This window comes from Gallinula chloropus (genome assembly GCF_964237585.1).
Source record: "Gallinula chloropus genome assembly, chromosome: 1".
Classification (NCBI taxonomy): domain Eukaryota; kingdom Metazoa; phylum Chordata; class Aves; order Gruiformes; family Rallidae; genus Gallinula; species Gallinula chloropus.
In genome coordinates, this window is record NC_140085.1 from 51,873,530 (window position 1) to 51,945,618 (window position 72,089).

The window sequence follows — 72,089 nt, forward strand, 5'->3', positions numbered from 1 at the left end:
GAAAAACAGCTTGGTCCTTAACCCTTACACTTGCAATAAATCCCAGGTTGCCACAGGACAGGCAAGGATGCAGGACAAGAGGGGCAAAGGAGACCCGCAGGGTGAGGGAGCTTCAGGGGGTGCAAGGAAGGGAGAAGATAGCCACAGTAGGGAATGCTCCAAAAACTGCTGCAAAGCCCCACTGGTCCCACAGTGGGTGTTCCTGGCTGCTGGGGAAAGGCTCAGCACAGAAGCATTGCCTGTTCCAAAGTGTCTTGGTCTTGGGTGCTCAGGCAACACGGGGCACCTCACCACTTTCTGGGTACAAACAAGGGGCCTGGTAGTGGGTAGGGGCAGGAAAGAGCAACCTACATCCCAGGAGGCAGGAGCTGGTTGCTGCTACAGCCCCTCCAGCTCTAACACATCATAAAACATCAGGGCCCGAAGTGACAGGCAGAGAGACGCCGCACAGAAGGAACCCCAAGGAAAAGGGAAAACAGATTGTTCTGTGGTTCCCACAGCAGCAAAGCTGGCAGAGTTGCTGCCACGAAACCCTTTTGATTCCCATGGCTCATGTCCCGCTGCACTGGTATTTACAGAAAACCAGCCCAAGGCTCTAGGAGGAGGGAGGAGACAAGCATGGAAGGGTTTGCAGCAGCCAGCTCAAGCATGGATTTCAACAGGTAGAGGAGGAGGAGGATGATGCCAAATGGGCATCTCCAGCACCTGGAGAGATGGTGACAGCCAGTCCCTGCGGGAGGGAGCTGTAAAAGATGGATCCCAAGTGCCTGCTGCTTCTCACTCCCTTTCCAACGCCTGGTTTCTCCACGGGGCTTCGGAGCCACTCAGCCAAGCGCCCAGAGCAGGGGTGGCATTGCTAGGAGCTGGGACGTGGGGCTTGTGCCGACGTGGAGGAGAGGCAAGCCCTGTGGGGAGAGAGACTGCTAGCTTTGCTGCTCAAGGCTTAATGCCCTCAGATCCCAGCTGACTCCTGCTCAGAAGCGAAGGGAAACTGCAGGCACTGGAGACGGCTGGGCACCCGATGATGCTGTGTTTCCCCAGACCATGACAGGACAAAGGTTTGGGAAATGCATCGCCCTTTGCCTGTTGCCCTGGAGCTGCCTGAGCTTTGCCTGGAGCGATGCTGCTGGGTCTGGGAGCGCCTCACCTGGGGCAGGACACGTCAGAAAGGGGCTGCCCAGAGACGTTGCCAACGAGACCTACGCACACAGCAATATCTCAGGTACTTCCGCGAGTGATCGCCTGCCTCCCCCTCTGCAGGGCTGCCTGGGGTCCCTCTCTGCAGGCACACAGGGTGAAGGGCACGGGGGGGGTGTTGATGAGGGCATGGCAGTGCTTCTGTCCATGGGTGAAGAGGCACACCTGGAGCACATGTAGGGGCTGCAGGGCTTAGTGTGGTCCTCACAGGCCTAGCAGCTTCTGTGATCTGGGAGAGATGGATTGCATCAGAGGCAAAGTCTCACTAGGGACTGTGCCTAGCGCTTGACTGTCTTCCTTTGAGAGTAAAATCCTCTTCCACGTTAAGCTCTATGCATATTGTGAGGAGCAGTACCCTGCCCAGGGTACGGGTGCATGGAACACATTGCTGTCCCCAAGGGCTGGGCTGGGACCCTTAGGAAGAAATGAGGATGGAGACTTTTTAAAAGCAAAAATAATCTCCAAATGCTTTGGGTGATTATTGTTTGTATTACTTTTTTAATCCACTCCCTAGATCGGAGCACACACTGTTCCCCAGCAAGCGGGACACGGTGTTGGGGGAGCCGTGGGGTGACCCGCTGCCCGGCGCAGGCAGTGGCGCAGAGCAGCCCATGCCATGCTGTTCAATCCTTCACCTTCCCAAACCTTTATGAACTATACTTTGTTTCCAAAATGCCTGTTGAGAACAGTCCCAGGACCACCTTATCTCCAAATCAGGGCAAGGGATTACTGGGGAAGGTGCTAGCTAGTGACAGACAAGTTAATTGTAAGCGAAAGAACTCCCTGACACCGCTGAATTCCCTCACACAGACATCCCCACTACCTGTTAAGAGCATTGCTGGACCTGGAGAAAGCCTGATCTTAGTCAGCCTGATTTGTTTCTTGGCAGCCCCTCTGGAGGAGAAGCTCACATCATCTCAGCAAAAGTGGAGGCAAACCAAACCTACCTCTTGCATTAACTTTACTGCTGCACTCGGAATTTCCCCTAGAAGTTCCCCTAAGCTACAGTTCTGAAGGTTTTAAGCTTGGCTTGACCAGATCCTTCAGTTCAGGATATTGGTACCTGTGATACCTGCTACACAAAAGTCTACTCATCCACATTTTCTTGTCCTTGCATTAGTATACCCAGGGTATTCCTGCAAGCACACAGTGAGTCCAGCATTCCTTTTGGAGCCTGCCTCACTCCCGGCTCTCTCCAGGCACTAGCAAGCTGCCAGCACTAGAGATGCAAAGGGAGCAATGCAGAAAGGATGATCTAAGCAGGGATACCGAGTAGCTCTGAATAGTTGTGGGTAACAATTTGGGGGAAAAAAAACCCAAACAAATAAAAGCTGGGATGGAAAAAGTAGCACAGAGTAGTATTTTTATGGCTTTGAGTTCCAGCCAAGGGAATTTTCCCAGAATATTGGGGTATTATAAAATGCCCATCCTCTTCCTCCTAAGGGTTGTTCTCTGCACGCTGTCCCCATCCTGTGCCTTTCCAGCCCCACTTTCGCTGCTCTGCCCACACTGCAGAGTTTGCAATATGAAGACTTATTTCCCAGATAAAGCCAGTCCTCTTGCCTACATCTCTCCTTTAGGATTACACCAAAAAAATAACGATTCAGAGACTTGCAGGACTCGCAGGAGTGACACAGGGGCCAGGCCACATTTTTGAAAGCATCACCAGCCCGTGCTTAATGTCTCCCCTTCTCTCCCAGTGCCATGCAAGGCTCTCCCCCCACCACACTACGGATACTACTACGTGGAAAGAGGCTCGGGCGTCTCCTTGGGCTCGGTCCTCGTGTACTGGTGCCAGGAGGGGTACGAGCTGGTGGGCAGCAAGAGGCTCTCCTGCCTACGGAGTGAGAGCACTTCATCCTGGAGCCACCCCCCACCCCACTGCCAGGGTAAGGAGTTGGCTGGTGTGACCCAGCCCCTGTGCCCACTTCTAGTGTCTCCATGGGGTGCAGGTGATTGCCACCAGATTGCTAACCAGGGAGGGGAGGCACAGCCACTGGCCCTTGCATGGGAGTTTCCTTGCTCTGGCCAAGGCATCCGAGGGCAGGAGGAGGATGCGGGAGTGCCCCAGCCATCCCAAAATGGGACAGTGGAGGTCCGGCTTGACCCCAGTCAGGAGTCATAAGCATGGGTGAAATGCCCTGTGTCAGTGGGGTCCCTGCAGCAGTGTTTCATGAGCTGCTTAAGGAGTGTGTTTGCCAAAGGGTGAATTCCTTTTGCTTCAACTCAGCAGATAAGTGGGCCTTATCTGCCTCCCAGTATCAGGAACAGAAGTCACCAAGTTGGGTCAAAAACCTGGTCCTGGCTGATGTATAACTCCGGCTGCCAGGCACAGGGGGACAGCCAGAAGGTCTCACCAGGAGGGAGGCTGACCTTTGTAACCCCACCAGCATACGCCGTTTGCGGAGGCGCATGCAGAGCAGGCGCCAGTGGCAAACGGCCCTCGTGCCTTTCGCGGTGTGAGCTCATCGAGGGCGAGCGGCCTAACCTCACCGGCACAAAGTTTACACGGCTCTAAAAGCTTTCTCTCACGCACTGCTTGTTGTGAGCTGACATAAAACCATCTCATAAAAACATCCTCAGCCCTGAGGACAGCTGGGCGTTCATTGCAGTGGTGAGAGAAACCGTGGAAGTCGCCAGCGCTGCGTCCCCCTACACGTGACTTGTGTCGCTGGTGCTGGGCACGGGGAAGGGAAGACCCGGGGCCCTTTCAGAAACAGCTCACGAGCAGCCCGGGGCGCAGCAGTCGGCTGTGAAAAGTTTGAAATGGAAAAGGTTTTTCTGCCACTTTCACTGCTGCTGCTTCTCTTTCACTTGCTCAGCATAAGCAAATCCACTTGGAGAAGGTGGCGTCTCATGGTGGTCAAATTAGAATCACAGAATCACAGAATCACAAGGTTGGAAAAGACCTTTAAGATCATCAAGTCCAACCGTTCCCGTCCAATGCTAAACCACATCCCTAAGTACCTCATCTACCCTTTTTTTAAACCCATCCAGGGAAGGTGACTCAACCCCCTCCCTGGGCAGCCTGTTCTAGGCCCCAACAACTCTTTCAGTGAAGAATTTTTTTCCTAACATCTAATCTGAACCTGCCCTGGCACAGCTTAGTGCCATTTCCCCTTGTCCTACCTCCTGTCACCTGGCTGAAGAGGCCCACGTCTCTACAACCTCCCTTCAGGTAGTTGTAGGTGGTGATAAAGTCTCCCCTCAGCCTCCTCTTCTCCAGACTAAACATCCCCAGCTCCCTCAGCTGCTCCTCACAGGATTTGCCCTCCAGCCCCTTCACCAGCCTGGTTGCCCTTCTCTGTACTCGCTCGAGGACCTCAATGTCCTTCTTATGTCGAGGAGCCCAGAACTGGACATAGTACTTGAGGTGCAGCCTCACCAATGCCAAGTACAGGGGCACAATCACCTCCCTAGACTGACTGGCCACACTATTTTTGATACAAGCCAGGATGCCAAAAGCACTTCAAGCACAGGATATCCCTGTAGCTACTTCAGCTCAGAAGCACCCCAGGGCAGCTTGCCCTTTAAAAATGGAAACAGAAATAAAGCAATTCATATAATTTCTGAGCTGTAAAACCTGGTGATGCGAACGTCTTCCATTTGTAAAAGTAAACACAGCAAAATAAAGAGCAATGAACTTTGTTGCAGTAGATTACGGGTACTCCTGGAGTAAAACTTTCATAAAGCTCATTAGCAAACCTTGCCTCCTCAGCCCTGAACGCTTTACTACACAAACAACTTGGGCAAACAAAAAAAAAAGGAAAAAAAAGGAAAAAAACACCTCCAAACTTTCAGTCACACGTTGGGTTCCCCAAAATAAAGAGTTTATAAAACACTTTAAAGGAAAAAAATCCTCATGCACTTGTTCCCTTTGAAAGGAAAAACAAGTCATTGTACTTTCAGGAGTTTTTTTTTTTTCGTGTGTGTGTATGATTTTGCAAGTGTCATAAGGCTGAGGTTTTGGAATCTGTGCATTTTATTACTTTGAAAACCTATACATACAGTTTTTGCAGGTGTTAACTGTTTGTTTTTGTCCTTGGGATGGGAGCCACGTCCCTAACTTTAGCAAACATAATCTAAATTCCCTTTATGGTTTGATCAGGATGTAATTCAGTTGCTCTTTCCAGAGGTTGGTTTTACAGCAGGTAGGGATTGCCCACTTGCACGGACCTCACACCCATCCAAGAAAATGGCTATTTTTTATGATGAGGGTGGTGAAACACTGGCACAGGTTTCCTAGAGAGGAGGTAGATGCCCAAGCATTCAAGGTCAGGTTGGACAGAGCTTTAAGCAACCTGAACTAGATCAGATGTCCAGGGGGGTTGAACTAGATGGCCTTTAAAGGTCCCTTCCAACCCAAACCTGTGTTTTACACCCATCAAAGTTTTCTTTATTATTTTTCTTTCTAATTTCTCAAGCAATTTTTTTTTCTTTCAGATACTTAATACTTTTGTACTTTTTCTCTTTTTTTTTTTTCCTTTTGGACTTCTTTTCTTTGATTTCTTTTTCCTTTCCTTACCTTACCTCTTTCCTTCCTTTCCCTTCTCTTTCCTCTTTTCTTCCCTTCTCTTTTCTCCTCTTCTCCCTTTCTCATCTCTCTTTTTTTCTTTTATCTTCTTTTTTCTTTTATCTCCTCTCCTCTTCCCTTTCCCCCTTTCCTTTCCTTTCCTTTCCTTTCCTTTCCTTTCCTTTCCTTTCCTTTCCTTTCCTTTCCTTTCCTTTCCTTTCCTTTCCTTTCCTTTCCTTTCCTTTCCTTTCCTTTCCTTTCCTTTCCTTTCCTTTCCTTTCCTTTCCTTTCCTTTCCTTTCCTTTCCTTTCCTTTCCTTTCCTTTCCTTTCCCCTCCTTCTTTTCTCTTTTCCCTCTTCTCTTCTCCTTTCTTTCCTTTACTCTCCCCTTCCTTTCCCTTTCCCTCCCTTTCCCTCTTCCCCCCCTACTTTTTTTTTCCCCTCTTTCAACCTTTTTACCCCCCCCAAGGAAGAACTTAACAAAAACAAATGTTCCGTGTGTCCATCGCAACCCCCTCCCACCCCCCCCATCCCCTCTCCCCCCCCACCCCCAGATTATCATTTTTATTCAGGTTTTAATATGGTTATGAATAAAAACGATACCCTGAAGCGCATCTTTAGGTTATCCTCATGGAGGAGCAGGGGGAGGTTGGGGGGGGGGGGAGGGGGGAGAGAAGGGACCTGGGCGGGAGGCGAGGCGGGGGGGGGGGAACCGCAACGCCCCTGGGGCGTTGCGGTTCCCCCCCCCCCACCTCGCCTCCCGCCCCCGGTCCCGTCTGGGCTCCGTTCACCCCCTCCCCGCTCTGCCCCGCAGCCGCCCCGCAGCCCTCGGTCACGGGTTCCCGCGCTGCGGTGGCCGCCTCCTTGTTGAGCGGAGCCATCATCCTGGCGCTGTCCGTCTCCTTCGCCGTCTGCTGCTGGCGGGATAGGGCGAGGAAGAACCTCGGGGGGTGAGTATGGAACTGGAGGAGGTTATGGGGGGAGGGCATACGACGTTTTAGGGTGAGGGGTAGGTTTTGGGGGCGTGGGGGGTGTGAGGAGCAGCCGGAGCTGAAGGAGAATCGCTGCTGCCATCTGCTGAGACACTCGGCTTGAGAGGAGTTGCACCCGCTCGGGGGGTACGGGAGGGGAGGGGTGGGTCTTGACACCCACCTTTCCCTCTGCACGACCCTCCCCTGCTCATCTGCCTGTAACCCGGCAGAACTTGGCACGATCGTGCGTTCAAATAAATGCGTAAATAAGTACAATACATTAAAATAAATCAAAATAAATGAAAATAAATTAAAATAATAGTAATTTTTTTAAAAAGTTAAATCACTGCTCTGAAGAGAAGGATGGTTTGGGACCCGATGGGGAAGATGGGTTGTGGCCACGGGGATGCTGCAGCACCTGGAAAGCCTCAGCACTGGCGAAGCGATTGGCTTGGTGATTGACCACAAAAAGAAGCTCTCCATGACAGAGGAAGAAGGGAACAGGCCATACAGGGAGGATGGTTGGTGGGAATATCCCTTTCCTGAGGTTATGTTCAGTGCAACTGTGTGGGAGTAGCCCAGCAAGGGGAAAATAGGGGCCCCAAAACAGGAGAAGGATTGGGAGAGAATCCATGATGGGGAGCAGGGCTGGGGCAGCGGAGATGCCACCAGCCAGGACCCACGCACCTCTGCAGCAGCACTTCCCAGATTTCCCAGCCCATGGTCCCAGCAGAACCGGTGGTTTTCGTAGCACTGGTATCCCAAACGAAGGGATCACAGCGACTGGGAGCGTGCAGGAGCCTACAACAGGATGCAGCTTTAACCCAGAGCCTATCAGAGGCAAACAAGGTCCAAGGAGTAAAACAGCCAGCAAGAGAGACCACCTCCACCTCTCAGCAGGCACCAGCCATACCTCTCCCCGGGACTGGCTGGAGCCCCAGCAGTGCCCCCTTTCTTCAGGGCTGGAACAGCTTCATGGTTTTCCTCAGGTCAAACCCGCCGGGTGACAACATCAAATTAAGGCACAAACACGGCAAACCTTTCCGGGGAGGTAAACGAGGGCAGTATCTGCGTGGGCATCTCTCTTTCTCCACCCTGCAGGCAGCAGCAGCACAGGAGGAAAGTCAGAGGAGGACAGAAACGTGACCCCTCCACCCCTGAGAGGGGGAGGAATGCTTTTGGGAGGCTGAGGCACTACCACCGGCGGGATTACCACCTCTCCGCCCTCTCCAGCTCCGTGTTCCCAGGGGCGTTCGCCGGCTGCAATAACCTGGCTTTCCAAAGGTACCGTTCTGCCCTCACCCTGGCATTGCCCCCTCAGCTGCTCACACAACAGGCAAGAGCTGCTCCCAGCCTACCTGGAGGCAGAAGCAGCCAGGTGTAAAAGCCCACATCGCTTTGGCATTAGCTCCCCTGCCCCACACCCTTACCTGCTCCCCACCTAGCACCTCAACAACTCCCACCCGCTCTTTTTCAAGGAGGAGGTGAGCCAGAAGACCAGGGCTCGCCTTCACCCTGCCTCAGCACTGCCTGGGCAGGCTGCAGCCCCCTCTTACTACCCCATTTCTTTCTTGCCTTTACCAGGAGCCCCGAAAACCTGCCGAAGCTGTCCCTGCAGAACTGGCACCCTGAAGCACAGGTCCTGCCCCAGCTGGTGTTACAGCCTGGCACACCACCCATCGCTGCCCTGCCTCGCCAGCCACCCCACAACGTGCTGCTGCCGGACGTGCCCTGCCCTGCCAACCTCCCCAGGGACCCCTTCCCCCTCTACTACAGAAGCTATGAGGAACACAAGTTCTTCAACAAGTTTGGGAGGCCAGTTTGAAAATTTAAACTGCCATTCAGCTTTTTTTTTTTCTTTCCTTTTTTTTTTTTCCTTTCCACACCATCAAACCCTTGGAAACTCTGCAGAACTCGGGGAGGAATTTCATGAGAACCAACTACTGCACCTGGGTATTCAAACAGAGAAAAAAAAAAAAAGATGTTTCACACTGAAAGGCTTTTCTGATACTAGCCTTTTGTTCCCACCACCATGTCCAGAAGCACACATTTCAAACAGGAGGCCCTGGGTTACAAGCCGCTTAATTGATCATTTAAGGTGAGATGCATAAAGCTGGGTCTGAGCAGCTCCAGTGAAGACTATCAGGTCTTAAGCAGGAGAGTCTGATTTTCTGGTTAGGGCTCTTTTAAAGGCCGAAAGTGAAGACAGCCAGTTGCTGGGAACAAGGAATCTGTGTCATTAGATAATTGGAAGCATTTACAATTCATTGCACTTGAATGTAGGCTGAGATTTAAAGGGTTTCTTTTTTTGTTGCTCAGAACTCATCACATCCTCCCATTTCTGCACAATCTCAGACTTGCAAGATGCAGTGCAAGGGTGCAAAGATAACAGTCAAGAGGGAAACATGAATTTATCTTTAACACAAAGGACCTAGGACATTAAAAAAAACCCAATCCTCAAACAAGCCCCCCAAACAGCCTTGAGGTATTACATCTCTCCTGCATTAGGAATTCACATCAGGCATATCAGGACCTACAGCAGCATACGAAGAGCTAAGTGCCATCATTTGCATTCAGAAAGCAATGACAGCCCTGTTTCTGTCCAGGATTTCCTGGGTAGAAACACAGTGCCATGTTCCAGGCAGCTCACACAGAGCCTGTCGGAGCAGCCTCAGGGCTCCTCGGCCCCCGTTGGCACCACGGGACTGGCCTATGCCTGTGTAGCGTGCCCGGCACAGTCTGGGCACGCAGGGCTCGTTGAGTAATGTGGCACCATGAGTGCAGAGGGATGCTGGTTGTATCTTTGGGAGGTGTTATGGTGGTACTCTGTTGAGGTGCTGCCAGCCCCAAGACCTGCTGCCTGCATGGGGCAGGGAATGAGCACCCAGGACGTGAACCCCCAGCATGAACCTGCCATCCAGTGCCCAGGGATGCCAACTGCAATGCTCAAACAATCCTGCTACAAGAGCTAGGTTTTTTTTTTTAGTCTGCTGGCTTAACTATCTGTCAACATTTGCATCGCATTTCAAGGAAAGAAGCCTTGAAAGATGCCAGGTAGCACATTTTTGTGGTGAGGTGAGGCCTACTAGTGGACATCTGGGAACTGCTGCCACTTCTCCCTGGAAAGAAGGCCAGTGACACTGTTTTTTCTATTTCTAATAATAATAATAATAAAAGGAATCTCTCTTGGTTCCACCACCTGTATCATCATTTCATACCCCAAGGTATGGAAAGTCTGTTTTGGGGACTGGGTTTGATGGAGGGAGGGAGCTGGTGGGAAAGCTGGTAAGGCCTGCAGCGGCCTTGCTTCACCAGCAGCTGCACCATGAGAAGGAAAACGTTCTCCTAAGACAACTGAAAGCTGTAGAAAGGACAGGAAAAACAGGACCTGTTCCATGCTTACTTCTGATCACAGCCTAACTGTACCCTTTTCTCCTCCCTTTTTTCCCAGTCAAGTCTAACACACAGGGAGCGGGATAACCCTGCTCCAAGGGAAGCCGTTCTTCCGTCCCCTCCGTCATCAGCCATGAATTCAGACACAGCACTATGGCTGGTTTTAATAGAAATATAAATACAAACATAAATTTATAAAAATATAAACACAAACACATTTATCATATATTCTTATATGCAATACAGATCATATAAATTTATTATATATTTATTATATAGATCTATTTCTCTATATAAGCATTCCTTGGAACCACTCTGTGCTCTCATGAGCACATCGATGCTATACCCACCACCTACGCTTTAGCTCCCGTCTCACCAGAACACGTTTTATGGCTGGGAGATCAGCCCAGGGTCTGCCCTGGGAACAACACTGCCCAATTTCTTGTTCAGGTAGGAAGGAGTTGTATTGTTAAGGGACAAAAGCAGGTAAAAAAAGAATCCCAAAACCCATGGAAAGGAAACTAAAGAGGATGGGAATGAGGCTTTTCCTATTCTTTTCCTTCTCTTTTCCTCCCCCTTGTCACATTTTAACGACTAAATAAAACCTCACTACAATTTCTCCTCTCTCCAAGGAGATTTATGCTCAAAAGAAGAATAAATCTGGGACACAGAGTTTGCTGTGTGGTGTGAACAAGCCTTTAAAACCAAGACTGGGATTTTTTGCTCTGTAAGAGGCTGACACCTGCTTTCACAGCAAGCTGAGACGACGCACGCTTCAGGTGTAAGATCTTCTGCCAAGCACGCCCAGAAAGGCACTGATTTTGAAGCATCATAACAAGCAGTTGGTGTTTGCAATAAAAAAAAAACAACCCACACTGTAGTTTTCTGTAGGGAGAAAAATGTCCCCTTGAAATGAGCGTTTTGTCCAACTGTGCTGTGGGTTTGCCCCCAGCTGGTGGCTGAGCACCAAGCAGCTGCTCTCTTGTCGCGGCTGGGGGGAGGTAAGGGGAGAAACTCCAAAACAAACCCTGTGGGTCACGGTAAGGACAGTTTACTGGGATGGCAAAGGGAGGGAGAAATAACACTAACGGGACTTTACAGCAAAATATACAAACCTGGTGGCACACAAATGCAGTTTCTCACCAACTGCACAACCCAGGCTGTACAGCTCAGAGCCGTCCCGAAACCAGACTGTCCCCAAAACCGCGTGCCCTGGAGCCACGCACTTCTCCCCCACCAGCCCCCCTTTATGCTAAGCATGACATCAGGTATGGAATATCTCTTTGTCAAGTTTGGGTCGCCTGGCCTGGTTGTGTCCTCTCCCAGCTTCCTGGGAGGCCCCTCACCTTCTCATTAGCAGGGCAGCATGACAAACAGAAAAGCCCTTGACTGTCTGGCAACAAAAACATTGGCATGTTACCAGCACTGCTCCCATCCTGACTCCCAAACACAGCACTGCACCAGCTGCCAGACAGAAAATTTATCCTCACCAAATCCAGGGCAGACTGATACTTCAAAAATTATTTACTTGGTATAATTGAAAAACGTTTCTTTGGGGTAATGTTTCCCTGACACTTTATTTTTTGTGTGTGTGCAAAGGTAAGTTTTCCACCACAAAAAACTGATCTCAGAGCTTCAGCAGTCTTAGCAAAGTTCCTCCAGCGGGGAGAAGCACAACCAGGTCTTCCTCAAAAGTAATCTCAAGCTTGCAAGAGAAAGACAGACAGGTTAAGAAGGGCAGGAAGCCCAACTCTTACCATCTACTATCACTTATCCAACCCTTCTTCACAAGATCTGTACAAGGTGCCATTCTCTACACTGTGTGTGCCCCCCCCCCCAGCAGAACAGTGAAACTCCAGCTTTCTCTATGCTAGGGGATGGGATTTCCAGCTCTAAACCTCTCTGCAACTGAACAGCTCTACAGCTGAAGCTCTGAGAGCTTTAGTTGTTGTTATCCAATTAAATATCACATTCCAACATATTTAAAGCCTGTGCATGCAATATCCAATAGAAAGGTGGACCCTGGCAGAAATCATCTGAAAATGGTTGGAGAAAGCTGCAAAGTCAGCTCACTGCCAATCTGTGTCCCAGGCAAATCTCCCAGGCAGTTGCTTTCTGCTCAGTGTCTGAACAAAGCAAGCAAGCTCCATACTCCACTTTGGAAACCTCAGCCTGCATCATTTCTTAGAAAGAGGTAGACAAGCTTTGGTCACAACTTCGAATTCTTTAGTGAAGCTCAGTGTATCAGCCTTAGGACAGCTGGAACCAACAGAAGAGGTTTTGGATCCTTCTCTGAAGATCTGGGCAAGGTTAATGCTGAGACCCATAATGTTCAAATGCATAACGAGTAAGCTCCAAGAAGATACTCATTGTGACCTTGGAAAGAAAGGCCACCCTTGGCCAGTATAAGCTTTCTAGATGTTTTTCAGTGCTGCTGTGCTGGTAGGAAGATGAGAGAGCTGAGCAAGTCCCACCCTCTCCAGACATCTCAAATGGAAAGAGATCTGTCAAATGTTTAAGCCTGAAGACTGGAAGGAGACAATAGCAGTCCAGCAGGGTTTCACAGGAGAAAGCAAGAGTAACTGTGTGGTAACTGTGTCCCACTGAAAGACCCCATCTCATCTGTGTTCCAAGAGATAGGCTCCTCATGACCACAGCAGGTCAGGCAGATCGCTCTCACACTGGCTTTAGTTCAACAAGGACTTGTCTCTACTGATGTCCTCTATGGTGGCAGCTTACCACACCCAGCACCCCTGCTTTCATCAGCAAAGCCAGTAACAAAGCTGCTGCTGCCAGGATCACAACTCTAGCTCCCTGTACTTGTACTGCAAGAACTTAGTTTGATCTTTTCCATCTCAGGAGCCTTCACTTTGCCACTTAAATGTAACAGCGGTAAGCGCAGGGCAGAGGCAAACCCTGACAGAAGGGAAGATGAAGATCTTCCTCACACACCACAGTCTCACATGTAGATCAGAGTGCAGTGATGCTACACCATTTCTTACACTGGATCTAAAACTATGACAATGCTTCACCTTTTTCCTCTTTTGAAGCTTTGTTTACAGCACAATCCCTACATAAAAGAGGACCAGAGAGCTGTTTCTCATCAGTGGAAGGTCTCAAACTGGGGGGAAAAAAAGATGCTGAGATTTGGGAGAAGAGGCAGGAGTACCAGCTCTTACAGTCACGACATCAACATTCAATCCTGACAATAAATCAGCAAAGCAGAAAGTGCCTCTGTAGCCAACCATACAGAAACCCAATGCTGGGAGACATAAGGTAACTGCTACCTCTTAATAGGCAAATGTTCACGCCGAGTGGTGCTCCACCACCTGCTCTGTGTGAGAACTATAAATCCCTGTCAGCAGCAGCTGGCCAGCTAGAGTGGAAGAGCCTTCCTTCCCTCAAGAAGTCAGGAGCACCTATAGCCCCTGCAAACACAGCTGGTGACAATGCCAGCCCCTTATCCTTTAAGTCCAGTGCCACCTCTCAACAATTCTTGACCCACCTCAGTTCTGAGCAGTGAGTTTTATTCCAGCACACACAACTTTGCCCAGAGGGAATTAGTTCCAGGCAATACAGGGCTGCCACAGTGTAGATGTCCATATGCAGGAGACCCCCCACCAAACCTAGGCTCCTGTGCCACTTAAGGAAATTTTCATGCACCCCAAGGAGAGGGACGAACATCAAGCACGTGGGTAACTGTTTGATAGTCTTTTCAATTATATTTTTCTAAGCTACCTTACAAGGACAGGGGAGAAAAACCAGGATAGGCCTTCCTCTTCCCTGAGGGGAAAAAAAAAGGTGTTCAAGCCAAAGAAACCTCCAGAGCAGCAGAGCCATAAAACCCCAACAAACCCCACAAAACCACCACCACCATGCAGGAAAGCCCAAACTCAACTGCATTTTTCCTAAAATCCAATGTACTGACTGAATGAGCATCTCAAAATTTTTGGAGGTCAGAGTCTACGATGGAAGGGAAACAAAAGTTATGAGTTTTGGAGCTGTAACGCAAACTGCTTAACTCCCTGATTAAAAACAGTCACAGGAGTTGGCAATGGTGTTTCGAGCAGTTAGAGCAGCCTTCTCAAGATGCTGCTTTTGTAAGGGCAGCACGTACCTGGTCACCCTGTGACTTGCAAGTAGGAATTTGTAGTTAGGAAAGGAAAAGGAATTCATGCAATGGCTTTTCACCTTACTTCAAAGGTGATGTTACACTCTGTGCTGTACCTCCAGAGAAACAGCATTGCCTTACTAGATATCCAAATAAAAGAAAGGAGCCAGCAGCCCTCAGAATGAGCCCTGCACAGCTGACCCTCCAATCATTATGCTTGAAGTGTCAATTCTTTAAAAAGGCACCAGAACTCGTGCCAACACAATCACAGCTATTGACTCCCTCCCTTCACTCAACAAACAGAATTATTAAGGTTGGAAAAGACCTCCAAAATCTAGTCCAACTGTCCCCCTACTGCCTATATTACTTACTAAACTGTGTCCCTAAGCACCTCATTCAACCTCTCCTTCAACACCCTGAGGGACGGTGACTCCACCACCTCCCTGGGCAACCCATTCCAATGCCCAACCACTCTTTCTGAGAAGAAATTTCTCCTGATTTCTAACCTGAACCTCCCCTGGTGCAACTTCCAGCCATTCCCTTTTGCCCTATTGCTACTTATCTGTCACCTTCGTGTCTGTTACAGAAGAGGAGCCTGGTCCATCCTCCTTCTCCAATTTCATCTCTGCCATGCACCACTGACCAAGCCTGTTGCTAGTTCCTCCCTGCCAGCCCTCTAGTCAAGCACCGTTGTTGGCCTAGCGCAAGGAAGAGCTGTACATGTCCATTCAGTATGTAAAGCAGACCTCACAGGGAGGTGATCGCACAAAGTGGACACAGGGACACTCTCCTTTCAGTAACAGAAAGCATCTCCTGGACAGGGTTTCACTTTGCATCGACAAAAACCTCAGGAGAAACTAACAGAGCTCCACGTGGTTGAACAGAGAGAAATGCCAGGCTGCTTCCTGACAGGGGGGATGCAGAGGCATCTGCATCAGACTAGATACAAGTAGGCTAGAAGAGGCAGAAGCTGCACCCCCACACATCCACCTGAACCCTGACATTTTTCACTTCATAACACTGATGCCACCCAGCGTGAAGTGTTTCTTTGAGAGGGCACTGCCCCATAAAGAAAAAGTTTGTTCTAGTTGCAAGCTTTTTTCCTGAGGCTGTTTGTCAGTAGGCTTTGAGCACAGGAGCTGCTGTGCCCTCAGCAGGGAACAAACATTTCCTCCTGGTAACAGGCCACGGGCACAGGCTTCCCCTCAGCACATCCTTAACCACAGCCAAGGAGCTGCTGCAGCACATAAGACAGTCACAGCTGCTTTGGGAAACCTTAAAGACCGAAAAATGTCTAATAACAGTGGAAGAAAACTAACACTCAGACAGAAAGCTCACAGCATCTTAACCAGCACCTTCAGCAGACCATTCCCACTGGGTTGCTTCCCAGGAGCAGGAGCTTGAGGTGCTGGAGGAGAGTTGTGCCAGCCTGGGCTCACAGCTGTGGCACTGCTCCTTCCACCCCCAGCCGTGACAATGGGGGGATGTGCAGGGACTGACTGGGTGAAGAAAGCTGTTTTGCTGAGGAGTGTTGGTACCAAAGGGTGTGCACCTTCTTCCCATGTCACCAGGGCACGTAACTAACTTGCACTGAGTGCCCGTCCAGAAACACGTGGTTCCTTTGTGCACAGCACATCCAGCACCAAAGGGCAGGTAAGAAGAGAGCAAAAGCTCTTCCACCAAAATCACTGAGCAGTGATATGTAATACAGATCAGGATTTTTACAAGGCAGACTACTTAGAGTCACTTTAGTGCCAATTTGGAACTTACTCCCACTTCCCTGCATGGTGAAAAAGCCAGGACCCCCCGCTGGCCCATTTGGTGCCCAGAGTTCAGGGACACAGACACCCTTCCCCACCCCTGGCAGCAGCCAACACTTCGGGAGGGCAGCCAGCCTGAACTGTACAGCTTGCACCAGGTGAGAAATCCACTCTGACACCCTCACGAGCTACATCAAGCAGGCACCCCACCATCACAAGGTCAGTGGTTTTAAAACCTCTCTGGCTTGTTGGAGGCCTTGTGTACCCTAAAAGCTCTTCATCCCCTGTTGTGCAGTGGCAAGTACCAATGCTGATGGACACGGAGTTGTACCTCACTCTCTGCTGCACCCTCAGACACACTATTGCATGCTGTCCCTCCCAAGTGTCATGGTATTTCATTCAGAGAGTACAAACAAGTTACTCATGCTTCAGATTTAAAAAGATACCACCAATAAATATTTAGACAGAGAGCCTCCAGCTATCACCACAGGTAAAGACAACAGAATCCCTTTAAAAATTAAATGTGATGCTTTTTCCACCCTTCAGTACAGGAGTCACCATCCAAAGCAATGTTCCCATGATAAAACAGCTCCAGTTCAGGCAAACAGGAAAACAAATTCCCAATACAGTTTTGCCAGGTGCAGGGAATCAAAATGCAAGTTTAACAAAAAAAAGGAAAGCAAACACAAACTCATCATCAAGTTTTCTGTTTTATTTAAGATTTTAGTTTTAATTCTGAAGAGGTACATTTCCTTGGGTTTAGTTTTAGCGTCAGGTTATAACCATGTTTTATTTATCTGTTTCTTTTTTTTTCCTGTCTTTTCAATACTGCACAAACGTCCAGAAACTACAGGGTTAAGTAAAAGCTGCAGGCAGAGGAGGTCAGAGGTTGCTCCTGATGGTGATCATGTGGCCCCAATGCAGTGCTATCCCAGGGTGCCTTAATCAGGTGAATCTTTGTTGGGTTTGGGGTGGGTTTTTTTAAAAAAAAAAAAAAAAAGAAAGAGAGACCAACAGAGGAGACAGAAAGACTGAAGTAAATATCACTCGTGTTTCAGCTGCTTATAATTATATTATGTATACACTAGGTATTAAATCTGTGAATACTTTTAAAACATTAAAGTTTACTTTAAATCTAAAGCCAAAATTAAAGAAAAAAAATCCCATTCTCCCCTCTTTAAACCACTCTTTAGCAACATGCCAGTTACTCATAGCTGTGTTTTGTCTTTCAACACACTTCATGTCAAACTGACACAATAAAATCCCCTTCTCCAAAAAAAAAAAAGGCAATTTCCCTGTGTAGTGCCACACTGAATGCAAAATAAACACTAGGCCACTGCTTGCCCCACATATTCAGTAGCTTCATTTAAATTAAATACCTTTTCCATAGTTCTGCACTGCATTTTTTTCCCCCTACTGCAGACTGACACTTTTCCACTAGGCAGAAATACTCATGTGCAAAAGACATATGACAGCAATATTCTCCTTAAGCATTGAGACTGCATTTATGATTTCTCTCTCTCTCTCTTTTTTTTCCCCCCCCTTAGAATTATTAGAAAATATTTCAAACAGTGTATATCAAACACTGGCTCAGCAGAAATGTAACAAAGAGATACGGTCATGACCCTGTGATGGCACTGCATTTGGGGGGGAGGTTTGATCAGGAACTGGATTCTTCAGAAAGAAAGATATGACAGGGAACAGTAGGTGGGCATGGGGAGGAGTCAGGGTGGGACACTTCCTGCATTTCTAATGTTTTGGGTTTTCTTTTTTTCTTTTTTCTTCTTTTTCCTCCTTTCCTAGTGACGATCCTGCGCTGAGCTCTGTAGTAGATCTGTGGGGGTTTTACTGGGGGGTCTGAAGGCTGTCTGAAAGCCTGGAGGTGGGGAATGGAAGCTGGTGGGGTTTGGAGGAGAGTAGGGATTCCAACTGGCTCTGTGCAGAGGGATCTGTGTGCCGAAGGGGTTACTGTGGTGCGTCTGTGATGGTGCTGCACTGGGGCCGTCCACCTCTGTGAGGGCCTGAAGAGATTTTAGCCAATGTGGAGGATTGTCATCTTGAAGGGTGTCTAAACTGTTTCCTGTGGAGGCTGGGATACCTATGAAGAAAAGAAAAAAAACAGGGATACAGGCAAGTCAGAGCAGAAGCAGTAAGCTGAGCACAAAGGAGGTCAATTAACCTAACAAAAAGCAAGTGAGAAAACATGATTAGTTTGCACAGAGAATGCATTTTACATAATTACCCTGCCCACAAATCATTTAACATTAAGTCCAGATAGGAGAAAGTTCCCCCTCAGAGCATTTCTGCATAACAGACACATTTTTCTACCAATCATCCTGCACAAGGACCGTGTCCCTGTAGCCGTGACCTTACCACACCAAACCACCAGCACACTGCATGCTTCACCTCCTGCTCTGCCTACGTGAATCATGCTTCAGCCTCTCTAACAGGGAAACACAACCAGACAGCCTTATAAAAGAGAGCTTTATAAACAAGTGGAGTACGTCCCTTTTTAAGTAACAAAAGTCCAGTGAATGCCTTCAGTGCCTCAGGACCAGCAGTGCTCGTAGGGGACATGCCATACCATCCGGAAGGGACACCTACGCTGACCCTATAGGGAAGTGCCGATCCGATCCGCCTGGCTGCCTGCGAAGGTCCCGGGCATGCATTGCAAAGGCCTATGTGACACCTGGTTAGACCTAGAGGTTCCACAAAAATCCCTGGACCCCTGAGGTTTTGTGGATGGAAGCTGGAAGAGACCACCGCATACTGACTTTGTCTTTTTTTTCCAGATGTAAATCAGTTTGTGCCAAATACCCATTGGATGGTTTGCCAGCAGAGCTGAAGGAGTGAGAAACGGTTACCTGTGATGATTGCGGGGTCCATCCAGCTGCCAGGGCTGTCCCAATTCAGGCTGTCGGTGGTGGCAGTGTTGGACGTTGGTACACTGTGGTTGGCGTTGGAGGGGGAAGAAGCATTGGGCAGTCCACCAAAGTTGATGTTAATGTTCGGTAGAAGTGCCCTTAGCCCGTCCTGCCATTCCTTCATATTTAAACTCTCTACAGAACTGCTGTTGTCTGGGAGATTTACCAACAAAAAAAAAAAATGAAAGATAAAAAAAATAAAAAGCTGAAGTTAGAAACAGATGTCCTTCTTTGGTGGGGTATGGGATCTTGTTTTTACTTTTTAAGCTAAGCATTTAATACTTTCCCTGTCCAAAAAACTAGGGTCAGTGTTTATATGATTGGTGAATTACTCAGAGGGGCTGGCGGATTTTAAAGCAAGCATCCAGGAGTGGGAGAAAGATTTAACTCCTCCCCCAATTCAAACTTCCTCAGTTTTTTCTTTCAGTTAAGAGTCTCAATTAAGGGCACAGTGGCTCTCCCTCTATTACTAACAGGGGAAAACCTACCGGATCCTTTACGAGAATACCTCTGTTACAAGCTAGGTAACCCAATTTGGCCGCTTTATTAACGGGCAGAAGGCTCAAATGGGTTGTTTTCTCTGGATTACATGAAAATGAAGAAAGGCCAGGTAGGGCTTTGCAATAGAAACTGAAGAAAACCCGAGGAACCAGGGAGGCAGAGGAGCACCACTAAGGTTGGTTGTTTGGTCACATCTCGCTCATTCACAGCCCTACAGATGTTCTTCTGAAGGAAACAGTAACTAAGTTCTCATGAAGTAGAGGGAGCGCAATTTCTTCTTGCAGTTGAAGAACAGTAGAGAAATTCTTTAGAGACCTTTCAGAATAATTCCTGACACAGCAACATCCTCAAAACTTTGCTTGGAAGCAAACCAGCTGGACACCAGAACAGTAGAGTCTCGACTACTTGCCTAAAGGTTTCAGGGCATGCAGTGAAGGAGGGCAACAGGATAACGCCGCTGTCAGCACTACAGCAAATATTCCCTGGGCACAAACGTTAAACCATGCTATCTAGAACAGGCTACCAAGTTCTGCAATTCACCTCCTCCTTCAGGTGTCTCAAAGCAAATCAAAACAGAGCAACCATCCTAGTATTAACCAACCAGTACAGAAAGTCATACTTAACCTGTGGACAAATACATTTGAAAAGTGCTGGGTAGTACACTGTCAGCACACTCCTTGACAAAACCCCTAAAATACAGCTTTTTTTTTTTTTCCCCTTTTAAACCATCTCTGCCTGTCTTAATTGAAGAAAGGGCCTTGATGACAATCAGAAACGTTACAGTGGGATACATAATACTGCTACTTCATCAGCAACAGAAGAGATTTAAGTTCTTAATGGAAAGTCAGAGGTATCGCTAACTTGCAACTCTATGGTGATGAGTGAAGAAAGGGGTCTCAGTTGCTACCAAAACCTACCTGAGCAATTTTTGTAAAGCTGAATGCTCAGAAATAATGGATGTCTCGAGCAATTACCTTTATGTAACTAGTAGGGATGGAGGAAAAGTTCTTGAAATCCTGTGCTTTCATGAAGAACTTTCCTTCTCCAGACTAGAGATTTTTTTTTTACTGCAAACTTCATGTAAGATTCTGCTTCTGTACTGAATTACAGCAAGCAACTTCAGTCACAAATCACAGCAAGTAACACCTCAGTCCGCATCACCAACCAAACTTCTGAACAAACTACCATGCAGATCTGCTGTACTCACTTTGTCTACCATGACTGCTGGAGCAGAGCAACGCATTCATTCCTACCCTCTGCATTCCTAATGTGGTTGTTCTAGTACTACATGCATAAACATCCCTGTGTAGCAGGGTGGCAGCTGACACTTAGAGTGTCTGTGGCCTGACTGATACTGCGTGTGGAGCCTGGACAGGGGTAACAACACAAGTACAAACACCACGCTATGAAAGTCATCCTCTGCACCTGGCCAAGACTGCAGAATACCTTTGACCACCGACTCTGGAAGGTTTATGGTCGATTGCTGTTACCCCTGCTCACTGTTTGAAGCTGGGGAGTCACTCTTCCTCAGAGGTTACAGTATGAGGTACCTCCATGGGGAAGACACACACCTCCTAAGCACTGCCATAAACAAGGACAAGAGTCTTATGCTACCGGTCACAAGTCTGGTAGCGTAAGTTAACCCAAGAACCTGCCCACTACCCTGCATCATGTCACAACTAAAGATTAAATTCTTAAGTGCTATGGGAGAAGAAAATTAGCAGTACTGCACCTCTGCCTTAAGTAAGTACCCTAAGATCAGCTCTTTAGTAACACCTGAGCAGACAGATGCAACCGAGCCTCCAGACCTGTGACAGTCCCCACACTGCGTGCTGCAGCATGCGCTGTGGGGCCTGGTGTACATGTGGGGGGGAAAAGCAGGCTCATCAGCCATTTGTTCTGTGCTTGTTTAGCATCAAGCCACAGTGCATACCTCCAACTTCCACTTCTTTCATTTCTCCTAGTGTAAAACTACTTCCTATTCTCTCCAGAGCTCCCACTTTTCTTTGCAATACTTTGGTGCAATACATATTTCATTCAAACCTATAAACCTGGGATTAAAAAAATCCCACAACACAACAAACTAAGTTTTAAAAAGCATTAGTCAGAAATATCCTCAACACATACTTGCTCTCAACCCTCCTGAACATCCATAAACCCATTTGAGACAAGCTGGAAATTCCTTTTTGGGAACAAAAGTGGCCAGCTCACCACCACAGAAATAACTGTGTAACCGATTCTGCACTGTACACCATTAGTCTCCACTTCATTTTCTCATCCCTGCTTCAGCAGCTGGTGCAAAGAAATGCAGCTCAATTACTCCCTTTTACTACACAGCAGGGAGCACACATCAGAGGTTTCCTAGAGCCATGCATGAGTGAACATACTCACCACCATACTTGTGAGCTGCTACGCATCTGCAAGCTCATCCTGTTTTTAATCACAGACATTAACTCCCAACATGCCCTCACAGCTCACATGCAAGTAAGTAAACGTGTAGTAAGCCACAAAACTGCAACATGCCATTGAAGAAGTCAAAGCTGTCCAGATGTTGCACTTACAAGGAATGGGACAAGAAAATAGCAGATTAGGGCCACCCTGTGCTAATACAAATATTATCACTGTGCTATTATCCATTTAGAAGAGACGTGATTCAGCCTACACAACAGTCCAGAAGGAGAGCAAGCAGTTGAGACACAAGATTTTCATAGAACAGAAGCAGCTGGCATTGTTTGGTGAGGAGGCATTAATCTGTGAGGCAGGCAGAGTGCCCTATTGCTGTGTACTCTAACACAGAACAGCAGAGAGAGGAAACTGCAAGAGAGTGTCTTTTATCTCAACTGTCAGTACAAAATCCACTTGGAATCCCAGAAGTCAAGAGATGAAAGGCCTAAAAGGACTCAGTATCTATGAAAGCTGTATTAATTGCTAGCAATAGGGAAGCTTATTAAAATCTTGTGCTCAGAATTTGTTAGACTCCCAGTCTTCAAGGAGAAATACAACTAAATTAATCTTGAAATCTGGGATCTGGTAATGGATTAAAATGCATCAAGGTGTTAAAAGTAGATGTGCTCAATGGAGAACACAGCACTCTGTAACACTCCCTACATTGCCCTTTGAGACCCTGGTTACTGGCTATGATAACACCTAGCTTCAAAAAGCCCCTGAAGCAACTCCAGTACGTGAGCAATCAATCTCCAGGCACCGTACAGTAGTGTCCAAACCAAACAATTAACTCAGCAGATCTCTGCTGGAATTGGACAAGTTTTAACCAAGAGCCTAAAAATGCAGGTCCATCCCAGAGGCAGAAGTTACTTCCACCACCAGAAGAAAGAGTTAGAACTCATTCCTCATCTAGTTTGTCTTTTATGTTAATTAAATTTATGCTTCACCATGAAGATATCATAGTTAAAAGTGAGAAAAGGTTAGCTCTCAGTTAATACACACTTACTGAAAAGGGCATTTGCCTATTATCTTTCCCTACTTCTAAACTTAACTGGTTGAAAAAAGTAATTTTTTTATTAGATAGCTAGCCAAATTCTCAGCTGGACATCATAACCTAGGGGCACAAAGATAATACACCATTTCTCCCTCTCAAGAAACGGAGACACCAATCTCCCTCTACACCCTCATCTCAATTTAAAGCAGTATGTTCACAGACTGGGGAAGAAATAGAAAAAAAAAGTTAAAACCCAGTTGACTGCAACAAAAAGATGTTACACACCCAGATAAACTGGAGATTCCTTTCCTCATATCCCAGTTGTTTCTGAGAAGAACCCGGTGAAGCCTCACCAAAAGCACCATTATTGATGTGAAAACCAGACTCAGATACACATCCTGAACTCCAATCTTCCCTTGATGTGCATTTCCTAATCTTTTGTGGTCTAGTGAAAGCTTGTGTTTACAGAGGTGAACACATCCCACAGTTCTAGCACTGAAGTTTTTCGTGGGTCTGAAGTCATGTACCCACATGAAATAATAAAAACACTTCTTTGTAAAGTTTTCAGGTCAATCACTGTCTTAAAGTGAGCTAAAGGAAGAAAAAAGCTTCATTGCAAACGTAACCTGTTCATCTAATTTAAATAAAAAATACTTATAGTTCATAGCATCATTGAGAAGGACATTCATCTGTATGGTCCTTTAATGAATTTCTAAATAAAATCAGTTCCCCATCACAACATCCTACCAGACATGGTGGTGTTACTTCAATATCCTCTACTTGCAATGCTGTAACATTATTCCTTCAAGTCGGGCAAGGCAGCGTGTATTTGGCAGAGAGATGGCAAGGAAGGTGATGGCCACAACAGAAACACTGTTCTGCTGAAAGCAATCAATACTTCAGAAGAGGTTTACACAGGCATCAGCTGCACTGACACAGGCTGTTCCCTGTCCTCATACATTCCAGCAAACACCACCGCTGTGTAGACCCCAAAGTGTTTCAGACTTGGCTGCACCACATTTGTGACCTTATTTTACAGTGAGGGAAAGGGGACAGCATGGCCTATGGTTTACTTGGAGAGAGGCAAGCCCACTAAAATGAACATCCCACAGAGACTAGACCATTTCAGATGATCACCCCAATTCTGATATAAGTCTAGGGTCAAACAAGGTATGTGCTTAAATAAATACAACTAATAGCAAAGATCAAGACTATCACAGTAAGTAAACGTATTTCTTTGCTCTGCCAAAATTACAAGCTATTACAAGAGGCTGATTTCATACTAATTGTGTTAAACCATTAAATATCTTTATGCCAAGAGTCCTAAATATTATAGTCCTGCTGAAAAGCAAGCAGTCCTGCAAATCTAGGTTGCAATTATTCATTTCTTTAAAAACCCATCAGTATGCCACATGTGTGACTGAGGAACACAACAGTGCTACAGAAAAGCTTCAAATAATCAGAATAAATTCAGAGAAAACACACCATATGAGAGAAAAATAAACTTATTAGCAATGTCAGACACCTGAATGTACAGGGTTGTGACAACAGCGAAGAGACTAACAAGGTGCACCCAGTAACTGAATGACCTGCTTGTATGAACATCCTTGTGAAACCTTCAAGGACGCTGTACAGTGACAGCTTTGTCATGCTGGTTGTCTTGGCAAGGCTTCAAAGTTTGGCATGGGGAGGAGGGATAAGGGGGGCAAAGAAAGGTAAAAAAGGAACAGAAAAGACTACCAGAAAGAGTTAATCAGGTGTCTTTCAAATTAAGTAGAAACAAATGGGGCCAGCAGAAAGAACATGGCCTTTGCAGGGGATCCCCGTTAGTCCCAGCCTGTGTGCTGTGCTATCACTTTCACAGATACCACAGGGAGTCTTGTGTTTTCAGCGAAACAGCTTGTTGCCCTATTCCAAGAAGTGACTGGGGATTCTTTACTTTCATAACAAAGTGACTTTCCACTATTGGTATTTCTATTTTACAGAAAGTTGTCTGGTATTTCTTGGGGGGGGGGGGGGGGGGGGGGGGGGGGGGAGAGAATAAGATTACAGTTTGCCACATTCTAAAATGAAGTTACACCTATCACATTAGATAAACCCAAGAGCCTTTAATGCACAGCATATATACTTAACCATCAACAAAACAGTTACAATAAAAACTGTACCTGTGTCACTTTAATGAGCAAGAGGCTTGTTTGCTCATGGAATTTTTAAAACCATGAGTAAAATTCCATTCAAACTGCTACAGTCTGAAGGATTTCATACAGACCTCATTGATTCTGTGTATCTATGATTTCTAGGAATCCCACAATGCTTAAACAATGAAGTTTCACCCACTCACAGAGGCCTGATATCATCACTGGCAGATTAAAGAAGATTGAATCTGTCCACATTTAAACAGCAGTGCTGCCCATCAGGCATACAAGTAGCCACTTTATATTAGGGAGATACCAAATGACAGCAGCACTGGAAGATAAAGCTGTTTGAAGGGAACTTTAAAAACCTCACTGACGTTCCCTACACATGGGAAGCAGCTTGGGAATCCACAAACACAGTGCTCTCGGTGTCATTCCACAGCATGGACTCCAAACTAAAGTCTTTCTGTCATGAGAAAGACTGTTTTTGAGAGCTGGGGAAACAGAAGTGTACATACTACCACCTTCCCAGCCCCCAAACTGGCTTCAGTAGTCAAAAGACACTGGATTGCCCTCAGCTTTGAAATAATACAAGTGAAACAGCTTTAACCCTGATTCTACACAGACTTCCACGGTTGTATCAAATCCACGTGTACCCAATTCAGAGGCTATCCATGTAAATAAAAACCCTGCCATTTTTCAATCAAAAATAAATCAAGAACAACCTAACATACCAACAAGCCAAGCTATCAAGAAGAGCAATATATTGAATTGTAAACTATATGCTTCAAAGGACAAGTAAGTTTTTATAAGTAATTTTCCTTTCTAAGATCTGACTGCACAATTTTTAATACTTGTTTAGTCAGAAAAAGCTTTAGAATCTAGAAATTTAATTTATTTTCAGGGGAAATCCCTTCTACAGCACCAGTGAGGGGAGAGCTCATCTTAAGGTATTCAACATGAAGATTCATATTTGCTTTTATGTAGAGTGTCATAATTTTACTAGGCTGGAGAAAAGCAGTTTTACATTCTGGAGAGTTCTTATGATTGACTTACACTTACCATTGCTCAAGAGACCGAATCTAACACATCATTACAGCAGCCAATCTTAAGATATAAGTAAATGTCAAACTGAGATTCTAACTTGCTTTGAAAAACGTGCTTGACTTCATATCAGATGTTTCTACAGTACCCCAATGGGTTTTTATTACTGACTTTTTAATAATTTATAGCTAAAAACGCATAGTGGTCAACTGCAAGACTTCCACGTTGGGGCCCACTATCCTGCATACAAAAAAAGACAGTATGTTCTGTGGTACTTCCACCCTAGTCACTAAATAACCTCTCTTTCATGGGAGCTAACAAGATGCTTCTCATCCAAAAAGGACCCTGTAAGACAGCAGCCAGTTCTTGCTCCTGATAATCTCAAATATTACATAAACCTAAACTGAGCACATGAAGACTTAAGATACTGAAACTAAGTAAATACACGAGTCCTACATGCAGAACAGCTTGTTGAGAGCCAAGGAAGAGCTCTGCATATCAGACATTCCATTCACCTGAGAAAACAAAGTTCATTTTAACATCAGCATACCTGCTGCTTACTCTTACATTCTGCATCTGGACTCAGTCTCCCCAGGTAACCCTAGCTGTAAATGAAAACAACCCCACCTTTGACCTTAAGTGAAAAATCCTGTGCACACATACTTAGACATATGCATAAATAAAAGCAAAATATACACAATTTTCCCTATAGGCAACAAAACACTTAGAATTTGAAAAGGAAAATCGGATCTTCAAAGCTGTATCAATAATTAGCAAGAGCTATCTATTTATGAAGGCTCTGGATTCCAGCACCACCAAACCAATCCTCTGACCAAGGCTGAGAGATCAGCATTAGCACAGGGAATGTATATACTCTAAGGAATGATAAACTCATTTTTAATTTTTCCATAGCTGTAACAAAATTAAGGCTGATACATATTTGTAGATACCCAAAATTATCCTGTGGGAGTATTAGATAAATTGCAAGAAAACTGAGGAAAAAACCAAGCTTTCTACAACACGAAATTAATTCTGATTTCTAAACGCTGTCTTCCTGTAGAGGTGACCCACTTTTTAAATACATGGGTTTTAAATAATTCCTTTGGGAACAAAGCTGAAGTTCAAATGAGGTTGTGATGTAGAAGGCACCAAAAGATGGCAAAAGATCAGATTTCACACCCCCCAAACATGATTTGGTATCACTGGGAGGAGGAACACTTTTTATAAAGCTGCTCTTTCAATTGCTGTTATACCTTCAGGATATTTGACTTATGATCCTCCCAGATACAATTAAAAATAAAATATTATGCTTGCCTATTCTCACTGCTGTTTCAAGCCCGTGCATTTCAAGCCGTGTTTATACAGGAAGCCTATGAAGTGTCTGTGCCTTTTGCTGAAACTCACCGGTCCCGCTCGATATTTTACCAGATGGAGCTGAAGCTCTGGGTGCTGGCTCAAGGCACAGCACTGCTACCAAAAGGTGGCACTGCCGAGTCTGCTAATCTCCAGCCTTTCAAGGGGAAATGCTAGGTTTTACACGTAACTAAGTCGATTACACCTCTTAATTCACGCTAGTGGTTTAGTGTGTATTTTGAAGCGCCAGTTTGTGATTTTAGAAAAGCAGCCAAGAGAAGCCAGCACCCTGAGGCTAAGCATCTGCTTGCTGGAAGATGACAGATGCTGCGCCAGCCAAGAGAGCTGCCTCTGCCTCTTGCACGACTGCAGAGCCATCCCGAGCTTTTAGGGTTACCTGTGAAAGGAAACAGCCTTTCTAACTTTTGGTGAAGCAGCCCTGAAGAGGAAGGGAAAGTTCTTGTTCTGCAAGCAATAAACACAGTCTTCCGACAAGACAGGCAAAGGCCCAAAATTTAGTGTATCTGAGGCTCATCTGCTGACACTACTACAGGCACTGTCAGGAAATATGATGTGAAATATCCCTTATGAGCTTGTTTCTCCCTATTTCTGGGGATGAAGTTACCCAAAAAGCTGTCAGGACTGATGATCCACAACACAAATTGGGTCAGCCACTCAGACCACCTATTTCAGCCAACACTGGATTTATTTCAAGTCTAGCAGTGTTAATGTGATTAGTCATTCCTCTGATGTATTGGAGCCAAGAGAATTTAGAGGATTTTAACAGGTTTTTTCATTATATTTTTTTCAGTCACTTTTTCCTCTTCTGAAGTAAAATCACACATTTAAAAATAGGCACCTTACTACTCAAAAAAGCAGGATGCTTGTCCTTCACCGTTATCCCTAATAATCTTACAATCAAATATTTTAAGAAATTCATAGAAGCTTAAAACCAGAGATGAGGGTACAGATATTTCTATCTCAAGATTTATTTGCAACAGTATCTCCCATACAATCTTAAGAAAAAAATCCACAGATTTTTAAAACCAGTTGCAATATTAACAAAGTGGAAAGGCACTGGGAGGAGAGGGTGGGCGAGAGAGATGAGACTCAGGAACAGATGGAGAAGTAGCAGGACTTAAAAAGACATGGTGCTGTGAAGCATGGCATGGATCACACGAAGGCAGGCAGGCCTCTAGTGACTGTAGAAAGGGTAGGGGAGCTAAGGGACAAGACACCAGGCAAAGGACAAGGAGTATCAATGTGACTTCAGCCTTGACAGTGATTTAGTATTTTGGAAATTAATCCAAAATTCCATTTCCATGATTCTAAGTCTAGTATCGCCACCCTGGTTGCATTGAAAACATCCCACCACCTCTACAGTAGTGGAAGCAAGCCAGCCAAAAGCTTGTTTTCAAATCAAATTTGTTCCATATCATGCTGAACATTTCACCTTTCCACCAATCAAATAGAAAACTAGTTATGATGGGGGGGGGGAAGGAAATTGAACTCTGGGGGTGGGGGATGCACGTAGACGCAAAGCGCCTTCAAAGAAGGAGGGTGGAGGCCCAAGAACCTCAACTGAAAGAAGCAGGATGCAGCAGGCCTAAGGACAGGTAAGAACAACAAAATGTTCAGTGGCAAAGGCTACACTAAGAACAGTCATCTCTGTTGAGGAAAGCAGCAAACCAGGTCAGTAAAAGCAATCCTGGTAATGGCTGAGGGTCATTTACAAACAGCACTTTGTGTTTTACAATTCCAAAGCAGCATTCAGGCCTATACTTCCAAATGAGGAAGGAAACTGCTCTGCGCTCTGAAAAAGACACAAGCCTTTGCAGGTGCCACACAAAGCACCTACAACTAACAGCTGTACTGGCCAAGATTTTGATCACTTTTCCTATTGTCATTATTGATACCTAGAGAAAGGCCTCTAAACCAGGGCACAGAAAAGATGACAGTCAGCTGCCACACTTTCTGCCCAGCTGCTGCTGGGAAGCCAGCTAAAGTGAAGCAAGCAGTCTTCTTTAAAGGATCAGGACAGAAAAATTAATGGACTAGTGCATCTCTTACTGTTAAAAGTAAGGCCATCAATACTTAAAACTTGTGTTAAAACTTTCACATATTGTCACATGAAGAGGAAAAGTATAACAAAATGCTCTTTCAAACACTGCATGCAAATAAAGGGATGAGAGACAGCACTGTTTAAATCACATTGCCTGTTGCTAGGGTATGGGATTAAATGCATTTTGTACACAGCATTTGGAGAATTTTCATTTTTACATGTTGAATTCATTTTTTGATTCCATAACTGTATAGAACAATCCATGTTTTCTTTGTTTAGGAGACAGAACCAAATATTAAGAATCAACCCAGAAACAGGAGACAAAGTCAAAAGGACAAAGGTCAAATAAATACATGCCCCAAATGGAAACAAAGTTATGTTTCAATACACATAATTCCATCAATCAGGCTGTGCATATTCAAGAGATAAGCACCACAACATCAAACAAGGAGGTCTTGAGAATGAAATTTTGATTTGTCAGTTATATTCAATAACAAAGACTTATGACATTAAAATCCCTGTTTTGGAATTTCAAGAACAGTTCACATAAGTCTACTGCAGTCTCTGTGCCAATGGGCTTCATGGCTAAAATAACTTGGATTTTACAGTGGTTATCTTCAAGGACCATGTGTAAAACAGTTTTCTTCCCTGCCCTAAACAGGGTTTAACTCTTCGTGCTTCCTATCTGCCTCTGCATCCAATTCACTATTTCTTCTGAGGTTTCTAATATATGCACGATACGTGTAACTTGCCTGTGTTCAAGAAGCCTTTGGACAATGCTCTGAAATACATGGTTTAATTTTTAGGCTGCCCCTGTGTGGAGATGGGACTCGATCACCATTCTGTGTCCCTTCCAACTGAAGGGTTCCAATAATTCGTGCAGAAAGAATATACACACAGCACTGCATAGCACTAGTTTGAAATATGAAGTCTTCCAAGACTATCACAGAATCATAGAATCTTAGGGGTTGGAAAGGACCTCGAGAGATCATCAGGTCCAACCCCCCTGCCAAAGCAGCTCCCTAGGACATATCACTCAGATAGGCGTCCAGGCGGGTCTTGAATATCTCCAGAGATGGAGACTCCACCACCCCCCTGGGCAGCCTGTCCCAGGGCTCTGTCACCCTCACCATGAAAAAGTTCTGCATGCTGGTGCGGAACTTCCTGTGCTGCAACTTGCAGCCATTGCCCCTTGTCCTGTCCCCACAGACCACTGAAAAGGGGCTGGCTGATTCCCCTCTGCATCTCATACATCTCATATAATAAGGTCCCCCCTTAGTGTTCTCTTCTCCAGGCTGAACAGACCCAGCTCACTCAGCCTTTCCTCATAAGGGAGATGCTCCAGGCCCTTAGTCATCTTTGTAGCCCTTCTCTGGACTGCCTCCAGGAGATCTTTTTAATACCAGGGAGCCCAGAACTGGAAACAATAGTCCAGGTGACTATCTCATTATTATTATTGCATTGAGAAATTCTCACAATTCAGTTGTTTTCTCATTTGGAATCGTGTTTAGGATAATTATGAAATCAATAGATGAAATAAAAGCCATTTTTTCCAAATTTCAAGTACTTCCATCTGGCATAGAGCTGACAGGAAAGGTAGACTAACCATTTACAACTTCTGCCTCATACTTTGAGCTGTGCAAATTATACTTTTTCTATGTAATAAATCAATCAGTACCAAGCACTCAGTAAACTTGAAAAACTGGCATATTTAGGTTTCCTCATTATTAATATGCATGCATCTCCTTCTATAAGCATCTGTCTCAAAACATACTGTTAATCTGAGACCAACACCTCTACTCTCTGATCCAACACTACACCTGTCATTTTACAACACACCACCAGGCAATAGGGTGACATGTTAGCTATCAAATTACAAGGAGTTTCCTACTATCCTAAAGCAAGATAAAAACCAAAGGCACACACCCACACAACATTGTTGTCACTGGATCCTTTCTTTGGCATTATCTGCAGAATAAAGGAGAGCTGCTGTCCCATGTTCTTGCACACCACCTAGGGCAAGATTGCTTTTAGCAACAACCACGCTGTCCATGAAGAGGCCACTGAAGGTTTCTCCTGATGAATAGTTACACAGTCTTAATGACACTGTAAATAACGCAATTTGTCCCACTCCAGAGAACAGCAACAAGCCTAAGCTGTCCCTTACAATGAGAACATGTAACACCTGCTACAGTTTGTAAAATCATACTGTAGGGGGAGGAAAAAAGCTAGCTTGGAAATCAGTCAATCAAACAATTCATTTAAATATGGGTTGAGGATGAGATGTATGCCTGATTAATACGACACACGTAAAGTATATGCACAAGAGAATTATGAAGTCAATTGTGTCACTTCACTTGACAACGCAGAATGAGTTCAATAAATATCACTTCCTCAGAAACAGGTTACCAAATTCTATACAGCTTCTATATTTTTATACCAGATCTAAGAAAAAGAAGGGAGTGCACGTTTCCTCCTCAAATCTGGTGTGCTGGGCAGAACAACCCTACCTGGAGTAGTTGTGTGGTTACAAACACAGCACAGCTCTGATTCTTGACTACAACAGTACCTTCAGAGCATTAGGTTTAGCATGTCACACATGAGCATTTCAAATTCATGTGAATACTAATGCCTACCTAAAGCAGAAATAGTAGCAGCTTCAAGGATACTGTTTTCTTCAAGCAAGCTTCCAAACCACAAATACACTTAGTGAAATCAACTGAAATGGGATTTCGAAAGCCAGGAAAATACTATATTAACCTCATATTAAGTTTAAAAAGCTTTTAGACCTGCTTGTTTTCACAAATTAACAAGTTGAAAAATGTTGATGAAATAGAGCAGTTAAATGCACAAAAACAATGTATTGTTTTTCAAGTTTTGTGGTTTTGTTTTGTTTTTTTTTTTTAATACTGGACCAGTGATTATCTGCTTTTGGAATTTACAGACCTGTAAAAATGGTGATTAAAGACCTTAGGAATCATGTAACTTTGACAGCAGTTGAGGGCCTGTGCTAGAAGGGAGAACCTGATGTTAGATCTGCACTAGGTTTCTTTTGCTGTTACATCTGAAACAGCTGAGGTCAGGTGGTCTAGAAAACATGGTGATTAACAAAAGCTAACAACCAGGAGCTTCAGGTATCCTAAAGCTATTCTCTCCATGCTGCTGAATGGCTGTTATGATATGGACAGCCTTTCTAGCAGGTCAGAGTCCGTTATAAAGCACTGTGAAATGAAGCCCTATCAACATGGCTTCTCTGTCCTTGCACATCACTTTCCTCCCCAGCCCCACCAGACAGCTGTTATCTGTACACCAAATGAAGAACCTCAGAAAATTCTGTAGTTACACACCTGCTTCTGATGGATTAAGAACAAGCATGGAGAACAGAAATTATTATTTTAAAAGCATCTAAAAGGAATTTATTGAGACCTGTACACTAGATATGGACTTCAGGAGACAGAATAATCAGTGAAGTGGAAACAATTATTAAGTCAGCATACAAAAAGAGGTATGAGGGCATCTCCTGACTTTCTAACTATTTGTACTTCTGAATCAGTTAGATCACTACAGAAAACCCCAGGCACTAAATACCATACAACTACTACAAATCCATAACCCAGCAAACAAAACCAGAACTGAGACTTCACTGATTTCTGATGACAGGAAAAGAAAAAGGAGTAATCTGTGTTTGTGCACATGATCCTTTTTTAAGATATATCAAAGCTGACATGCAGATCAGCTGAAAAGTGTTTGCACTGCAACTACTGCTGCTATCTAATTGTCAGCCAGGCAATTAACAATATTTTCTGTAACAGGAGATTAAGACCAACTCAAAGGAACTTTCCACAGAGACTACAGCAGATGTTTATCTTCCGGTTTTAGCACTGAATCTGCCAAAAATATTTTGAGATTAATTGGTTCTAGCAACTGCATACAAAAAAGGATATACTGAAATACAGATTCCATTGCCTGAAAACATATGGGGGAAGTACATGGCATGGACTGTGCAACCACCACCACCACACAACAGACTCTTCAGGAGTCCTACCAAAGATCTATGAGTCTTCTACAAACACAAAGAGGTCCACTTTCAAACTGCCAAAGGCAATTAAAATAATGCAACTCAAGAAGTGCTTTCATAAACCCAGAATCAACCTGCACTACAAACATATTTTTCAACACTACAGGATTTTTCTGGTTCCCCTAGTCCAGAAGATAAGTCTTGCTAATGGCCCCTTAATCTAGCTATTTTTAAAACTGTGCAGTAAAGTTGAAACTGGATGTCTTGCAACATTCCTGCAAGCTCTATGTAGTTCAGGGGAAGGCGAACAACAATTTGCAGTGCCAGAGAACCTGTAGTTTTGACTGCATGTAAATAAGTTTTCTCCACTTCAGTGTAGCCAGTATCAGTAATTTTGGTCTAAAAAAACCTTCGCTGCTGCCAGTATAAAGAGTTTTAGACTAACTTGAATTTGTAATCTGGACCAAGCATTTATACTTTGAATCAGCCCAAGGACCCTACTGCAGCTTCAACAAGCCTTCAAAGAGGACAAAGCACAGAAGTAACAAGCATAATTAGTTCTTGTACTAGAGCATCAAAAACATACAGTGACTTTTTCTAGGTCACTTTCTGATAGTATAGATAGTACTTGTCAAAATCCATGAAAATATAATAACCCTGGCAACATCTCAAGTAGTTTTCCCTCCATCTCAAGGTTACAAAGAGCTTATAGAGACTTTCCACATGCAGTTCATTATACACTTAATACAATCTTTTCCCCTGTTAGGAAAAGGGAATGTTTTTGGGACAAGCTAAATCAGAAGCATGGAAAGACTTCAAACTCCAGAAATTATTTCTGAATCAAGAAAAGTAGTGTTACAATTAGTTCCTTAGTTGTAATGTGTGCTGCATGCTCCTATCAACCCATGCAGGGCAGCCTGAACTGCACCTTTATTTTCCTCCAATATCACAACCTTCAGCTAAAAGGAGGAATCCTCTTACACATGTTGCAAGCATCCATTTGGCTACAGACTCACATAATATTAAGGCCATGTGAAGTGCAGAAATGAACAGCGCTGAATGTTTTCTTGTGGAGCCATTTGGTTATGAGCACGAGGGAACAATCCAGCCAAGACATCTGGCACAAGTTACCAACATAATTTGTTGCACAATTTTAAGAACTCTGGTCAGCACCTGCACACTGGTTGATGTGGAAGTTGCAATGAGCTTCCAGGGCCTACTTTTAAGTGAGAACCAGTCTGGCACGACTGAAGAATCAAAATACCAATCTGCTGTGGCACAAAATTAAGCGGGCACAGAATACTCCACCTTCCTTATAAAGCTCAGTATTGCAAGGCTAAATATCCAGATACATTTTTTAAAAAAACATAAAGGGCCTATTTAAAACAATATTCCTCCCTCTGTTCATTAGTAGTATGACAGTCAAGAGATTCCACTCTACCACCTGTAGCTTATTCCCTTTTCCTCTCCTGACTCAGAGAAGCTGAAAGCATGAATCAAGTCATATTCGCATCTGTCCCAATTCACCTACCTGATATAGGGATCCCTCCCAGACCTGTGCTGTGTTGTGGGAGATTCAAGTCCAAGAAATTACTATTTGAGGTGGGATTTGCTGTGTGGTTCAAGTGCATGATGTTGTTGCGGGGGAAGGCCATCCAAGGATAGCGAGCTGCTTGGCCTGGAAAACTGAAGGAGTTGTAAACTGCTCGATGCTGTTGAAACTGTGGGAACCTCTGTGGCATGACTGGAAAGGTGCTACTGAGAGAGTTGGCATTTGTGGGTGCAGCAGGATGCAGGAATCCAGAGCCTGGCCCTTTGGCAGTTGTAGTGTGTGGGGTAGGGTTCTGAAGAGATGTGGGCGAGAGGGAAGGTTGGTCTTGGACTGACAGTTCCTTCTCAATCAGGTCTGCTAAGGCTTTGCGGGTGATATCGAAAGGGTCAAACCCTAGGTCGTCCTCTTGCTGTTTGGAGGAACCAAACCCAAAAGCCGCTTGCCAGTCTGTGGAGGAGGATACTGGTATAGTTTCTGTCAGAAGAGAGAAACAGGATTTGGAACAAGAATTAGTATGTGTTTATCCATACAAAAATTTCAGCCTCCGGGTTTCTGAATAGTGCCAACTAGAAAGAGACCAATAAACACTTGCTTAGAACATTCTTCACACTCATACTATTTGGAATTTTTACCCAGCAGAATTTAAATAAGGTGCAGTTCAGTATTTTGCTTTTAGTATTAATGCAGTGCTTCAACTCTGCTGTGCAAGAAAGGCAGGGAGGAGATGTTGCCTCTCAAAGAGGGAACCTCTGAGCAGTGGTTAAACAAAACAAAACTCCCACACTCTACTATTATCAAGAAAGGTAAGCCAAACTGAGTAGACACCTTGATAAAACAAAAGGAAATAAGGAATTGGATTACAACAGAGCATTAAATGTTTTGTGGCAGTTTAAGAAAAAAGGGTTTATCCAAATTTCCCTGCATTTGCAATCAGTACTTCATTTCATTAAACTGTTTAAGTTTCCTATTCAATTTCAGTGAATGCTGGGTCTAGGTTCACAGTGTTTTTCCTCATAACTGTGGTAATGCAAGCTGATGAGTACAAGGTACTAACACTGACAGCGTTAACTCCCTCTGCTGGTAGGAAGCCTGGTCTGCTGCTTCAAGCAGTTAAATTATGCTCAGTATCCTCTTAGAAAACAAATCTACACTTCACTTTCATTCTAAAAATCTGTGTCAATAGATAAACTAACTTTCTAGACCGACACAAGTGTGTCCTTTGTATTCTTATTTAAGTAGAACCATACATTTCATATTAGTTATGAAACAAACGATCTCTACCACCTGGAAGTTGTCTCTCACCTTAGCAGCAGGTAATTTCCTCGGTAATAAATATTGTTTACAAATGGGATTATAACATCCAGAAGTCAGATAAACATGAAAAGGAGTTTAATCACTAAGTAAACAAACTGTGTCCTCAAGTATAATTTGTATTCTATTTATTACTGATACTGTTTAATTTATATTTCTAGCAGTGCTCTCAGATTTATAATTTGTGAGCTCTTGAATACTATTAACCATTCCCAAGACTATAAAAACACACCTAAACAAATGTTTCATTCATAGGAAAATACCTGGGAAATACGGGTATCTCTCAGCTGATGCAATTAACCAGATTTTTATCTTTTCTGAATATATATAATCTCATTTCAGAAGAAGATTAGGCACCTTCAGGTAACTATGCAGGATACAAAAGAAGATTCTGAATTCTACTCAACCGCTTCTAATATTGGAATTATAGATTCTAACAGATAATGAATGACATCAGTATATACTGATACCACATATTTTTTCCCCACTCTCAATAAAAACCTGTAACATTAAATATTTAAAGCACATGTCACATCCTATTATTTAGACAAGCACATGGCTACAAAAAACCATGATAAGCACTCTGATAATTCAGGCATGCAGATGGAAAACTCTGTATTATGTCACTGCAATTCATTTGTCATTAAGTGACAAAGTTTAATCATTTGTCAAGGCGGAAAAAAAGCCACTCTAGAGCAAGTCCTAGAGTTTTTAGTTCATACATACCTGATGTGAAGAGGCTCTGTGGTTCTGGTGCTGTGGGCCAGTCATTTGAAGTCTGTGGAGAGCTGGGGAACGGAGGAAGCCCACTAGGGATGGGGTTAGGGTGCCGAAAGTTGTCAGAGAAGAGCGACTGTGATTCTGTTACGGCCCCTTCAAAAGGGGACCGTGCACTGTGATTAGATGAACTGATGGGTATTACTGGATTGGGTTTTGTTAAACCAGGCGGGGGTGAAGGTGTGTCGCTGTTTGTTATCTACAAGTAAGAGAGGAAGAGAAACAATTAGGACATCAGTGTTTATACAGAAACTATTCTTCACTAATGCAGTTGGAAAATTTCCTCAAAACTTTTGGCTGCAATTAGGTGAGTTAATATATAGCTTAGTACAAACATAAAAATGAACTTAGCATTTTTGAGTTTTGTTTAAAATTGTTACACACTTCATAAAGTACTTGCTTCTTCAACTGCAAGATGCATTGGGCCCTGAAACTCTATTCTTACTTTCACAGCATTTATCTTTGTGTCTTACCTGCTGAGAGCTTTCACCATTTCCTATACTGAGGGAGTCTGAAGGTTTGTCGATAGGGCTGCAGAAGTGGGAGGGAAAAAAGACAATAAGTCAACTCTAGTATTAAACATGAAAAGCAACATTTGCTTTATTTTGAGGCTTTTCACAACAAAAGACAAAGTGAAATGAATTAGAAGAAGTTAAGAAGGAAAAAAAGTCCCCTTATTTATGGGAGCATTTTGTTGTGGCTTTTTTTTAAATCATAAGCAATCCAATTATTTGCTATATACTCTAATACTTCTTCCCACCACTCTCCACTCTGCTTGTTGACTGCCCTGTTAAGGAACAAAAGGAAAGTTTTAAACATGTCCACACCATACAAAAATGCAGGACTCTTGCACTATGACAATATTCTGTAGTAGTCCATTCCATCTATGCTACTATTGGCAAGAAACCTGGGAACATACTTGTTCTCCAAATACTTAAGTTTTCAGTTCCCATAAATCCTAAATAAATCCGGGGAGAGATTAAAGATTAAATTAACTATTTAGTCCTAGTGGCATATTAAACTTTCCACCACACTTACAAGCTTCAGCTAGCAGAAGTTAGCTACAAAGTTAGAAAACTGAGTTTTGCAATGACAGAAGGGGAAAAAACAAGAAAGATATAACCTAAAAACCTGCCAACAAGCATAAAGAGAGTAAAAGATAAGATACAGCAGAAAACCACCTCAGAAAGCTATTTACTGGTAATTAACGTGAGTCAGCTGAAATGGCACATCACAGGATTCAAGATTCTGACAGGCATCTGTGAGTTGCCTTAATTATGCTAAATACCACATTAAGGAAACAGCATTAGTTCAAGTTCAGATTATTTTTGCTTTAGGACTTCAAGATACTTAATTTTTATCTACCCATAAGAGAAGATGCACAAGCATCAGGTTGCACAGCCCAAAACACTGGTCCTACAAACAAGGACCAGAAGAACATGAAATTCAGTTCCATTAAGAGTCCAGAATGTGATACAAGTCAAATCACACGCATAATATGTTAGCACAAGACAAATTACTTTAACTGGGTGCAGACTTCAGATTCTAGCTAAACCTTGTTTTGAAATATCCTGTGTTACTACAAGGTTTAAATTCTGCATAGAGTCACATATCAAGGTCAAATTTTTGTAGGATTGCTTCCCTCCGTATTTGTTCTCCTCATTCCAGAATAACTAGAGTCAATAGAAACTGTGTGAGAGTAATCTACCAATGAAAAGTTTTTTGTGCAAAGAAAACTGAAATCTGTATCTCAAAGATAACTGAAGCTTCAGTATTTTGTAAGAGAAAAAAAAAAAATCAGAGGAATGTACTTGCAAACAAACATTACTCCAGTGAAGATTAACAAACACCTTCTGCTCAGTGGTCAAACAATATGAACACAGTTCTTCCATTTGGAACAAACTGCCTTGAGTTAGTGGTTTCTGAACACCTATAGTGCAAAAGTTTCCTGCAGACTCTTTATTACACAGTCTTTCTGACTGTAGAGAAGCTGTATGTCACTACTGAGATGCAACCACAAGATTTCTGAGCACACCTCAATGTGACCGCTATTAAGCCTAACAAGAATGTACCACTTAAAAGCACTCACAATGTTAAGCCATCAGTTCAATACTGATTTAATATAAAGATCAGCTACTTAAATCAGCAACATCACCTCATGAAATATTTGGTTTACTGTGTTATTTTCCCATCCAAGCTTTGAATGAGCTCAACTGACATTACCTAAGGGGATTCATAAAAAAAACAACCCACAAACCATCATGACTACAGACTATCACTGGAACCACAAGCAATGCTTATGATGGAAAAAAAGACACCAGTTGTAGTCAAGAAGGGCACCATAAGAGAAAAAAGTGTTGATTGGCAATAAGGACGTTATTGCAAGCAGATGAATTACTTCCTCTGCACAGAGCCTCAGCTGGATCTGCTGGCCCTCTTGCTCCTGTTACTGCATGATAATCAGGGACCCCTGGCCTCTGAACTGGTGTTTCTGGAACACACCACTGTAAAGGGGTAACAGATACTCTGCCCTAGCATTTAGCTTCCTTCTGTTGAAGCTTTTCCAAGTGACCAGCCTCCTAGTGTACAGGAACTAGGATGTTAACTTCTGTGGAATCTTCTGTATAGAAATTGAGGGTTCAGCTCTGGCTGGGACCATGCAGCTGTTGATCCCCTGGTTGTCCAGCTCCCCTCATCCCTCACCTGTACCATCACTTTAAACTTCACGGCAGGATTCTCCTGCACAATCTGCCAGTCTGTCTTTTTGACAGAGGGTAGGCTAAGCCCAGCTTTGTGTGACCTGATCAGGATTTGAATCCAACTCTCCAACCAGGGAGACTGGAGAATCATTCCCTCCACACCAATCAGTGAGAGAGAAAGCAAGCTATCTGAAGTATAAAAGGCAGCACAATTACCCGAAATCTGAGTCTGCACCATCTGGAGTCATGTGTTCTGGGTCTGTGCCATTTTCTAATATAGGAGGCGTTTTCCTGTGTTCCATTGTTAAACCGTTGGCTGATTTACTTGAACTCTGTAATGATGGCCAGGCATCTTTGTTATTACTGTTGGGTCTGGAAAAAGGCAAGAGTAAAAAAAAAAAAAAAAAAAAGAAAAAAAAAGAAGAGTTCAAGTTATGAAGAAAGTGTTTTTAAAATTGTAAGCACTGGGGAAATGAATCCTTGTGCCAGCAATCCACAGGAATAGATTTATCTGGGTATTATTTCTCAGGTTTTAAATGGTGATGACTTAAAAAAAGAATTAGTGGGGAAGGGAGGGTAGAGAGAAAACTCTGGGGAATTGTTTTCTTCATTGAATAGATAATTGCTCTGCCAATGATGAAGCTTAGACTTCTCCATTTGGGGGAGAGGAAAAAAATAATAAAAAACCAAAACAAAAAAAACACCAACAGCTTCAAGTATCCAGACCTACACATAACTCATTTAGGATTATGTGCTTTATCCCATATGTATTTGTAAGTTTTTAAAATAAGTGTTTTATATTCCAGGCCCTTTCAATCCTGGTCCCAACAGATGAAGTTTAGGCCTTCACAGGAGTCCAAAGCGTTACTAACAGACCATGAGATCAGTCAGACCACCACACTGTTCAGGTTACTGGTCTCTTCATTTCTAGTTTAAAGCCATAACTAGGTCCCTTTTATAAAGTAACATAAACCTTCGTTTCAGAATGCACATTAGATCCAAAAGTTGTTCAAGAGCAGACTCAAAGCCAGAGTTTTTACTGAAAATAGTTACATTTTATACAAATCGAAGTTCGAGTATCATCTATAATGGAATGCATTCAAATACAACATCATCCACTAACCCTACAATCTTACCACAACATATTTGCCTTAGCATTTTCCATAACTTTAGCTTTTCATTTGCTTCAATTAGGATGCTGTTCTTAGTGTCCAAGAGGTGTGTCCACAAGACACAAGCTTCAAAAAAAGTTTTTTTAAACCTGTATGTTCAGATATGTTCATCCATGTGAAAGTTTTTCTTACACAGTCCAACATTTACTCTACATCTCTAGGTCAGTTTATTAAGTTCTCAGTCAGAATCTGGACATTCTTATGGCTGCTTACAGCAGCACAAGTGTTTCCTACTCCTGGTCAAATAAAAATCAGTATGACCCTCAAATCTCAGTTTTGTAAGACTTGCTATTCTACCTCCATATTTCCCCCATACACCTGTGCAATATGAACACAGATGTGAGCCATGACCTGATTTACAGATCATATCTCTGCTTTGCTATCTTTTACCTTGTTTCAGATGTGTACAAGTCAATCAGATACTGACCAAGATGCATCAGTATCATCAGATGCTGACGAAGGTGCATCATCACCAGTCCAATGTCAGTCATTTTATATTCTCACCCTTACAAAAAATGTCACACAAGTCAGCTTTACATCTAAAGAGAAAGGTAAAGAAGCTGATTTATGTTTTGGGGTTGGTTTTTGTGCATGTGGGATTTTCTTGTTGCTTTAGTTAAGTTCAAATGTGCATGTTTCTAAAGGGCCATTCTTTAAGAGACCAGCAAATGTTTAACAAGTGTTTCCACTTGCAGCATAAGAAAGCATTCATTTAAGTTCTTTAGGAAAAGGTCAGCAGGAAAGAAAAGAAAAAAGAACTTGGCCTGTTTTGAATGTGGAATATACCTCTAATTGTAAGAGAATGCAGTCACCATAACTATCAAGTGACATACCAAGAGCTGAGGGCCCACATACACAAAGTGGCACTGGAGGATTTTAACATTTGCCTTCAGCAGCAAGAACAAAAGCTCTGTGAGTAGGACTTTTCAAATTAGAACACAAATGTGAAAAAGCATTTATCACAGTTTAAAGAACTATTTTTCCACTACTGGATATTTATAATTAAACATCTACTATGTGGAGCTTCACTGCTATTCAGTTCCAGAGTGAAACTTGCACCCCAGAAACACAAGAACAACAAAATTGTCAGAGGCTCTGGTAAACTGCCAGAAATATTAATATCCTATCAATGAATCGGGTAAAACCAAGAACCCAACTGGTTAGAAGGAGAGCAACACATTTACCAGCTCACAAGCAACATTTAGTACTGATGAAATGGGACTTGGAGAAACATTTCAAAATCCCAGCTATAAGAAATTCACTTTGCAACCCAAAAGGTAGTGCCTAGCCCTTAGCAAAGAACAGACTCTGCTGTGATGATGGTTTTCAGCTGACAAGAGAAATTAACTCCAGACCACTTGTTGCCTTTAGAATACCATGCTCTTTTTTCCACAAGTGCCAAAATGTTAGCACCACAGACTGGCCAAGCTCCAATTCATAATTGCTTTCTGAATGCTCAAAAGTTTGCTGCAGTTTGATAGAGCATTTTTTCATCAAGTTTTACTGGGATCTAATTAGGTTTCAAATTAAGGTTAGTTTAGACTTCGAACAAAAAATAATCAACACCCAAATGCAGGAATTGGTGTATTTGCTTTACTCACTGCACTCTAGCTTTCAAGTTAATATTGAACCAGTGCCCAAGAAATAAGCAACAGCACAGTCCTTACAAAGAGGTCCAACCACAGGTCCCAACTGCTTGCAGTGAAAGAGCATACTGACACTTCCTCCACAAGGTAGAGAAAATAATCCCAGTACACCAGCTGGGCGATCAGTTCTCAGAATTATATTCTGCTTACTCAAACTCTATTATCAATATTTTAGATGCAGCACTCACTCTCTTGCTTAAACTGTTGTATGGTGATGCTGCAATGCCAAGTAATTGCCTGAAAAAATCAGCAGCAGACAAACAGGCCCACAACACAACCCCTGACTGCAAGGCCAAGATGCATACAAGTGCAATCTAACTTTTATGTTCCACTCTCGTCCATCTCATAATGAAAACCCTACAAAAAGGAGTGGGGAAAGTTAGAGGTTTTATTTCTTTGTCTTAAATACGAGATTTGAGTGGATAATTCACATAAGGACTGATGACTTCAGGCTTTCATTTATCTTTGCATGACTATGTATGTACTCATGGTCAGAAATCTTCTCAATAACTTACTGAACAAACTACTGAACACACTGCTTGCAAGCAGTGATATCTACAACACAGTGAAATATAGATCATTTAAGTTTACTTGATGAAAGCAAGAAATCTTTTGTTCACATCTAGTAAATACTAACACAAAAGATTTTACTCTCAAAATTATTATTTAGAACACAAAAGAAACGCCTATCAAGACTATAAGGCCTCAGTTGTGAAAGTACAGACCACATTCATCATGACACCATACCAAAAAAGCTGACACCTAGTCTTCAATAAATAATTCTGTGTTTATGCAAATATAAAATGCAAGGTCTTCTTTCAGAGTAACAATACCTTTTTCTAAACTAGAGACCCAAATACATGCAGCAAAACTCTATTTCTTTACTAAGTAAGACTCACTTTGTATCAGTGGTGTAAATGTGTCTGCACAGAGAAAACCAGTATCAGAGTTTATCATGTAACAGACATTAAAAGCAACAGGCAATTCAGGGGATGCAACAGGAATAAGAAAGTTTTCCTTGGGAATAGCCAGACAGAAAGCATAGCCAGGCATTCCAGCATCAGTACTTACGCATCATACCTCTGCAGTGCTGTCACTTTGTTCTTGTTCTTGTCAACTGTACCCGTAGATAATTGGAGAAAGTTGGGGTTTAATTTGTATAATTCTTGCAGTAGTTTCTGTTCATATTCTTGATGCTTACCCGCCTAAAGAAAGAGAAACTCACAATGAATGAACACTGGTTATACATAGATATTAAAACATACTTTTAATATAATAAATGTATGTCCCAAAGCTTAGCAATTGAGCTTTAACAACAGGTCAGACCTGACAAACTCAAAAGAGTACCTAATCACAGCACAGACATGATCTCAATGAATCTAAAACTTGCCTATAAGCACTTGGATGTATATACCAATTGATAATTTTTGGAGACTTCAAAAGCAGAAAAATAGTCACAGCCTTATTAGAACTTGCTCTTCAAGTTCTAAGCAAGAGCTCCACAATACACCTTCTAAATCGCAACAGCTACATCTCCAAGTTAGCCCGCATTTAATGTACCAACCATACTTTTCAGGAGACAAGGAGTAAAGAGAACCTCTTTTAAACTGAAAGCTCCAAAATGGAAATTATTTTACATTAGCTTAATAAAAACAGGTGGTCTGAGTGTTAACTATCACATGACAAGGAGCATTGTCCAAGCAATAGCAGATAAATCCTTTTTAATAAAAAGAACATTGCAGGTTTTCAGTTAGCTGAACTAATTGAGAACAATTCCTTGCTTTCAGAAAATGAAGAGGTCCAATCCAACTCCAGAATATTGAATCTGGTGAGTGAAGGATGTATTTTTAACAGTGTATCATATCTATAACATTTTATACTTAAAACCAGCAGTATACACCCCCCCTAACATTTAAAATGACATCTGAAACAAATTCAAGATAAGCATTACTATTTGCAAGTTAATTATTGTAATGAGTCAAATAAAGATGCAAAATGGAACAGTGAATTTTATGAAATAGTCAATATTATCTAGAGTTTCCACATACTAAGAGATGTCCTTCAGCAGAGGAAAGAAGTGCTAAGATTTATGGTCAGGCATTCTGAATCTGGAACACATGTACCTCTCACATCTTCTCTATTGATTTAAAAGCTTTCACACAACTTGCACACCTAAAAATTAGCATTTGTAATGCAACTGATGCACAGGCAGTGTGGACATCATAGTAAAAATGTTATAACCTAAAAGAAAATTATCACTTTCTGTATATAAAATTAAGCAGGAATATTTGACATATTTCAAAAAATAGCACTGCTGAAAGATTCAATTAATGTGAATCCTCCAAGTCAGCCAAACACCATGAACAGCTTTTTTGCTACATAATTTGCCAGTTCTCCATTACTGGTTGATTCTGAATTTGTCTTTCTCCAGGTAGTCAACCTGCAGAACCCTTAAAACCAGACACCGAAACGTGGTGTAGGCATCATCTTACCCAACTTCACTAGTGTCTATACTGAAACCGCTACCCACAATAGAAAAATTGTATTCACCTGAAAACACACTGTTAGATATACTGCACCCTGGAAATTTGTTTGCCATCCTCTATGAATAGAACATAAGCAACTAGCTAGGATGCACAGATCCGCACTGCAAACAGCATGTAGCTGAGTAAGAGACCTCCCTGGGTATCTTATCTTGCTCAAGGTAAGAGTGGCAAAAACCACTGAACTTGATGACAAGGAACATCAGGCCAGAGCTAAGCTCACTTACCTGTGATTTAAAGGTAACAAAAGAAACTAGATTAAAATCTTACACAGCAGCTTGCAGTAATCATGATTTCTAACGAGAAATTCAAGAGCTCAAAAAGCCTCTCCAACCTGCTTTACCTGAACTCCCAACTTTACTTTTCTACCAGTTCCTTTCAGTTTATCACAATTAGCTCAATTAGCAATTCTTAATCCTAGAATGTAAATTCATCCACTGATTCTCTATTTTTAAAAATATTCAAAGTCTGTGACAATGAGCGTCCAATCTCATTAAATGGACCTGTAAATTCACTGACACGAACCCAAACTCCAGTAAGCTGGTGCGCTGAAAACTCTATGCACCAATCAATAGTAGTCTAGTTTCTAGTAATTTCCAAGAAAGCAATAAGAAATCAAGAAAGTTTAAAGGAATGTAATAAGGAATGGGAAAGGAAGATTCATTTAAGTCACTAAAATCAAGTATAATCTACTCAAAATTTCTGAAGGAACTCATATATGAAATTGAGTTCCTGGCCAAGGCATTTAGCTTATCAATTTTAACTCACAGTTAGGGCAGAGGACTGACAGCCTGCCACTGCTTTCTAAAAAAAGGGCTGTAGAAATCCAGTGAACTAAAGACTGTTAAAGTTCAACCTCCATCCCTCCTAAGCTATCCTAAGAAAAAAAAATGTTCATGAATAAACACAATCTTCTGGGAGTGACTCTGAACATCTGTTAAGGGCAATCCTACGTCACTGACATGATGGAATTTTATGATAGCGTCAACAAGCATAAGGAGGTTCCATAATATTAAAAAAAATAAAACAAAACAAAAAACCAAACCAGAAAGTCCCAGACATCTTGATAGGGTTTCATATCAGAAGTTCTTTACAAAGCTGCCCTGGGATAGGGAAAAGGTTCTTGTATGAACTGAAGCTGGTTCAAAGACAGAAAGGTAAGACTTACTGGTTACTTTTAGGGTGCAGAAGCAACTGATAGAGACTGATGACTGGCATCAGTTTTGTGCAATATCATTGGCATGAGGAGGGGGGAAAGAGCAGGTTCTTTGCTTATAATACCAAGCTCTTTCAGTAGTAAACTGCCACGCTGATAATGAGTAACTCCAAAAGAAACCCAGAGAACTTGGTAAACAGGCAAAAAGGTGACACCTAAGTGCCACACAAAACATTGAAGCCTGCCTCCTCATAATGAGTATGGTGCATCCAACTTCTGTATCTCAAAGGACACAGTTAAATGATAGAGAAGGGCAACAAAACTTATCACAGAAAAAGAACTCTTACAATGAAGTTTAAAAGCTCAGAATTTGGAGACACTGTCGAGACAGGTAAGATGAAGTCTTACATCATCACAAAAGCAATGGATAAAATGAATAAGGATTCTGCTTTCACCATGTATTATAAAGCTAAAATCAGAGGACATTTGACAAAATTAATTGGAGATCAACTTAATACAGGCAAAAGAAACGAGTTTACTAAACAGCTGGTGAACTTCTGGGGCTTGCAACCACAAAGGACTATAGGGTTGACAGTATGAGCAGGTTCAAAATGGATTAAATAAATTCATAGCTGACAGCAATATAAAAAGCTAAAAAGTCCAGATGAATATACCCTCAAACATGTATAAAAAAACAGATCCAGATGGTTGGAGAAATACATGGAAATGAACAGGAAAGGTGGCCCAGTTTGCAAGTTCTCCTTGAATTTTACCTCCTATTGCCATTATCTGTGACTATTTGTCTGAGGCAGGAGGGTATTTTTTTACTTCATCGAAACGTGGCTGAGAAATAACTGCTAACTTGTGGATAAAGTGTTTAATAGATATTGAGGTTCTTCCTTATTAGCTGGCTTACATCAGTCTAAGACCTGGAATAAAATCTACTTATTTCTGCACCAGCACTAGGGCTGTGGACAGCCCAATTCATGGAGAGACTGCATGCAAAAATTACAGCATGGATACAAGTCTGGCATACCTAAGACTGAGTTTAAAAACTTCATGATACTTCATGTGGAGGGACAGACCCCAGCACAAAAGATCCCAGAATATACCACCTTTGGGATAGTAAAGTTACTTAGTTCCTTCCTACCCTAGATAACAAGCATTCTGATAGTTACCAAAAACCCCACATCGTCATTTATGTATTAGTTACCCTCACTGGTTTATTCCCAAACCATTTATATACCCTTCACAGGCTAAAACAGGTATCAAAATTCAGATAGTGTGGTCAAATCACGGTACTATAGTTAAGCCATGATAACTGTTCACACACACAAAACCTACTGGAAGACCCAGATCTGCACTAACTTTTTTCGACAAAACCATAAAATAGTGTGTTACCTTGCACTGCTATAAGCAAAGGGCAACTAACTAACCCAAAGTCATTTGAATTCCTGAAAGAGTTCACCTCCAGCTTTTTGGCTAAAGAACACCTCAGTAGACTTCTCAGCCTTTAAAATCAGCATGCAGTGAAGAATTTTAACTAATTGCTCACTTTCAATATCCAACTGGTTAATCAAATTCAAAATGCTGCTTTAATGCAACACTGAGCAAATGGCTACATTATACACACATTAGACTGAATTACATACAATAAAACACATACATGCCACATTTTCTGTGTTTCCCATTCATTACTTACCTGCATTTCCTCTTTTGTGAAACTGGCTGCTTCATCTCCCAGCTCATGTAGATACATGCAGTCCGGTTTTGGACACTGCATGTTTTTTAGAAAATAACTGCAGTATTTTGTTGTACCTAATGATGCCTGAAGAAAAAAACAACACAACAAAACCCACACATCACTAAAGTACTGGAGATTAAGAATGCCTTTTACAGTATAAGAAAAAAAGCTGTATTTGCAAAGAAGATTCCTTCCCATAATTTGAGGTTCAACCATAGTGCATTTTTTGGTGCACATGGACTAGTAAGTCAATTTATAAGAAATCTATATACTTAAGGATTAGGTAATTAGGATATATTTCTATTTTCATCCCATCTAAATAAGCACCAAAGACTCTTTAGTAAATATTCACATTCACACTCATAAAAAGCCAAATAAGCAGTTATGAGTTTGTATAACATGAAACTGGTTAATGTTGTGTAGCAGGGTCAGGAAATGAATATTAACTAGATGATTTTCTATAGCTGCTTAATTTGGTTAAGTCAGTCTGAAAATCTGTTTACACAGACACCGAAAGGAAAAAACCTTGCATTTCTCAGAGAGCTTTTGAGGTGTATGAGGTTTGGACTACAGAAATGCTCTAGTAAAGGCAAATAATCAGATTTTCACACTTATTAAGCTATACATCAAAAAAGCCACTGTGCTAAGGGAGAGGTGGTGCACCTCTGTCTCAAACTTTTAAGATGTTACCCATTAACCCCCTAAAACAATGGCCTGCTGGAAGCTCAGTGAACTTCCACACTGTGATTAATCCCAGGAAAACAGGTTGAAATTCAACATCCATTAAACTGGACATTTATGTGTAAGGATATGCCCATGAATCGAACAACAAAATTTATACTATGAACTAATACTACTGCCCTAGCATATACACATAAGAATGTAAAAATATGACCACCTTAAGTGTTCTGCCGTCTACCACCACATTATTGACGCATTGTATGGCTCTGAGAGCATCTTCTGACCGGATGTAGGTTACATATGCACTGGCACTTGGACCCTAGAAAGAAAGCACAACATTTCACTATTATTCTTTTTCATCTCTCTTCATACAGATCTGAAGCTTAAAATGGTTTTTAGCAGTTCTTCTCATAAGGTGGTATTTTTAGGGCTAGATGTTTTTAACAGGAAGATTGGCAAAAATGGTAGGATTCATAAAAATTTTGATGCAATACCTAAAGAATGGAGAAAAAGAAATGCATCAAAATGCTGCTTGAAAGTTCTAAAAAAAAAAAAAAAAAGCTATTTTAACCCTGAAATACAGATTAGTGAATAAATGCCACATTGTTGCTTCTCACCCTGTCTTCCAGTTCTTAATCTTTCTACATCGCATCTCACATCTGGTTGGACAACATCTCAGTAAATTAATTCTTGCAGTTCTATAGATTTATTTTCTACTTTCTTTTTTAACCTACTGCTTAACCAGAAATAGGGAGCTCTGGACTGACTCTGCACACAGATATTTTCTCTAAAGGAAAAAAGAAAAATGACAAAAGCTTCCATCTTACCTGTGAGCCTGCATATGATGTGCTGTTATTAATGACAACTTTATGTATTTTACCAAACTTCCCAAAATATTCTGGTCGTTTCAAAACCTACAAGAAAACAGAATTAAAGTGATATACTAGAAAGTTAATCCATACAGGGCTGTACTCATTCTTCTGTGTAACTATACAACTCAAGTCTTCAACTAATAGAAAACAGGTCTCTTCTACAGAGAGAACATGTAGATTTGTTTCTCAACATAAACATGGTTATTTGCAATAGAGAGGACATTGCCATTGCAGTAAAGAACTTAGACAAGGGATATCCCACACTTTATGTTGTATTGTTAAAAATTATTTTCTCAGATTACCTAAATCCTACCCTGTCAAGATACATCCCATTCAGCAGTAAGCATTTCTGTATGTATCTATTTTATAATTTGAGGACCCCCCCCCCCCAAACCAACAAATCACACTCATTCCAGTTTCAAAATAAGTAACAGGCTTAAACTGTCATTCAGACATATTAACTGCTAGGAGCAAAACACTGACTGAATCCTGACTCACCCCGCTCCAAAGAGAAATACTAAACTAATTGACTCAAGATAGCCTCAAGTTTCCTGTAGTTAAGTCTGGTCTTCTGAAAGACAATATATGACACTTTCTAGGAGCAAGAAAAGACATTTTGGAATCAACACCATGCTGAAATGAATGAGTGAATATAACATCCCTGAAGAAAAAAAAAACAGCAAAGTTCCTGTCTTGCCCTTCTCCACATCAGTTATTACTAACATGCCAATTAGGGATTGATCCTGTGCAAAGCAGGAACATCTCCAGCATATTAAGCAACTCTGTTAAGTAACAGTTACCTGTGTGCCAATGGAACTGGCAATGTATCTGAGACACTTGTTATCAGAAGCCCTTCTTTTTCTACCCCCGTGATGGAAGGGGGTGCAGAAGTACTGACTACTCAGACTGAAGTTAAACTCAGGCTATTTCTAGTTTGAGACAATAACCTGAGAGGTTAAAAAGGAAGATTTGTTTTGCCAGCTCCATCTTCATATTAAGACTGGATAGCACAGTTTAACTGTACTCATCCAAGAGCTCCTTTACCTAGCCACCTTCTCTCCCTTCTCAAAGGAGCATCAATGTCAGGGCAGGTTGTACAGACAACCAGTCTGTCACTAGTCTCTTCTGACTGCTCTTCACTTGATCTATGCCCTCTTGAGAAATCCTACACCTACCCTCAGGCATCATTCCAGAGGAGATTGACAACCTTGAGTAAATCGGAAGAGCTTCTTCAAATGTCTTGCTGATTATACTCCTGATAAGATATGGCAGCACAGCCTTCACAACTTTCAGAAGAGCATGCCAGCACAAATGGATCCACTTGTACTCCATTATGATCCATAGATCTATTTCCAGAAACAGCAAATACCAGCCAGTCTCCCCTTCCAAATTATCTTTATTTGTGCAGGGTGGTTTTGCCTGCTTAACTGGAAAACTTATCTTGAATACTCTTATTTTTTAGCCCATCTCTCTTCCAGGCCAGGTTTCTTGTAAATCAGGTCATCTTGATGCTACATGCATTATTCAGTAAATACATATTGTCTACTGTCATGTCAGCAAGAATACTGCTACCCACCAGACCTAGCCTAGCAGCACTCCCCTCTGCCCCTTACTACACCAATAAGCCCACTTGTAATTACTTCCAGTATTTGGTGTGAAATTAACAGATTAAAATACCCCTAACAGTAATGTTATTATTTCTCTTACTCACAAATCCCTTAGTGGTCAAGGAAACTGAATACATGTTTCAGTAATTGCATGAAGCCAGTGCTGACAGTTGCTCACAACTACTTGTTGCTATATTCCTGTAAAAATGGAAGTGCTACAAGCCAGACCAGTTTAATGTTTCTCTTCCCTTCACATCTGCCCCTTTTTCCACTTCCACTAAAAGCAGCTTTTTACATCTGTTCTTTCCCAGTCTACCAAAACACAGCCCATATTCTGTTAGTCCTCAACACCAGCCACCTGTATCAGATTTCTCCAGACAATTTAGTCCCATCAGGTGAATTTAACTGGGCACAGTAGTCTTGAAGACATCTAGCTTACCCTGTTGTACATTCCCTCCATATTCTCATTCAAGGTACAAACTCCGTTAGCCAACTGCAGCTGGCCAACCATGGAAGGAAATAAAACATTTTAAAACACAATTCATTTTCTCAAATGAAAAGCTTCTTTTTGGGGTAGCAAACTAACTCTTTCCTGGGTCTTCCTCTTACTGATTTTTTTTTTCCCTCAATTTACATCACCCTTATGCTCCTTCCTAGTCAAACTTCAAGTGTTAGCTTTCTCCTCCTGTCCCTACAAGTTTCTGCTACACTTTGTACTTGTTCTTTATATCCAACCAAGCCCCCATTTCAGAACTGGTGATGCATGACACTATAGTACCAGCAGATCCAGCCTAGGAAAATGGAATACCTAAAAAACCCCACCCTTAAGCTTATTTTTAAGCTTAACAACAAGCCACTTTTAAACAAATACAAAGAACAATTTCATTCAAAAAACAGAGCATCTGTACTCCCAAAAGCAAAGACATAAACACTTATTGAGGCTATTCTGGAGAAGGAAGCTGAGCAGGTTCCCTTAAGAAAAGGGAGCCTCAGCAGCAGTGAGCCTTTTAACTGCTGCTTCATTGTGTCCACATCAGAAGACAGACAAGGGTGGGTAAAAGGGTATTACAGCGGTTCCCTAACAGTAAGTTAAGAGCAAGATGTGCCAGCGTGAACCCTCACCTCTGGGTCTGCTAGGCGCTGAGATAGCCCTACCACGAAGACAAGGTTCTTCTGTACAACCCGTACACTGGCCAAGTGTTTGCGGTTCTCTGATATCTTCTGTTTCCTCTCATTCTGTTTCTGTTTCTTTTCATTTTTTATCCTTTGCAGCTCTTCCTGGGAGAGTGGTTTGTACACTGCTGGATCTTCTGGATATGGCTAAATATAACAAATACCATTAAAAACAACCCATAAAAGAAACAACACATTTGAAAAATCATTAACCCTGACATTTTAATGCACAAAATTTCTTCTGTTAAACTATTCTGATTGCTACAGCCAGCCACAGTACAGAAGTAGAATAGGTGGTCCTTTGGGAAAGGTGAACATCTTCCACGTTTTCACAGAATCCTCCTATTTATAGGCATAATACTGATTTGGTCAACAGCCACATTCTAACCCAGCTCCCTACTCAGTTTGGTAACACTACAAGCAGCTGCAGCATGACAACCAACAAATCCTGTTAAGATTTCACTAACGTTGTGTACTAAGCATGGTGAAAGCATGCCCTGCATATTCTACTTAATATTTAGTTGTCTGATACAGCTTTGGATGCTTAAGTGTGTTAAAGTAAAGACTACAGATAAGAAATCAAATTGCACATATTATTTCAGTAGCCCATCAAATTCAAGACAGTAACATGGCTTAATCTTTACACAGCTAACTTCTAGCAAAGAGACAGCTTTCAATACAGTTACTGCATGCTGACTTAAGTGTTCTCATCATGCTTGTGTACCAGTTTGAAACAGCTTTTTCTTCCTTGGACAAAGGTTCATCTTAACCTCAAGATTATCACTGACAGATAACTCCTCAACACAGACATAACACTGTAGAATTTAACCTCAAAAGTATCTAGCAGAAGTACAAGTGTCCTTGGAGTTACCACAGAAGATTGCTCTACCCATGCAGAGCATTGCTATAAAAGTACTATTTCAGCCTGATCTTGTGGACTACAGTGCACTGTCCTCTGCTCCAGATTACTCTTCAAAGCAGTCCCATATTCCTTATCTATCCCAGTCTTCTTAGACTGAAAAGTTAGATTTCATGCTTTATAGACAAAGCAATGCTAAGCACAGAAGCAAATGTATAAAGTCTTCTGAGTACATCCCTCAAACAAAACAAGATACATTTGACAATTTAAATAGTTTAAAGTTCAGCATCGTTATGCTATACTTGAGACATCTTCTGAAAACATGCTAGTCAGCTTCAACAGATGGCATATCATGGTGAAACATCAAGTCCTCTGGAACATATTTTATCTTCACAGAAAGAATTTAAAACTGTAAGATACTTCAGCAGTATCCAAGGGCACACGAGTCCTCACCGTGAAAACACAGTTAAGGACTCATGTTACCCTTGAACAATTAAAACAGTATTTCTTAGAAGTTAGGTTATTGACAAATAACACTGCATACCTTGCACAGATTTCACAGTGTACTTTATGAACAGCAATGACCTGCTAGTAAGGTCATTTGAGATTAGCCATTGCCAATGATTATCTTGAGTTTTAACACATGTACACAAGGATTTCAGAGATGCAGAATAATTCTGCAAGGCATTTCACTTCTTTAAAGACCTTCTCCAAGTCTGTGTTAATAATTTAGAATAAAGACCACATATTGTTTTCTTTTAGGGGAGAGAAAGACTGCTTGGCAAAGAGAGAGTTCGTTCAGTTACTGGTCAAGCTGAATACTGGTAGGAATGGGAAGAAAACAAGTGCACCAGTGTAAGGTGGATTGTAGAACCAGAAATAAAATGACTGTCCCTATATCAAGTGATGTTGTATCAATACCCACAATCCTTCCTTCCACAGATTAATTCCTTCTCCACATCCCATACTACACAAAACAAGGCTTGCGAGTGAGCTGCTCTCTAGTACTGCTGAAAAAGTGAATTGTTTTCAGTAGGTTCAGGAAAGCTCTGAAAGTCCAAGAAAATACTGCAAACAGTGCCAAAGTTCATAATGTTATCTCTTGCCAACTACAGCCAATTCAGAGCATATTCTCAAGTGAGAAGCAAGACAGTATGTTCCTTCTCTGTACAGCTATTTGCTACTGGAGATCCTTAACACTAGTGAGGAAACAACCTGGGTAGCTCAAGCAGAACCATGAGCAGTCCACAGTGGAACTGGTAGTTTGCATAAGTACAGGAGAACACAAGAATTGCTGGGAGACACAACTACACAGCAACCTCAGGGTCAGAGAAGAGAAATGTCTCCATCTCAGCAGAAGGTAAAAGACTACCTGAATATAGATTTCAATGATTAAGAAGTAGTAACAGTGGATTTGCTACTATGGATTGCAGCACTTGTTTGAACAACAGAATTATCAGAAGTTTGAGAGATACTGTAGACCTGTATTACATATGAAATGTTTCACATGTAGGTTTATTCTTTGTGACACGTTTAACGCTTCTACAGAGTATGAGTAGTTGGATATCCTGACTTACAGAACCTGTAAATGTATCTATGTGCACCTCTTGAATACCACGAGTAAATGAAAAACCCAATCTTAAGAAGTGATAGATAATTTTCTTGTCTATGTATAGCGAGTGGCATGATGACAGACAAGGGATATTGCGCATTTAAGGCGAGAAGAAAGCAAGTAAGCATGGCACCAACATTTCAGAAGCTAATTCTAAAAAATATTAGGTTTTAGAAATCCTGTTTCAAATAAGGACAAAGTGAGTCTACAAGTAGGTCAAGAAATTATTTCATCTTCAGAATGATTGCTTCCCAAGGCGGTGAAGTTCATGAACTCAAATGCTAGTTCAACTAGAGACAGAACACATACAAGGACAGCTGGTGGAACACGGCTCTGAAAGCCATACAAGGTGGACTGACTGCCAGTGTATGTCTCAGCATCGTTTCATCTGTTTACTCTCTGTCCAGCCCTACAAAATAGGGGCAAGGGAACACCATACCACGGTATCAGAAGCTGTCATATCTTGCAACAGCTGAAATGGCAATGCTGCTGACACGGATGCTCCACCCCACACACCTTTCTTTTTAAAAAAAAAAAAAGCAGCATAAGACACTTATGAGTATCTACTACAAGATACTTCAACCTATCACTGATAGCTTTGCTGGTAGAGGATGAGTAATTACATCAAGCGTTACCAGCATTCACATATTTTCAGATGCAAGACACTAAGAGATGCCAACATCACTGATTCAGTAAGTTTAGCTGACATCCTCCACTGAAGTTATACAAATCTTCTTCAGCAAAAACCATGGAAGCCACCTGAACAAGATGTGCCAACACAGAAAGTGACCAGGCTTTTTTTTTTTTACACTAACTGCAAGTTGCTGGTAGTCCTACAACATCAAAAGTCTCTTCTGCAGTCTCATTTCTTTAATCAGAGATGGCCCTTGATGAATTCTTAGTCTTCCTCACTAAGTTTGTCTTCTCATTTAAGTTTTGTTTTCTTTCAGAGTTTTTCCCCACATTTTCCCAATTGTTGAAAGCTGAGCTGGGATTTATCAAGCACTCTGCTTTTGTCATTCCCAGATGGGTCACATTCCTTCCAAACAATGGATGTACCAACATTTCCCAGTTGTTGCCTTGCTACCGAAAAGGTTCTGAAATGAGAAATACAGAGAAAGTCAGTAAGGTTTATGCATAGTATAGACCATACTACTTATACCAAGAATATAAAATAGCATTTCCCTATACATTTCTGAATATCTATTGTTGCACCAAACCACTCAACTGTGGGATTAAAGCACCAAGGGAAACAACTGACATTTGGAGACTGCATTAAAACCAAGTGTTCCTTTTACACAGAAGCTGAAGTAGAAGAAACACAGACAAAACCATGCTTAAAACATGTTATTTCTTGGTCAATAATGTAGCAGTTTACTGTCTCTAACACAAGGTGCTAGGAAGAATAAAGCTCTCTAAGTTAGGGAACTGGAGAACAAGGGAAAGCCACACCACAGGAACAGCTGTGTTATCAAGTTGTATCATTCGGTGGAAGGGCAGAGCAATTAAGAAATGTGAAGGAGCCAGGCTTTTTTTGTTGTTGGGTTTAAAAACTGCAACCACTAAGGTCTGAGTGCTATGGTCTAACAAAGCCACACAAGCAACTGAAATGGTACTTATTATTCACATGACAAACAGCACCTCAGCTGATGAATTTTACAGAAAAGAAAAATCACAGCAAAGAAAAATCACTGGCTTTACAACACAAACCAGCGAGTCTGGTGACCAGCTTTTGGCTACAGAATTCTCTTTTGAGGACAGCATATTTTCATTCTAATTTGACAATTTAGCAGCTATTTTCACTCACAGTTAAGAAATCAATTGACTGGAAAAAAAACCAAGCAGGAAGGCTTGCTTAGCACTTACGATTTCCTACACCTACTATTCTGAAGGGCATCAAGAGCTCAAAGCAGGTTAGATCTGTTTAAAGTAGCTTTTGTACTTGTAGTTAATGAATTAAACAGAAGCAGTTGTCTGTACCTTCTGAAATACTCTTCTGAAAAGTTTAAGAAGATTTAGTGTGATAAGCACTAGTTTACAACCAGCATTCAGGTTAAATTCATACTACCACCTTACTTTCACAAATCAAAACAAAGGTTTGCCTACTACTGTTACTAACAGGAGGAAACAGGATACTAACTCATTTGACTGCAGCTAGGGGGATGTGTTCTGCACATGAAAACGTTACCTATGTAACAGTTCAAGCATATAGAAGTACTTTCTCCTCGGTTACAAAAAACTGCAAGCTAACGTTTTTTCAGTCAGAAGTAAATTAGAGGAGCTTAGGAAAATAACAATATACATGAAACAGACAGTTAAGATCTATCCAACAAGTGACACATGCACCACTCTAGCATATAGCCAAACTATTTTATCACAGCCTCTTCCAAAATCTCCCCTTTCAAGTAAAATCCCTGGATAGGGAACTTCCTCACTGCTCTGCTCCACAGACATCAAATCACAGAAGAACTCACACTTCATTCAATACCACTGGCACAAACAGCAGTTTTCTATTATGCAACTGCACATCACACAGGCAGCCTTGCTTTTAGTACGTGTTTACTCACAGTCCATTTTGCTGTAACTATCCTGCACTGGTATACACATAAACACAATGTACCTGTTAAAACCAGAGTACCTGCTATAAGCTTTCCTGCAATTCTGTTGCTTAGCCCTTCTTGGCACTTCAGCATTTTACATGGTCACAACCAATACACACCATTACTAGATGAACTAGAAAACTGCTTAGATCTTTCCCCCAGAAACTTTACTACACGTAGATTGAAACTATTTAGACACACTGCAAACACACACATACCTGGTTCAGAAGGTCCAGCACACTTGAAAAGCTGGCTTCTTCACATGTAGTTGATGCTGCCACCAGCTCTGTAGCTCGAAGTGATTTATTCCCAAGCTCCTGACGGGGTCTCTGCACCACAATGTCTTTGGCTACGCCACGAAAGGAGCGTATTCCTCAGCATCCTCCTGGCACATCTCCCACAATCCAGCAGTAACTCAAGAATATCTTGTGGTCCATGGAGGAAGAAAGCATCAGGAATATATAACCTGTATCCGTTGTGAAAGGACTCTGTCTTCTCCTGGAAAGGCCAGTGTGCTTCGTTCCAATTGTAGCACTCTCACTAGCTTTGATCCCAAAACTTTTCATGAACGAACTGTATCCAATTCAGCAAAACACTTGCACACCCAAATACCAGATTATTCCACATGAAAAAGTCTGACTGTGGCTGTATCCATAATTCAAAGAATTTGGATATCCAGAGGCAGTGAGCAGCAGCATGCTGCTTCTGTGTTTTTTCAGATATATTCCACAAACTTCCAATAACGAACAGGCAGAGATGAATCAAATCGTTGTTGGCAAAAGAGCAGCATAATAAATCCAGGGAAATGAAGCAACTTCAAACAAGGAAATTCCAGAAATCTCACATTGTACCACAGGAGTAGAGATTTGTCTGAACTATGGAAATTACCATACAGCATATCATGAACAGCAGGTATCACACGTGGAGACAGATTTGGCTGATGACAGGTGGATTGTCCTTGCAGAACATACAGCTCAAATACTGCAGTAAATTTGCACAATTTGCTAAGAAACTTGTGTTGCTGTGGGATAGCCTTCAGGCTTGCAGAGGCTTCGAAACAGAGGTTAGCAGTGATAGCTTTAGTGTAGCCAAAGCCCAAAAGAGCAGCAAGAAAATATGACTGGAAGTGCTTACAGAAAGCTGTAGCAGTGAATAAAGATAGTGAGACCACGTAAGATTACTTGGTGTCTGAAAAGGGAGCTGTAATATGAGACAGGAAGCCAACGAAGGCATGAACTGGGGACAGGATCACAACTAAATAGCAGGAGAAAGAGGGGACATAAGTAGCTGTGATTACACAGGAAGCTACAATCGAGGGAAGTCGTTAGAATTAAAGATATTGAGAAAGAATTTTATTAAACACTGAAGATTAGGAAATAATGAGGTTAAGGAAAACACTAGAAGAAGGAAGAAAATAACTCAAAGAAAAAAAGCAGGCAACTTAGCGAAGCTGGAAGTTTATAGTTGTGGCCAAAGTATCAGCCAGACATCAATTAAGAGAGAGGGAGAAATTGTGACTCTTAAAGTACCATCTTTAAGTATTTGGCAACAAGATCAGAATACTGGACAAATAGACTTAGCCTAGATTTTTAAATGCTTTCAAGCTTGACAGCACTGGATATATTTTCCAAAGGTTTTACATATTTAGTGTCCGGAAAAATACAGATTAAAAGCTCCAGTGCCACAAATAAAACAAGCAGGTGCTTTATAAGCTTGCCTCAGGCAGTTCTGCTAGTTTAGCTGAACCTTGTCCCTCAGCAACCCCCTGATGCTGGAATCCTCACTGTCCTTCCTGAAAACACTTTGTCAATGCATGAGCACCCCGACTCAAAGGATTTTTTTTTTGGCAGTTCTCCCAGTATCAGCATGCCTTGGTTCTGATCCACAGCTTCCCCTATTAATCCAGTTCTGAATTTAACAAACCAAGACCAGCCATTGCACAACAGCTTCGAGACATATGCAGACTGAATCTGAACCATTCGACACCTCACCCTTGAGCTAGGCCATGACTAGATGAATGTTTCCCCGAAGGAAAGTGATGTCTTTGGTACCAAGACAATGCAAGAGCCTTGTGACATGTGCGAGACAAGCTGCTGTTCCAGGATATTTACCTTTCTGCAAGCAGGACATAGTCCATTCTCATCAGTGCGGATACGATGCCAACAGAAACGACAGATTTGGTAGCCACAGGTGCAAGGGAAGAAGTTGATGTCATCAATTTCCAGAGGCTCCATGCAAAGAGGACATTCCACAGGGTCTTCCTTAGCATCAGGGCTGCGAGACATCTTTATATGTTCGCAGAGCAGCAAAAGTTTATAATAACTTAATAGATCAAGAAGGTCAGCACTTGAAAGTCTGCAAGAGAAAAAAAAAGAGGGGGCAATTAATACTTTTCACAATCTCTCCTTTGCATCTTTCAGAATTCAAGTTCTCCACCACTTTCCTTCTCCCAAAATTATCTGCTAACACACAAGTTGATCCCCAATAAACTTCAGTATCTTCCCACTCATGAGTCACAGAAGTAATATGGTACCTGTGATGTACATCCCTACACAGGTAGGCAAGCACTTCTTTGGCAGTTCATGAGCCTATCTGGGTTTCAAACCATGCTGTTGGAAAGAAATAACTTAACAGTGTACACCATATGCTGCTTCTAAGTTCTGCCAACTCCTTTAACTATTGTTTTCTTGAAATCTTCTACATCCAAAGTCAAATTCCTGAATGCAGGACTCCGTGTTTAAGATTGTTGTGGGTTTGTGTGACAAGATTCGGAGCGGGCGGGTGGGGGAGACATTGGTAGCGCCCCTGGGATAACACATTTAAGAAAAAAAACACGCAAATCACTGCTTCTTGCCACCAGAGAAAGGAGTGAGATGTAAGAAATTTTGCAGGCACCAAAGTCAATGAAGAAAGGAGAAAAAGAGGGTCTCCAGGCACCAGAGGAGAGATTTCCCTGCAGCCTACGGAGAAGACCATGGTGGAGCAGGTTGTCTACCTGCAGCTCATGGAAGATGATGGGGAATAGAGATCCCACCTGCAACCTGTGGAGACCCCATGCTAGAGCTGGTAGATACATATTAAGGATGCTCTGACCTGGTAGGAATCCTGCACTGGAGCAAGCTCCTGGCAGGACCTGCAGCCTGTGGAGAGGGGCCCACACTGGAGCAGATTTACTGGTGGGACCTCTGACTCCACAAGGGACTGCTCCTAATGGAAGTGACCCATGCTGGGGCAGCTGGTGAAGAGCTGAAGCTCCGTGGGAAAGGACGCACATTGGAGAAGTTTGTGGAAGACTGTCTCCCATGTGTGGGACCCCACACTGGAGCAGAACAAAACTGTGATAATCATGTCCCACTCCCCTCAAGAAGGAAAACAACTTGTCAGGAACTGGCAATTGGCTGTCTCTGTGACCCCTGCCGGGGTGGGGGCAACATAGGAGAGAAATCATGAATGAAGTTGAGTCTGCAAAGACGGGAGGGGTGTGTGCATGGGTGTTTTAAGATCTGGTTGTACTTCTCATTATCCTTCTGATTGCAGTCTGTATTTGTGTAATAAATTAATGTTTGTTTTTATTATTCTGTGCTGATTCTGTTTTGCCCGGGACACTAATTGCAGACTGATCTCTCCCTGTCCTTATCTCAACTCCTGACCCCCCCCCCCCCCCCCCCCACTATCTATTTTCTCCTCATCCAGCTGAAAATGGGAGTGATAGATCTACTCTGGTGGGCATCTGGCCTACAGCCAGGGTGAAACCACCACAAAGATCAATTTCTTCCTTTGCTCAGAGATGTGGAACAACTAGAGATTTAGAATAACATTTAGGTCACCCATTCACACTTCTCAGTAGGGCTACAGAACTACCAAACAAAACCAAGGAAGTGGAAACCAAACAAAGCTCAGGACGATTTGTTTCTATGTTCATCTAATTTTTTGGTCCAGAGATTGATCTCCAAGATCAACCTTCTCTTCTCAGGTATTCAGCTTTCTACGTATGTCAAAACCTTCATCAAGTCATTTATGCTTTTCATCAGCAAAGCCCAAATACATGCAGATGGTCACAATCACCCAAAGTTTTAACTTAAGAGCGTAGCCACAAGATGATATTCCCGGATCAGAATCTTGGAGATAAACAAAGTTCAGGTCACCATTTTCTTAACTCATTTCTTGAACTCAGTCATTGAGTATTCTTCTATTCTGTCAGTTTAAGAATGCAGCACAAGAAAGTTACTTTCAGACTCAAAGCAAGGCACACAGAATCATCAGAGAGATATTAAAGAAAGAAGAAAAATCTCAAACTGATTAAGTACTACTCTGGATATCTGAAGTTGCATCTAATCTCAACAAGCTGCCATGATCTACTGCATGAGACATGCATGTAGATGGGACAGAATTAAAGGGCAACAGTAAAATTTTCAGATGGACCTTTTGGAGGAGAAAAAAAATAAGAAAGAAAAAGAAAGAGAAACACAGTGAAAAAAGATGTGACCAGAACTGATAGTTGGATGGTCACGCTATCTTATGACCTACACCACTTCTTTACAGATAAGTCAGCTCAAAAGTTTTTTAAAAAAATCCGAAGTTCTTTTTACAATGATGCCTTTCCCAAAACACCACTCATGCAATTATATAATTAAACCACTGATACAGTCTGGAGTCCCCTCTACTTTCCCAGAGAGCTTTCTGTTTCATTTTTAAACAGAAGACTATCAGATCACATACTATTCCATCTTTCTCCAGGCTTTTAGGAGAAAGTCCAGAAACAAATTCTCACATCCACCTGCTTGAAGAAGAGTAACATCTACTCCTGTCCTTGCAAATATGATAAACAAACATTTTGAGATCACACCTTTTCTCACAGATTTGTCTGCTGTAGCATTAAACTTACATGTCTTTGGTTCAATACTTTAACAACCACAATAAGACAGCTCTGTTTACGATCTTCCACGCTCTAAACCATACTTCCTTGCATGAAATCTATCTTGCAAAGTCCAAGAGGTTCAAGCTCAAATTGGGACCTCCCACCTTACAGGGCAGAATCCTTTTAGCATCAGTCTACATTATGTGTCCCTGTTCTTCACACCTCTTCACAGACAGAAATCCTGCAGTAAGCAGCCAGGAGAGTAGCCTGAAGAGGAACAGCTTACACATAACGCAACCAAAGCACTATCCAAATACACTGCAGAGTGTATATAGCTTTGTACAGGAACGATTGTGCTATGGTTAGGTGAGCCCATGTTCATAGGCTGATAAAATGCCAAGTGCAGAGTCCTGCACCTGGGACATAACAACCCTGTGCAGTGCTATGGGCTTGGGGAGGAGTGAGTAGACAGCTGTAGGCAGAGGAGGACCTGGGGGTGTTGGTTGACTGTTGACTGAATATGAGTCAACAGTGTGCCCAGACAGCCAGGAAGGCCAATGTCATTCTGGCTTGTATCAAAAATAGTGTGGCCAGTCAGTCTAGGAAGGTGATTGTGCCCCTGTACTTGGCATTGGTGAGGCTGCACCTCAAGTACTGTGTCCAGTTCTGGGCTCCTCGACATAAGAGGGACATTGAGGTCCTCGAGCGAGTGCAGAGAAGGGCAACCAGGCTGGTGAAGGGGCTGGAGGGCAAATCCTGTGAGAAGCAGCTGAGGGAGCTGGGGATGTTTAGTCTGGAGAAGAGGAGGCTGAAGGGAGACCTTACCACCACCTACAACTACCTGAAGGGAGGTTGTAGAGAGGTGGGCAATAGTCTCTTCAGCCAGGTGACAGGAGATAGGACAAGGGGAAATGCCAAGAAGCTGTGCCAGGACAGGTTCAAAAAAGTTTCACTGAAAGAGTTGTTGGGGCCTGGAAGAGGCTGCCCAGGGAGGGGGCTGAGTCACCTTCCCTGGATGTGTTCAAAAAAAAAAAAAAAGAAAGAAAGGTAGATGAGATACTCAGGGATATGGTTTAGGATACACTTGGACTCTATGATCTTAAAGGTCTTTTCCAACCTGTGATATCAGAAGCCCAGACTAACTGCAATTTCAACTAGCTAGGTAGTGAGCATTAGTAGTTACGTAGCCTCTAGGCATGAAGTGCAGTTCTGGTAAACACAAACTGCTGCCTGAGAGAGGAAAAAGTTCCACTGGATGCTCACATAAAAGCAAGGATGAGAGAACAGATTCTAGATGCAGTAAGCGTAATTTCTGTATATGGCACACACTAGCAACAACACTGTCCTCTTTTTGACCTCCATAACGATTAAAATCAAAAAGTTAAACTCCTACACAGCAGCTTTTATTTTGTTATCTATGCTTCCAATAGTGCTATATTTACAATCACTTTAGCAGGCTCAAAAACAGGTTCTGGTGTTTTCTAGAGAACACTAGCAGAATCAGACCTGGAGGAAGTAAAGGATTAGTTTGTTTGGGAGCTTTGTCTTGTTTTTAAGAGGACATTCCCACTGGCTGAAGAGTGGGAGGGACTTCTAAAAGGCCACAGCACATTGTTTAATTGCTTATTATGCAGATAACACATTTCCACAGCAGTTCTTACATTTCCTGTAAACTTTTCACACTTGCACAGCAGCAAAACCATTACAATATAAAAGCAACTTTAAAGCAAAGCACGGGATGAACTGATTTTGTTCAGTTCAGATGTGGAATTGACTTTGTCAGAGATCTCCAAACAACAGGTCAGTGAGCAGACAGCATATTATTCCCTTCCAACATGTACTGATTCCACCGCATGCTCAGCAGCTTTGAGCCTACTGAAACACATCTAAATCAAGCTATACTAGCACTAGTGAAGCTGTAGTTGGACGCACAGTTTTGAAGGAACTTCAGCAACCATAGTAAAATTGCTGAGTTATGAAGTTACTATTTGGAATCTGTGCTAAGAAATGTCATCAGTTCGTGTGAAAAAATCCGTGACATATTAGCTGGTGCCTCTGGGATATGCAGACAAGCTCTAACAAAACTGCAACATGATTAACATTTATGAGCTGTTTAACACTAAGACTTCAGCAGCTGCTAGCAATAATGCCAATGGCTTGCTTCAGTCAGCAAATGGCCCATTATTTTACAACAAGAAGTAAAGAGCAGCTGTGTGCCATGTTTCTTTAAACTAAGTAAGAGACAATATTTGTTTACTTGGGAAAAGACCATTCAAGCATCTCATTTGGGAGATTCTCCACTGAAGTGTGTCTCCGTTTCAGGATGGTTTATATACCAGGGTCTGTATCTCAACTCTGCATCAGAATAACATGCATAGTAAGGTATCACGAATGCACTGTTCACATACCACTACCAAGAAGCACAGAGCAACCAGTCAGTTCTAGAGCTATTCCAAACAATTCAAAGTTAACGTCACAGGAAAAGTAACGCAGCAATGGCAAAATACAAAAGGCAGTATTACATGCTGTGTTTAATCAGAGTATTTCATCTTTGGGATCAAGTTCAAAGATTAAATTAATAGTATCACAGGAGAAGAGAGGAAGGCTGTGCACGTGTATACACACGATACAAGCAGCTAGAATTTGTCCATATGCTTTCCAAAATGCCGACAACTGCAGTCAAACAGGGCTCTGACAGCTCCACATCCTGTTTACAGGAGACTCTGCCAAAACATTCACACACACAGGGATGGAGTGAAGGTGAACAATGTCCAGCAGCATCTTTTAGATTTCATGAATTCATAATTGGTAATAACTAAAATATAAAATTATATAGTTGTGTGTCTTTAGTTGGCATGGTAGAAGGGATAAGTTCCTTTCTTTTCCTAACACATATGCAAAATGAAAAAGATAACTTTTAACTTGTAAAACTGCTTACTTAGTAGATTTGACAGCTGTGTCAAACCAGCGTCACTGTAGAATTGTTTCTATTGATGAAAAGCTCCAAATTTTGCAGTCAGGAAAAATGGATCCTACTATTTGAGGGCACTCACCTAAACACAATTTTACTTCTCACATAGCTAGAGATTTCAGACCATTTTGCACGCAGACATCACCTTTCCCTTTTTCACTTGAGCTGAGCAAGTTTAACTTACAGCAGTTTATCTTCCCTACTTAATTTAAAAAGGGGTCATAAAAAAGGGGGCAGGGGAAAACCAGCTAGCTTATTATCCATCCTTACTCAAGTGACAGAGACCCCCCATCATTTCCCCATAGTAGACACCAGAATATCTCCACTTACTAGCAGTTCATTTTAATAAACGCAGATCTTAGCCCTCCTCCAGGAGGGCAGTAAGCTTCAGGGGACCGAGATACACTCTCCCCCTCACACAACAAGGCTGAATCCAGCCTTGCACTAAGAGTATTGTAGCCAATAATTGCCAAATTTTAGTCACAAAAAACCCGAGTAAATTAAGGACTCGCATACCAGAAAATATTTGGGACTCTTGAAGGAAAAAATCCAGACATGTGTTAGCTAATGTTTTACTTAAAGTTCAAACATATCTGACACTTGAAGTGAAACAGGTCGGAGTCTATGCACCAAACCTTTAGTAAGGGCTCATTAAACTTACGCAAACAGAAACTCATACTTTTTTGTGGCCTTGTATCTTTTGAACTCATCAGCACTGAGAAGTCTGAAAAACATGCTGTGGAGGCTGCCTGCATAACATTATGGAGAAGGCAAGCGCTGAGTCCACCCTGCTAGCCCTTGCACACTTCACCTCACCACACAAGCTGGTGGCAGAAAGGCAAGCAGACTACAAGGAGAAGCAATCATGGGTTATCCCTTCCTTGAATCAGGGAGCAGCAGCAGTTCTGCCAGCACAGCCCCCCTCCTCCAGGCCAGCACAGCAGCCTGAGGCTCACTCTTAGGCTACCTCCTCCCACTAGTGACACTGCTGAAAGGAAAGCAACCTCCGTCTCCCTCTGTCTCTGAAGGTAAGAAAGACTATTACATCATTACATTGCAACGACCACTGGAAGCTTTACATCAAAACCTTTCACAGACAGCCTACAGAGAGAAGCCCATTTCTAGTTTAATCACACAGAACTGAGGGAGCTCCAGCAATGTAGCTGTTCCGGCCCATGGAGAACCCCTACGGGAGAAAATTCACACACGCATGTCCCAGATCACAGCCAAATGATCTCGTCATTAAAGCACAGAATCCCATGGGCAACCACACAGCCCAGATGAAACCTGGGGAATCACCTTTTGGACATGCCACCCTCTACTTCCCTGTCAATTTTCTGAGCACTGCACAAGGAGAATGATCCCTTTCTCCCACCAACCCTTCACTTGCATCAAATACAGGGATATTTTACAGCCCCCTGGTTAGCACCACAGATACAGGAGATGGCAGGAGCGCTGAAAAAGGGCTGTGCTTTTCTAAGTTTTATGGCGCTGTTACTGACTGAGAACAAAGACACCTCAGTGGCAAGCAGGGAGGCTCTTGAATGCATCCAACTTCATTTTCATTTGAGACAGAGGGAAAGTTCACTTCCTACTTTTTTTCCTGACCATGTCTAACATTTAAAGCAAACTCTACTAATTGCAAGATCATGCCCAGTAACTGCACAGTGCAGTTCCTCTCATATCTTCTCTCTAGAACAATGTTTATTATTCTGTCTGTGGTCTGCAGCTACATTTTGCTCAGTGTACATCACGTAAGAAAAGAGGTAGACAAAGTCCTGAGCGTTTAGAAAGTATTACCAGGTATCAGGGTGCCACCTCAGTATTTCTAAAAACAACATTATACGGACTAGGATTATCCTCAAGTTATACAGCTCAAATAGATGAAAATTGACGTCTCTGGAGACTCCTCTGCTTTAAACCTCCCTGCAGGTGCTGGGGGAACTCACTCTCATGGTTTCAGATTTTTAATTCTGCTGGCATAAGCAGTTGTGCTCTCACTTGAACCAACAAAACCAAAACACAGCTATTTTTGCTTTGTCATATTTTACCCAAATCAAACTTCCCCCCCCCCCCCCGTTCACCACCCAGCCATGCAGAAGCTCACACCAGCAACGAAGACACAGAAACCAGCACCTAGGGGTAGCAACTGCTCCAGCAGAATACTCAGCAACAGTGCAAAAGCCAGGCAAAGAATTCACTAAGTTTTGACCTAATGCCCTCAAGGCACCTAGTAACAAAAATAGAGCAGTCAGACACCACCTGCTAAATGAAAGGGGAACTAATAATTCTTTATAAACCTAGTGTGAACACAAACTATTTCAAGACAGTTACACAGCAAAAAAAAAAAAACCAGTTGTATCACAAAAAGATGCTTTCCTCTCATTTTAACTGAGCCAAGAACTGTAGGCTTACAGTTATAGGACTCGGAGCTTTTAGACATAAAGGGTTACAAGTTATGGATAGTGACACATGAATGCCAAGTAGATTATTTTCTCAAATAAATTACTGTCTAACAAATCATGAACAGAATAAAGGTGTTACATTTCATTAAGAAAGAAAACAGGCCACATAAGATTCTAACAAATTAATGCACAAAAAGCCATCTCTAGACACAATTATCCAAGACAACAGCATCTTCCTAGGATCTAGGTCAACTCATTCAATGAAATTAAAAGCATAATACTGCTCTGCAATTGTCTAAATTAATTTCCCACATTCATTCATGTTAGAACTTGAATGCTAGTATTCCTTGTTTTCTCTTTCTGCACGTCACCATTTTGTTTTTGTACCTATAGCACCACTACAAAGACATATATCAAAAGAATTTGGATAATGAATTAGAAGTGGGCTATACAATTATTAGTTTCAGTATTTTAAAATCCAATGTCACAGACAATGACCATTTAATATTGGTATGCATATGCTAGCTTGATTATTTCCAAGTCCTCAGGATACAAGCAGGATATGCTCAAGCAACAGGTGAAACAAAGTAACGATAGATTTCTATACAGCACTTTATACATCCCAAATAGTTGTCAAATAAAATTGTTTGGACCATAATATATCATCAAAAAAAATCTGTTAAACTCCTATTAAACATTAATTATGTTCCATCTGGACTATGCTGAATTCCCTAAATCTCTCAACACTGGTGAAAAGGGTGCTATTCCACTTCTTGTACTTTTTCTTCAGAGCACCTGCTACCAGTCACTGCCAGAAAGAGCATCTAATAGATCAACTTGCCAACCATGCAGCAAACACAGGTAGTTATTAAACAGGCTATCTGGGGAAGAGAGTCTTTATTCTGTTCACACAGCACCCTAGTACAAAACACTCATTCTGCAGTCAGGGTACCACAGTTCAATATTTCCATAATACTGTGTTCTATTTAGTCCTTAGTAAGGCAATACATACTCAAGCACACACTTGTTCTCCTTTTAAATCTGTAGAAGCACTTGTAGCATTGGAAAACTCCTATTCTTTCAACATCCTAGTATACCAGTTTTGTCTGTATTTGAAGTCTAGCATATTGATTTCACTACAGAAGACTCTAACCCAGAAGCACTATCAGAGGGTTCAAACAGCACTATGGAAAAACAAAGTGTTATTGTAAAAGACAGCTGACTTGCAGATGACAAGCTTTGTTAATGCATATACATTCAGCAATTTGTGATATGACAGTATTTAATTGTAGTCACTAACATCATAGCACATATTCAGCAGCATTGCAGAGTACCTCAGCAGACAGTTTTTAAATAACATAACAGGCCCTTCACTGCTCAGCCACTCCAACTCCTTACAGCACGGCACAGATGCTGTGGGAGTGATGGCAGCCCAACCTCACTGCCCTGCACTTCCATGTGTTTCACAGAAGTCTGCAACATCCAGTTTTTCCAGTGCTCTTACCTCTGCACATCCCAAAGGCTAGATACAGATGTTTCACTGGGGCTATCCTGCGTAAATCTAGGGAAACTGGCTAGAACAGCTTTAAGCTTCCATTTATCCCATGTTGCAATCCCTGAACCATGACTCTGCAACCAAAGCATATCACCTATAAACTTCTTATCCTTCTGCTACCTTTTGCTCACTATAACTTATAATCACCATTTTTAAGACAAATTGCAAGTTAGCCCTTCCCTCAATTTAATCTGATTGTAACTTTTCAAGAAAGTATATTTTTTCTATTGATCCCTACAATATGTTGATCTACAAAATAAAGCTTTTTTTAAAAAAAAACCCCAAACAACCCAGTCTACCTCATCATAACGTTTGCATTACGCACACTTAAGCTGTTCTGTTTCAGTATGCAGTACATTCCTCTGATTTTTGAAGCTTTATTTCTTAATTAAGTATCACTGGTGCCTTTAATAACTTTTTTTAGAAATCAACATGGAATTTTGAAACTCGTGAAGTGCACAGAAATCATACAAACTCTTAGATGTGGTTGTAAGATAGTACATTCACAAAACTTGATGCCAATTAAGTTATCTAGAAGTAGCAGTGTTAACAGTAGGCTCTATCTCTGAATCCTTCAATATTCCAGAAATACTATAGCATATCCTCATTTTCCTTTCCTAAGGGTAAAAAGCCAGCTTTTTCATCTTAAGAGACTTGGTTCCTCACGTGAAAATGAACACATCACTGAACTAGCAAATTACAGTGATGTGGCCTGACTGTGCCTTTAAGAAAATCGGACCAGCAGTTAAAGAGATTTCACTTCTTTAGCTAGTGAATTCTACTACAATTAGTGCTAGAACTCAGTAGTATCAGTGTGTATACTGACTGTATGTTTTACAAGACATGATCTTCCTATCAACTTAAAACTTTAAACCAAACTCTACAACATGCTGCTCAAGTCACCCCATCAGTGCTAGCCTTTCCCTCTGTGCAGCAGTTCAAGCTGTTCTCCTTGCTCTCCTGTGACACAGCTCAGCTCTCTGCCTGTCTCCCAGGCAGCTTTCTCACTGTCTCTCACTTTTCGTCAGTCTCCCTGGTGCTATTTAGCCTATTCACATTTTCCCAGGATGCATTCATTCAAAAGACAAGAAACCAGGCTTGCTTCAGGCTTCCTGCTACTGGAGTTTTTATCAGTCTGTGTCTCTCTTCACTGAAGAAGAGAGGTAAGAACATGCCATTCTGTAATGAAAATGTCTTGTGCTAGGTTGTATTAGATTGCATACTTAATAATAATGGCCAGTATTCCCAGATCCAATTATAAAGAAGAGCTCAGCTCTGAAGAGCTCCACAGCCTTTAGAGACGACCCAGAAATTCTCACATATGGGAGGGGGGTGTGTGGAGAAAATCACTTGAGGTTGCAAGACTGTATTTGAATATAACCCAGTCTGCAACATTCTGACAGCAGCCATCACCTTCCAGATAATTTACCAAGGCCACTTATTTTTGACCTCCTGCTCCAGCTGCGTTAGTTCACACACACTTAATATTGCAATTGGTCTGATCTGAGAGGACACCTGAAGAGCCATACCATCACTAAAGTAGATTTCAAGAGCACCGTCAATGCCTTATGCTCAGAAAGAAGTGTAGGCAATATTTAAAAAAAAACTTGTATTAAGGGACAGCTCAGTTCTTGCATTAAAAAAGTCCAATTTGCATTTTTATGGTGCAGCATGAACAAGACCACTGCAGCATCTTCAGAAGCCCACCTGTCCAGCTGTACTCAGTAATTACAAGTTGTACTAGCCAGTGCAAAAAACTCATAACCAGTTTTCTTATCAATTACTAGAAGTTTGTTACCCAAATAAAGGTAAAAGATGTTCAGTTAAACTCCTGCAAAAGATCTCCAGAGATTTTATTATGATTATCTCCTAGATAAATACCTTCCTCTACAGCAAAAAGGATTAGCTGTTATTTGCCCCTGAAGCAACAGTTACAGAATCTTACCATACCTTTCAAAGAAAGCAAAACTAAGAAAAATGATCTTGGAGCTATGACATATTATGCATGAAATTTCACTCTTTGGATTTATCTTTTCTTCTTTTTTTTATTAATGCAGGGATCTTTAATTGTTAAAAATGCAGCACTACCTTTTGCTCTTTGGGGAATACTATCCAGTGAAGACATACACACTTCTGAAATTATGTTAGGAATAATACTAGAACTTAAGATTTACTGAGAGTGGGGAATAAGTAGCACAGAAAAAGGGGGGGGGGAAGCTGATCACACCAAAGAGATAGGCTTTCTTACTTGTAGCATCATGCATTATTAAGGCACGTACATATTCCTTTAGTCCATAAAAAAAACCCCAAAATGGCTTGTAGAAAACTAGGTATAAAATGGAAGACTGGATGATAACCTGTTGTGGTATGTCTCCACCTGCTAGGTATCTCAAGAACCTTCCAAACTCCTTAAGTCTACCTTAACAATGTTCTGACAACTCAGTTTGTAAGTGATAATAAACCAAGAAAGCCTGTCACAGCCACATACTAGTACTACTACAAGAACCTCAGACAACACACATGCTATATTGTAAGTTTTCTGGTTATGCATAAATGGGGACACACACACAGAAGACACTGAGCACCCCACCTGCCTTTCCTCTAGCTAGGAGCTCTGCTGGACACTGTTGTTAGTTCCAGGCAGCCTGATATTCTTTACTTGAACAGAAAGAGTGCAAGCGAGCATACTAGGCAACCCTTTCTCTGTGCTAGCAGGATGTGAATAAAATTAAGAATTACTCACTCTGAAGCTTAGTAACACAGCTGAATATACTTCAAGACTAGGTAATGAGAGATCCAGACAGCGTTGGCAACAACTCCCCACTGCCCTTCAGTAGCATCCTTGAAATCAGGATAGCATAAACTAAGGCAACAGA

General features: G+C 42.2%; 1 protein-coding gene across 4 annotated transcripts; it reads right to left on the bottom strand.

The window, feature by feature from the left end:
* Nucleotides 1–16,648: 16,648 nt before the first annotated feature.
* CNOT4 (CCR4-NOT transcription complex subunit 4) lies at nt 16,649–59,709 on the bottom strand (the record flags this gene model as incomplete). Of its 4 annotated transcripts, none has more annotated exons than XM_084279652.1 (11): nt 16,649–18,042; nt 18,809–19,021; nt 34,952–35,446; nt 37,010–37,259; nt 37,534–37,591; nt 43,658–43,782; nt 47,979–48,104; nt 48,919–49,020; nt 49,529–49,615; nt 52,303–52,500; nt 59,536–59,709. In XM_084279652.1, the coding sequence occupies 11 exons, from the start codon at nt 59,707–59,709 to the stop codon at nt 17,744–17,746; spliced, it is 2,127 nt and encodes a 708-aa protein (XP_084135778.1). In that variant the 3' UTR covers nt 16,649–17,743. The 4 variants fall into 4 exon arrangements, with proteins under 4 accessions (XP_084135778.1, XP_084135777.1, XP_084135780.1 ...); XM_084279651.1 differs by having other exon boundaries at nt 43,649–43,782; XM_084279654.1 differs by lacking the exon at nt 18,809–19,021.
* Nucleotides 59,710–72,089: the final 12,380 nt, after the last annotated feature.